This window comes from Bufo bufo, chromosome 1 (genome assembly GCF_905171765.1).
Source record: "Bufo bufo chromosome 1, aBufBuf1.1, whole genome shotgun sequence".
In the NCBI taxonomy this organism is placed as follows: Eukaryota; Metazoa; Chordata; class Amphibia; order Anura; family Bufonidae; genus Bufo; species Bufo bufo.
Genome location: NC_053389.1, coordinates 576,816,208 through 576,888,296, shown reverse-complemented (window position 1 = coordinate 576,888,296; position 72,089 = coordinate 576,816,208). Strand labels below are relative to the sequence as shown.

Genomic DNA, 72,089 nt, shown 5'->3' with positions numbered 1-72,089 from the left:
CGGCCCACAAACATCTCTGTTCCAGAGGAATTGTCCTGAAGGAAGCCCACTCCTCGCTATATGGAAAACCAGAGGACTGTCCCTGTCCATCTGGTGAGCTTAGGGTTGCCAGGCTGGGGGTAGTCTAGGACTTGTTTGACCCACTCCTCTATGCTGGTCTTATATTCCCATGGGGTCTGGGCATAAGCAGTGATCTCCCATGGAACTTCGGGGTTGAGACAGCCCGTTTTGGCAGTAGTAGCAGCACTGGGCGGCGGAGTGGAAGTTCCGTCCGCCTCCGCCGCACCAGTAGGTGTCCTTGGCGGAGCAGGCCTAGGCCTGTTTGGGGTATCGGGACCCACAGTAAGCAGTGCAGGGGCACTACGGACCGGGCCTGGGCCTCAGGGAGTGCGTCTGCTCCTACCTGATGTCGCGGCCGGGCGGCCAGTTCCGATGCCTCCTTGTGGTGCGCGGGGGCCTCCGCGATAGGTGAAGTCATCAGGGCCGTCTCCGGAGCTGCAGACGCCGTCGGTGATGCGGGTAGGTTCGGAGCTTGGGCAGCTTGGCTGGTGGTGGTATCCGCAGGAGCAGGCTTGACGCTGGCGGCCATCTTGGGGGACGTCTTGTCTTTGATGCTGGCAGCAGTCCAGTTTGCTGAATCAGTAGCGGCGGAGGGATCCACTGCCTTCGAAGTCTGGACTGGAGTCGCAATGTCTTTTTCCGCGGGAGCGGGAACAGGGGCCTTTTCTTCTTCGGCGCTGGTAGCAATCTGGGTTGCAGGCTCCGTAGCCACGGAGGGATCTACTGCATTCGGGCTTGCGGCAAAGACGGACTCCAAATTATGCAGTGGGTCCGGATATGGGTATAGAAGTCTATAGTTTTTGATTGTGATGCCAATTGCAGTGTGCACAGGGTACAGTCACAGGGCCCTTTAAGGTGTTGTAACTCACATACCAGGTTAGGAATGCCAGAGTGGTGTAATGTCTGTGTGGTAATAGCAATGGTGTCAACGGTGTCTCCTACCTTGGTACGGCTGGACTCCTGGATCCTGGCTCACTTGCAATAAAATGAGTGTGTTGCTAGTAGGAGTAATTGAGGGAAATGCAGCAATAATTGAGATCCAGACTTGGAATAAAGTTCAAACTTGTCTTTACTATATGCAGCTTTCATCCAAGTGAGATACAGAAATAGTCTTGGGTCCCAGCAGATATTGGCAATGTGTGGCAGGGATCTGTCTTCTGCTTCTATCATGTGCCTGGAGCTCTTTGCAGGATAAGTCATCTGCTTGTGGCTCTGTAATGTGGCAGGAATTTATATCTTCTGCTCTTACTATCTTCTGCTGTATGGGGACTGACTAGCTGAGGTGGAATTTGACTTCTCCTGGTCTCTGGACGGTACTCAGTTGTGCTCACAGGGTATGCTTCTTCCTGGAATACTGGAGGTGGCTGCTTGCTTTCACCGGCTGAGGCTACAAGGCTCAGGCTGGGAATGATGATCAATTGTCTCAACCGAGACAAGATCCTGGCTTTGGATCCCTATATCTAAGAGCTCTTACACGCACATCCTTCCCCTAGCCGGGGTGGCTAGCACACTAACTAACTTCCTTCTCTCCCCATGAGGCAGGACATGGGCAAGACCACTCTGCTCAAAGAAAGGGGAGCTAAACTGGAATAAACTATTCCAGTCTAGAAACACAAAACTGAACTAAGTCCCTCCTAAACACATTGCTGCCACCTGCTGGTGAACATGGAAATTACAGCAATATACATTTACAAGGCTTTGAATATGCACATTAGTGAGAATATTAGATAAAATCACATTAGATGACAGTATAAATACACTTAACAGGTTGTAGCGGGGTAAAAGAGTTTTGTAACATAGCTATAAGATGTTACACAAACACTATTGGAACAAATCATTTCTACTGGTGTGATATACCAGTTGCCCCCAAAAAAAACTGATTGAAGCAGGGGTGTTATATACCAATTATATACTTTCTATATAGTGCATTTGGGTAGTGCAGCATTTGTTTGCGGTTTTGCTCCGTTACCTCAGCTCACAGAGTGACCAATGCTATTGGAACAAATAATTTCTACTGGTGTGAAATACAAGTTGCCCCCCCCCAAAAAAAACTGATTGAAGCAGGGGTATGATATACCAAAAAAAATTACAGAAAAAGCTAAGATAAAAACATCCTGCATGGTATGATATATAAATGTGCGGATGTCCCTGTCCATATTATTGAAGAAAATCACAGAAATAAGGTAATAATGCACTTAATAAAGTAGATGAAAGCATTATATATGGACAAAGTCCTCACTTTGATATGATAAATCTGAGACACTTAGCCAATATATTTTGATCAAAACACATCTGTGCCCGCCTACCAAGCGCCAAGATGGTCTCAGGTCAGGTGGGTCCTACGCTAAACCTAACTAAGCCGTTGGGCTTCTATGTTCAGGAGCGTAGACCCCGCACATATGGTGTGCTGCTCCTAGTCACCTCCATGTGCATCAAGCAACCAATGGGAGGAGGAGCAAGCACACCTATATGTACCACCTAATCAAGGCTCTCTATGAGATAGGAAGGGCAAAAGTGATCATGAACTATACAATTATCAGCATCATTTTAGAATTCCTTGATTAAAACAAAAAAAAAATGTCCTTTGCAAAATACATTTAAGGCCTCATGCCCGTTGTTTCCTTGTGTCTTCCGTTTTTTTGTGCGGTCCGCCGAAAAAAAAGGAAAGAAAAAAATGTGTCATTTTAATATCTCCAACCAGGATACTGGTATATATGCTGGTCATTTGAGTTTTGTTTGGTGGCCATTTTTTGTAGTCTTTACAGGGTACAGAGGTTTGTTTGGTTGCTTGGCTTTGCGGTTGTTGGATTTTCCCTTTTTGCGTCTTGGTTTCACCATGGCGGATGACTCTGAGGAAGAGGTCATACTGCACTGGCTTGTTTCTCGGCGATGAGGACAGCGCTCCCTTTTGTTGGACGAGGAACCGAGTAGAAGGCTGCGATTTTGGGTCCATCCCTTTGTTTCCCAACGCTACCGGAAAGGACACTTTCATACCCTCTACCAAGATCTTCGGCAGCATCCAAATAAGTATTTTTTTTTTCGTTCTGTTGGATGTCAGTGTCTACATTTGATTGCTGTCGTCTCTACGTACTGTCCTTACCTTCATGGACACCAATATGAGGTGCAGCATTTCTCCTGAGGAAAGACTCATCGTCACATTGAAGTAAGCAATATCTTACTTATAGTTTAAACAGTGATGTGCACTGCTTCTGTCATGAGGAATATGTTTTTGAAAATGGCTGGTGTTAGATATGTGCTAATGTTTGCTGAAGTTACCTTTCTTTGTCCATAATATGTTTGGACTATTGTAAAATCTTTTTTTTTTTGTAAAATCCCTGACACATAACATGGCAAGATTAAAGGTAGTCGTGTATTTTAAACTGGTTTACAATTTGTGTTCAGCTAGCGTCATCATCATGTAGAGTGTTAACATCATCCTTAAGTCGCCCATACATTCTGCATGGAAATGGCGTAAACACAGTTGGTGTAACTTAGTTGTGGAAGTAGTGCCCACACCCCAATTGCTGCTAGTGTTTTGTTCATACACCCAAATTCACATTAGAAATGGTATTTTTTGTGAATGGACATTGATTGTTTAAACACGTCTCATATCAAACATTAGAGGAATCATGTATCGTATGTTCCCTTTTTTTTGCTGCTTACTGATATGGTTTTTATTTATTTTTTCAACAGCTTCCTTGCAAATGGGAACTCTTTTGCATCCCTGCATTTTGAGTTTCTTTTGGGAACCTCAACAATTTCTAGGATTGTGCATCACACTTGCCATGTCATCTGGCATCAACTCCGTGAGACGGTGATGCCATAGCCAAAGGCGGACGATTGGTTTTGGATTGCTGAAGGCTTCAATCTTTTGTGTTTACCAATTGCATCGGGGCAATGGATGGCAAGCACATCCATGTGAACAAGCATCCTCACTCAGGGTCATGATTCTTCAATTATAAACAATATTTTTCAGTAGTGCTTATGGCTGTGGCTGACAGTAACTACCGGCTTATAATGGTTAATATTGGGGCCTATGGAAGCACAGCAGATGCTCGCATCTTTAATGCTTCTAGAATGGGTGAGCATAAAGGATCCTGGCCCATATGATGAGCCTGGGCGTACATGGCCAGGATCTTGGCCCCCCTGGGTGTGGAGGTTGGGGGTAGCTGCGTCCATGCTGGGGAGGTGGGAGGCTCAATATGTGGCGACGCATATCATTAATTTGCGTGTGTATGTCTCCATGGTAAGGGGAGGCATATATTTTTATGACAAGGGCCATAGAAGCTACACACTTATGATGTTTTTTCTAAAGGGACCTGCCTCAGTAATAGAGCAAGGCCCCTCAACATAGACTCTTGTCCATCACTTCTCCTATGGGCAAGAAACTCAATGACTTGGGCATCTATCATCTCCCGAGTCTGTTGCCCAGAGGAAGAGTGTGGGACATTCCGACTACGCCTGGGCTGAGGCTCCTGGGTTATTTCAGGGCTCCGCGGTGAAATGGTGGTCAGGCTCCTCAGCCGGTGTTGGGGCAGGACTACTGGCTGGGGAAAAAACCACCAGAGTGTCACTTCCTTCAACATATGAGTCATCCAGGTCATCCAGACTGTCCACAGTACTGTATAAAAAAATGACTTGAAAACATATATTACATCATTTGACTACTACATTTCCGAAGTACGTAATGTTTTTACAAATTGTTTTCTAATGTTGTATTGTCCCCTTCAATGTTATTTGCTAAAATAAAAAACAAAAAAAACATTACTTATGTTTATTTTTTGAGACTAACGCCAAATGGGAAACTATTTTTAGAACATTGCTTGGCGTTTGGAGCTGTCCAGCACAAAACCAGGTATACACATTCAAAGACCTAAACAAGTGCTGATATTCTGTCTGTCTGTATCTGGCCTGTTTCTACTATCAAAACCTCCTTATGTAAGGAAAACAAAAAATAACATCATTCCTAGACAAACAACATGGACCAGGCATCACAAGGCCATGGTGGTAGTAGTAGTAAACAAATCAGCTGGAGGGACGTAGTTGGAGCATCAATACTCGATTATAAGAGGAGTATGTAATTGTCATTTTATTAGAACTTTTTTGAATCCATGTTGTGGTTTGTAAGACAACATTAAAACTATGTAAATGACAATTACAGTACAGAAGGGTCACCAAAAAAAAAACAACCTAAAAATTAACACCGTTTTAGCATGTATGTTAAAAAAAATATGAACACAACTAACCATACACAAATAACAACACTATTCAGGGCCTGAAAAATGCAAAACGGTTTTCTGGCCTTTTCTTATTTATGACCTATCCACAGGATAGGTACACAAGATTAGATTAGCGGGGGACCAACAGTCGGCAACCACAACGATCAGCTGTATGAGAAGACCGGCCATCTCCCTTCTCTATTCCTGCTCTGATTGCAGATATCTATGTTATTTTATCTAGAAAATAGTGCCACAGGAAGAGAGAAACAGGAGACTGCTCTGCACGTGTCGTCTCATCATACAGCTGATCAGCGGTGGTGCCAGGTGTTAGTCCCCCACAAAAATGATATTGATCACCTACACAGAGGATAGGTCATCAATAGTACAACGCCACACAACCCCTATGAACTATTAATAACCTGCAAATAAGTTTTTTTTTTTCAACAAAAATACTTACGGCCTCAAATCCATAACAGGCCGCAAAAACGGCAATTGGGCCGTGTACAAGTAGGGCCTTTTCTTGGAGCCGCCTTCCCCACTACAGCCTTTGGCATTTAAATCACGGCGGAATTGATCCCGGCAACTGTTCCACCGGGTCTTTGTCTGTTTCACTGTAAAGAAATCAAACTATTTTTCAAATTACTATAAAAATAGGAAAAACAACTATTAAGGGGTTTCTACCACCACATTTTGACCTAATTAGCTGTCAGACACTAGCGATCTGCTAGAGTTTGCTGTACCTAACCATGCTATTGTAATTCCTTTCTGTGCAGCGGTTACCCTAAAAAACGTAGTTTTATTGCTATGCTAATGAGCCTCTAGGTGCTATGGGGGCGTCTTTTCAGCACCTAGAGGCTCCGTCCACTCACTATTTCCGCCGCCCAGCGCGCTCCAGCCCGCCCCTCTCCTCTAGATACTAATGTACAATAAGTTCAGGAAGGAGGAGATTAGTCGTGCAAGCCATTTGTACTATAATACTTTATAATATGGGATGGTGACAACCATTGGATGCTCAATTACAACAGGGACACATGTGTCACCAAATAGTGCACATACAGGTTATACATGACTACTGTTTGCTGTAGCAAAGGTAGGGACAGCCATTTTAAAGGGTTTCTGTCACCCTGCAAAACTCTTTTTTTTTTTTTTTTGGATAGTTAGATTGCTCATAGTGCGATATAGCAGAATATAATGCTCTTACTTACTTTCATGCGGCCGATTCTTTATAAAACGAACTTTTATAATATGTAAATGAGGGCTCTACCAGCAAGTAGGGCGTCTACTTGCTGGTAGCTGCTGCAGAAATCCGCCCCCTCGCCGTGTTGATTGACAGGGCCAGCCGTGATCTCCTCCTCCGGCCGGCCCTGTCAGTAATTCAAAAATCGCGCGCCTCGTGTCATTCGGTGCAGGCGCTCTGAGATGAGGAGGCTCGTCTCCTCAGCACTCCCTCAGTGCGCCTGCGCCGATGACATCACCGAAAGAGAAGACGTCATCGGCGCAGGCGCACTGAGGGAGTGATGAGGATACGAGCCTCCTCATCTCAGAGCGCCTGCGCCGAATGACGCGAGGCGCGCGATTTTTGAATTACTGACAGGGCCGGCCGGAGGAGGAGATCACGGCTGGCCCTGTCAATCAACACGGCGAGGGGGCGGATTTCTGCAGCAGCTACCAGCAAGTAGACGCCCTACTTGCTGGTAGAGCCCTCATTTACATATTATAAAAGTTCGTTTTATAAAGAATCGGCCGCATGAAAGTAAGTAAGAGCATTATATTCTGCTATATCGCACTATGAGCAATCTAACTATCCAAAAAAAAAAAAAAAAGTTTTGCAGAGTGACAGAAACCCTTTAAGTAAAAAATTATGGGTTATGGTATAAAGTGCACGACTCTTCAAAAAACCATGTACAGGCCAATACAAAATGAAGCCGGGCCACAAAACATACAGTATTATGACCTCATGGAATTAATAGCTACATCATTAGTGACAACACAGGGTCAGGACAGTACAACGACATTGCTGGCACATCTGCTTTTGCCCATACGGGCCGCCTCATGCTACGGGCAACTTGCTCCCATGCCGCCTCCTTCCGAACTTTGTCTTGGTAGGCATTTGTCCGGGTGTCCCATAGTTCGGGCCTCTCCTGCACCAAATTGATAAATTTTTCTACATTCCAGCGAGGCATATTTGCTGAAAAGCCCAATCCACTGAATGCCACACCACACTCCAAACTTTTACCTCAGGTGCCTAGAAATCAGTAATCTGCATAACCTGTGACCTTCAACTTCCTGTAATATTTTTATTTTTTATTGTATTGGCACAAGGCCTGGCAGACAGGTTGCCATGCAACTGATTGTATAAAAACGGACGTGGACGCGGATGACATACAGTTGTGCATCCGCATTTTTAGCGGTCCCATTGACTTGAATGGGTCCGCTAACCATTTTTAACGGACAAGAATAGGACAGGTTATATTTTTTTGACGGACTGGAACCACAGATCACGGACACGCATAACAAACGGTGGACTATCCGCATTTTCAACGGCTCCATAGAAATGAATGGTTCCACATCTGAACAGCTAAATGTGCAGAACGGACGCGGAAACAAACAACGGTCGTGTGCATGAGGCCTAAAACCTATAATTTATCAAAAATTCAATTCGGCAGTTCGCCGAATTTTCCCAAAAATTTGCTTCGATCCGTACATATTCATGACGAACCGCAATAAAAAAAACGGCTATTTACAGGCTGCATAGAGCCTTTATATCGGTGTAGAACACTGTGCCTTGCAGTAACACGCATAGGGAGTGTGCTAGGGTAGTGAAATAATACTGTCAGTCAGTATAACATGCAGATGACAGGCGTCGCTATTAGAATCACTGCACACTTCACTTATTTGGGCAGTCACGGGGTCAAAACTGACCAAATAACTCAAGTATTAACTCAGCTTTACAGGTCCATGTTAGCTTCAAGAAGCCGAATGACTGTGTGAAGCAAGAGCTCCGTATGAAAAAGTGCCCTTTCAGCCTGTAATTCGGCCTGTTTGGTCAAAACATGGTGAAGATCGGAGGCCCGAAAACTGGTGAACCCGCTGGACATTCCAAACCGTCTATCAACAGTGGAGACATGGAAAAATTTATAAAGAAAGCCGCCACCACCTATGTGAACAGAGAGGTCAAGATGGCGCCGGCGTCTCCACACTCAGCCAGCCGTAAGCAAACAGAGTCTTCTCACGGCGCACAAGGAGGTGAGTATGAACCCGATACCCTCCCGATATCTCGCTCCTACCTAAGAGACACTCTGACCTCACTGGCTTCTGCCTTAGAGCTGCTTAGTGCCGACATAGGTGCTATAAAACAAGATGTCCACCACATAGGGTGCAGAGTTGAGATGCTAGAAGACTCACAAATAGCCCTGTTAGAGCACCATGCAGCGGTCACACAAAAGATACAGGCAGTGCAAATAAATCTGAATTCTATATATAATGCAATAGAAGATCAGGAAAACCGGGGACGACACAATAACCTGCGCTTCAGAGGTATACCTGAAACGGTTGCCTAGGGAGATATCCCTAATTCAAGAGTGCAAATCTGCTTGTCCCTCCTGGGCCCTGACTCGGTGCATCAAGTCCTGCTAGAGAGAGCCCACAGGGCCCTGAAACCTAAGCCAGCTCCCTCAGCACCGCCCAGAGATGTTATTTGTAAATTCTTGAGCTTTCCTGTGAAAGAAGCCGTCCTCACTAAAGCTAGAGACATACAAGCTGTTAAATGGGATGGTAATGATATCCTGGTCTTCCAGGACCTAGCTCAATCCACCCTCAAGAAAAGAAGAGCTCTCAAGCCGTTAACAGATTGGCTCAGGGGAAAGAACATTCCTTACAAGGCCGCAGGATGACCATTACATCTTACCTTGATCTGGATCCAGTCTATGACCATCTGAACATCGGCCCACTGGATATTCAAGACTGGGACCCGGTTTAAGATTTGGCAGGACTACCAGCCCTTCCTCCTACTGAATCCTGGGATAAGCAGCTTACTCCTAGGCATCAAAAAGGCAGAAGAGGAAATCAGAAATCTACTCCAAGAAGGCTGCCGCTAGGAGAATAAGAAATTTATGTATAGGTGACTTATCAGTCATGTCTTAATCTAGGCATTTTCACCTATTGCTTCTTTGCTGCCTATCCCTCCCTAGCTTTCCTATCCTTCCCCTCCCTCCTATACCATCTCCAGTCTCTATTCCCCCTCTGGTCTCGCTAGACCAATATCTCAAAACAAGGGCACTGAAACATGTTTGTTTTTTCCCCCTACCTATTTACCTATTAACCACTTAGTGTACTCCACACTATTACTTTACCCTCTCTGTCCTCTACCACATTCTATCATTACTAAGTTTACTGCAAATTATAATGTGGTGTTATTATTTCAGGTTAAGATTGTTTAAACCTGTTTGTATTGCAAGTAGATGTCTCACTGGTAACAATATTAAGATATATCAGACTAGGAATACAGTTGTTGGGGATGGAAGCAGTATCTGGAAGGCAACCTTTTTTTTTTCCTCTAACCCTCAAAAGCCATCTTTTAGAATCATCTATACAAACCCTACAAATAATAGGTTATGATGGATGATCTAACCATAGCCTCTTACAATGTCAAAGGTTTTAATGCCCCTTCCAAAAGATGCCAGATCCTCTCATTCCTGAAAAAAAAAAAAAAACTGTTCTATCCTACTACTACAGGAAACACTTTTCATATTTAACCATTATCTGAACCTTTCCTATTCCAAATACCCACTTTGGTTCCACTGTGGTTTAAATTCTTCAGCCTCAAGAGGGGTGAGTGTGGGTTTTAGAGGAGATGTGCCTTTCCAGTACTGCTCTCATATACAAGACCCAGATGGATGATATATTTTATTTAAGGGATACATCTCTAACCAATTTTATACATTTATTCATATTTATGCCCCAAACACCAACTAACGGACTTGGTTTGAAAGTATCACCCCAATAATAGACACCTTTACAGAAGGCATAGTAGTTATGGGTGGAGACTTTAACCTGACCTTTGACCCTCTTATCAACTCAAGCTCTCACAAGTCTGCTCTCTCATAAAGCATTAAATGCCATTAAAAAGCTGCTCCACAGCCAGCATCTCATAGATGTTTGGAGAGCCTTAACCCTGAGTCTAAAGACTACACATTATTTTCACATGTCCATGGCTCCTATCAGAGATTGGCATATATTATGACATCTAAAGAACATTTCCATCTTTGTACTAAAGCCTGGATTGACTCAATCCATCTATCAGATCATTCCCCAGTCTTGGCCTCCATCTCCACCCCACAAATGACCCCCAGAACCTTTAACTGGAGGCTTAATGAACAGCTCTTATCCTCACAGGAACAGAGTTTTTTGCCTTGAATGCCCTCCCAGAGACCTCCCTCATGTGATTTGGGATACCCATAAAGCTTTCATGAAAGGTCAGTTTATTAGCTCAGGTTCACTACTTAAAAAAAAAAAAAAAAAAAAAGCACTTATAGATAACCTTTTATCTGAAATCCAGAAATTAGAACCCTCCATAAAAAATCCCTTCGGGAATCTCAGTTTTCCCGGCTTTGTGCACTTCGAGCAGAATAAAAAAATAGCCTTAACACACAATCAGCCAAGTTCTTTTTACACTCACAGTACAAATTCTTTCCAAAGAAGGAAAAGACCCAACTCAATGTGCGAATTACCGCCCCATTTCTCTTTTGAATTTAGATCTGAAGCTCTTAGCCAAAATGATGGCCAACCGTCTTTCCCCTCTCCTCCCGCTGCTTATTCACAGAGACCAGACGGGTTTTGTAACCGGAAGAGAGGGTAAAGATAACTCAGCCAGACTAATAAATGCTTCGTTCCATGCTAAAAAAAAACACCCCCAACCCCTTGTTCTTCTCAGCACCGATGCTGAGAAGGCATTTGACAGGGTGAAATGGGACTTCATGACCCTCACACTAGAAAAATTTGGCCTCCCTTATGCTTACATTAAAGAAATTCTTTCAATGTACACAAATGCCTCGGTATCAGTGATCATTAACAACTCCCTTTCCCCTTCATTCTTTATTAAGAATGGAACTAGGCAGGGCTGTCCCCTTTCCCCCATAATCTCCGTATTAGTTATGGAACCCCTACTCCAAACTATTCGTCAAGAAAACAAAATAAAAGGCATTTAATTGGGGGGACAGGATCATAAAGTCGCTGCATTTGCAGATGATCTTATGATAATTACAACTAACCCTGAATAATCTTTGCCCATTGTATACAACATTCTGGAAGTCTTTAGTCCCCTTTCAAACTTCAAGATCAACCTGAAAAAATCCAACGTCCTCTCAATAGGTCTTAGACCATCAGTTAAGCAAAAACTGGCCAAAACGTCCCCCTTTAATTGGGAGGTTCCATTCCTCACATATATAGGGATCAAAATATCACATGACATAAATAAACTCTTCTCACTCAACTAGATTCCTCTCCTCAAATCCATGCAAGATCAATTGACTAAATTACACTCCCCAACACTTTCCTGGTTTGGTCGCAAAAACATGGTCATGTCTTTAGTCCTTCCCAGACTCAATTATCTTCAACAGGTACTACCCATCCCTATCCCGAAATACTACTACGTTGCTCTCTCAAAACTAATTAGACCCTTTATTTGGGACAGGAAAAAACCCAGGATTTCCATTTCAGTCATCCAGAGACCTAGAGCTTTTGGGGGTATTGGCCTACCCAACCCTCTCTTATACAACAGAGCAATCCTCCTGACAAGGGCCCTTGATTGGTTTAGACAATCTCCCCACAAATTATGGGTAGGGATGGAAACCTCTCAATCAGGTTACTTAATTAGAGGCCTTTTAGTAAACACTCTTAACTTTCCCTTCAAAGATCCTAATGCCTGCCCAATGGTCAAGGCTACCATTGAAGCATGGAAATGGGTCCAGGACTCCATTTTTGGCATTCCTATTCCCTCTCCCCTTGTACAAATCAGGGACGTACTAGACCTAGCCTCTGGAGAACTGAAGCAATGCATACCCCCTTCGCTCCGTCACTCAGAAATCCCCATCCTTTCATTGTTTACTGATACTGGTGACTTGTTGGAGAGTAATGCCTTTCTATCTGCAATCCACACCCCTACTACTAATTCATTTATTGTCTCATTTCTACGGACTTGTATCATCAAAAACATACCTTACCACTCACTGATCAGACCTCTCACGTGGTTTGAATATTTGATACACAGTCAATCCCCTCTAAACAAACCTATCTCGCAACTCTATAGAAAACTTAGCTCACCGATCGTGCTGCCTAAACCGGCTTATATTAGTCTCTGGGAGAAAGATCTTGACTACATATTTGCCCCAAGAGAACAATCCCGCATACTCCTGACTCCCCATACTACTTCTTGCTGTGTAAGGATCCAGGAAAATGGCTACAAGGTTTTAACAAGGTGGTATAAGACACCGGATATAACTTGTAGATATGGAGAGGGGAACTCGGTAGTCTGTTGGTGCTGCGGTCAAGAAAGGGATACTGTCACAGCCAGACAGCTGAGAAGCGCTCACAGGAGCTTCTCAGATCCTCCTCCTTGAATTTCTTTGTTTTGGTTTAGTTTCTCATCTCGTTAGTCTATCTCAGCTGTCATGCAGTTAGACTGATCGTCTAGTGTGCGGCTGATACAACTTCCTGGAGTGTGTGTGCATGCTGTTCCCAGTTCCCTGTTCCCAGTCGTCAGTCGTCATTCGTTTGCAAGATAAGTGCTGTTTATGTATTTATGATTTTGTCTTTTCTGGATCCAGGTGACCCTGACTCCCTCCGTGTCAGTGTAGGGAGCCGGTGGTCGTGTCCCTTCACTATTGTAGGGTCTTCAGGTAATAGATAGCCGAGGAACGTGGATATGCGGCCATCCACCTTTGGGGTGTTCGCATAGGCTGAGCAGTGAGGGAGAGCGGCAGGTCTATTGCAGGGGTCTCCCTTTGTTCCTTAGTTGTGGATCCAGAGAGACATTGTTTATATGGTATTGTCTTGTTTCCTGTACACCATCCGTGACATTATCAGCCGCCAAAACCGTCTCAAGCATGGATCCGGTTTCACTTTTGGCTGAACGCTTTCAGGGTCTTTCTTTGGAGGTAGCTGATCTCCGTAAGACTTTTTCTCAGTTTCAAGTGACCGGTTCAGCTTGCGTTCATGGAGTTTGTGCTGAGCCTAAGATCTCGCTCCCGGATACGTTCTCCGGGGGTAGTGAGAATTTTGTGCGTTTTAGAGAGGCTTGCAAACTCCATTTTCGCCTTCTTCCCCATTCTTCTGGTGATGAAGAACGGAGGGTGGGGATCATTATATCGCTTCTCAGGGGTAACGCTCAGTCCTGGGCCTTTTCGCTGCCGGAGGGGGCACGGCCCCTTCGTTCAGTGGATGAATTATTTTTAGCCCTGGGTCAGATATATGATGATCCGGATCGTATTGCTCTGGCTGAGTCTAGACTACGTCTGTTATGCCAGGGTAAACAATCCGCAGAGATATACTGTTCAGAATTTCGGAGATGGGCAGCAGATACGGGTTGGAATGATGCTGCACTCCGAAGTCAATTTTGCTATGGTCTTTCAGAGGGATTGAAAGATGCATTTGCCTTTCATGAAAGACCTACCTCCTTGGATTCTGCTATGTCTCAGGCTGTTCGTATTGACAGGCATCTTAGAGAGAGAGGAGAGATCTCTCCTTCCTGTCATACTCAGTCCCGGGACAGTGCAGCGGTCTCATTCTGTGCACAGGGGTCTCAGTCGCTGTCAGCCCCTTCTGAGCAGGAGTCCATGCAGCTGGGGTTGATTGCCTCTGACAATAGAAGATTCAGCCCGCAGGGGAGGGTTTGTTTTTGTTGTGGAGGTATAAATCATCTGGCAAATGTTTGTCCCTCTAGGAGATTCAGGCAGTTTTCTGGGAGTAATAAAGAGACAAAAAGGAAAAAATCTTTTAAAAATGTTCCGTCTGTTACTATTGGCAGGGTTGAGGCGGAAATTGAAGGTTTTCCGTTTGCTTGTAGTTCCCGTTTTGTCCTGCCTGCTAGGGTGGCGCTAGAGAGCAAGAGCATTTTTTGTGAGATTTTTGTGGATAGTGGAGCAGCTGTCAACCTCATTGATAATCAATTTGCAATAACTCATGGTTTCCAGGTATGCACTTTGGGAAAGGATATTCCTGTTTTTGCTATTGATTCAGCTCCACTTTCTCAGAAATCATTAAAGGGCATAGTTCACAATATCCGTTTAATTGTGAGTGATGCTCATGTTGAGGATGTGTCATGTTTCGTCCTTAGCGGTTTGCCTACTCCTCTAGTGTTGGGGCTACCCTGGCTCACTAAACATAACCCCACCATTGATTGGCAAGCGAGGCAAATAAATGGTTGGAGTAACTTTTGCAGAGAGAATTGCCTCATAACATCTGTTTCTGAGGTTTCTACTAAGACTGTACCACCTTTCCTCTCTGAATTTTTGGATGTCTTCTCTGAGAGTGGAGTTCAGGGTTTGCCTCCGCACAGGGAGTATGATTGCCCTATTAATCTCATCCCAGGCGCCAAGCTGCCTAAATCTCGTTTATACAATCTCTCCCAACCTGAGAGGGTCGCTATGCGGGCTTATATCTCTGAGAGTCTGAGAAAAGGACACATACGACCCTCGAAGTCACCTGTTGCCGCTGGCTTTTTCTTTGTTAAGAAAAAAGATGGTTCTTTAAGACCTTGTCTGGATTTCAGGGAGCTGAACAGTATCACTATTCGTGATCCTTATCCGCTTCCTCTGATCCCGGACCTGTTTAACCAGGTTGTTGGGGCTAAAGTCTTTTCCAAATTAGACCTAAGAGGGGCATACAACCTGGTTAGGGTCAGAGAAGGAGACGAATGGAAGACGGCTTTCAATACCCCTGAGGGCCATTTTGAGAATTTGGTTATGCCTTTTGGTTTGATGAATGCCCCAGCCGTTTTTCAGCATTTCGTCAACAGCATTTTTTATCATTTAATGGGAAAATTTGTATTAGTGTATTTGGATGACATTTTGATTTTTTCTCCTGATTTCAAGACTCATAAGGAACACTTACGTCAGGTCTTGCTCATCCTGCGGGAGAATAAATTATACGCAAAACTGGAAAAATGTGTGTTTGCGGTTCCAGAAATCCAATTTCTGGGGTTTCTTGTCTCCGCTTCTGGTTTTCGCATGGACCCCGAGAAGGTCCGCGCTGTGCTTGAGTGGGAGCTTCCTGAGAATCAGAAGCGCTGATGCGTTTTTTGGGCTTTGCCAATTATTACAGGAAATTTATTTTGAATTATTCCTCTGTTGTTAAACCACTCACTGATATAACCAGAAAGGGGGTAGATTTTTCTTCCTGGTCGGTAGAGGCGCGTAAGGCCTTTTCTAATATCAAGGAGAGTTTTGCTTCCGCTCCCATCCTAGTACAACCTGATATTTCGTTACCCTTCATAGTTGAGGTTGATGCTTCTGAGGTAGGGGTGGGTGCGGTCTTGTCTCAGGGTACCTCTCCTGCCAAATGGCAACCGTGTGCCTTTTTCTCAAAGAAACTCTCCTCCGCAGAGAGAAATTATGATGTGGGAGATAGGGAATTGTTGGCCATCAAGTTGGCTTTTAAAGAATGGCGCCATTGGCTAGAGGGAGCCAGACACCCTATTACCGTGTTTACTGACCATAAAATCTGGCCTACTTGGAGTCAGCCAAGCGTCTGAACCCGAGACAGGCCAGATGGTCTTTGTTCTTTTCAAGGTTTAATTTTGTTGTTACTTTCCGCCCTGGGGTTAAGAATGTGAAGGCAGATGCCCTCTCACGTTGTTTTCCGGGAGGTGGGAATTTTGAAGACCCGGGTCCCATTTTGGCTGAAGGTGTGGTGGTCTCTGCTCTTTTTCCTGAATTGGAGGCAGAGGTGCAGGCAGCCCAGTCAGAAGCTCCTGATCTTTGTCCTCCTGGGAGGTTGTTTGTGCCTCTCGCTTTGAGACACAAGATTTTTAAAGAACACCACGACACGGTCCTTGCTGGGCACCCGGGGGCAAGAGCCACACTGGATCTCATTGCTCGGAGATTCTGGTGGCCTGCGCTTCGTAAGTCGGTTGAGGGTTTTGTGGCAGCTTGCGAGACTTGCGCTCGTGCCAAGGTCCCTCATTCACGGCCATCAGGTCCTCTCCTTCCTTTGCCCATTCCTTCCCGTCCTTAGACACATCTGTCCATGGACTTCATAACGGACTTGCCTCGTTCCTCAGGGAAGTCTGTGATTCTGGTGGTGGTGGACCGTTTTAGCAAAATGGTGCATTTTATCCCTTTTCCTGGTTTGCCCAATGCTAAGACGCTGGCGCAGGCATTTATTGACCACATTGTCAAATTGCATGGGATTCCTTCAGACATAGTCTCTGATAGGGGCACGCAGTTTGTTTCCAGATTCTGGAAGGCCTTCTGTTCTCGCTTGGGGGTTCGGTTGTCATTCTCTTCTGCTTTGCATCCGCAGTCGAATGGCCAGACAGAGCGCGTCAATCAGAATCTGGAGACATATCTGCGCTGTTTTGTGGTGGAAAATCAGGAGGATTGGTGTTCTTTTTTTGTCCCTTGCTGAGTTTGCTTTAAATAACCGTCGTCAGGAGTCCTCTGATAAGTTACCATTTTTTGGTGCATATGGGTTCCATCCGCAGTTTGGGTCTTTCTCGGGAGAGGGCTCTTCTGGTTTGCCTGATGAGGACAGATTCTCCTCGTCTTTGTCATCTATTTGGCAAAAGATTCAGGATAATCTAAAGAGCATGAGTGAGAGATATAAGCGTGTGGCAGATAAGAGACGTGTGCCTGGTCCGGACCTGAATGTTGGTGATCTGGTGTGGTTGTCTACCAAGAATATCAAATTGAAGGCTCCCTCCTGGAAGTTGGGTCCTAGGTTTATTGGGCCTTACAAGATCCTGTCTGTCATCAATCCTGTTGCCTACCGTCTTGATCTTCCTCAGACTTGGAAGATCCATAATGTTTTTCATAAGTCCTTATTGAAACCTTATGTTCAACCTATTGTACCCTCGCCTTTGCCTCCTCCTCCGATTATGGTTGATGGAAATCTTGAATTTCAGGTCTCTAGGATTGTGGATTCTCGTCTTGTCCGCGGTTCCCTCCAGTACCTCGTTCATTGGGAGGGTTATGGTCCTGAGGAGAGGATGTGGGTCCCAGTGACGGACATTAAGGCCTCTTGTCTCATCAGGGCTTTCCATAGGTCCCATCCTGAGAAGGTGGGCCCTGAGTGTCCGGAGTCCACTCCTAGAGGGAGGGGTACTGTCACAGCCAGACAGCTGAGAAGCGCTCACAGGAGCTTCTCAGATCCTCCTCCTTGAATTTCTTTGATTTGGTTTAGTTTCTCATCTCGTTAGTCTATCTCAGCTGTCATGCAGTTAGACTGATCGCTACCCTTTAAGTTCCTCCCCATAATGCAGTAGTGTGCGGCTGATACAACTTCCTGGAGTGTGTGTGCATGCTGTTCCCAGTTCCCAGTTCCCAGTTCCCTGTTCCCAGTCGTCAGTCGTCATTCGTTTGCAAGATAAGTGCTGTTTATGTATTTATGATTTTGTCTTTTCTGGATCCAGGTGACCCTGACTCCCTCCGTGTCAGTGTAGGGAGCCGGTGGTCGTGTCCCTTCACTATTGTAGGGTCTTCAGGTAATAGATAGCCGAGGAACGTGGATATGCGGCCATCCACCTTTGGGGTGTTCGCATAGGCTGAGCAGTGAGGGAGAGCGGCAGGTATATTGCAGGGGTCTCCCTTTGTTCCTTAGTTGTGGATCCAGAGAGACATTGTTTATATGGTATTGTCTTGTTTCCTGTACACCATCCGTGACAGATACCTTCTATCACATATGGTGGACGTGTCCATCTATCCACAATTGGTGGGAAAAGATATTTTCAAGGAGCAACAAAATCTGTAACTCAACAATCCCGTTGTCTCCTCAATTAGCCCTCCTGGGTTATTACCCAACCGATACACCCTCTAGGATTCCTTTCCTATTTAGCAAACTAATATTGGCAGCACGTCTCCTGGTACCGTGCTGTTGGCTCTCATCAGATCTTCCCTCAGACGATCAATGGGTCAATAAAATTGACCCAATTTATCGTTTTGAAGAAATTGCTGCCTGGAAAAAAAAGAAACCATCCTAAGTTTAAGAACAGTTGGAAAGACTGGGAGATATATAGAAATTTCAAATGGAACTGTTACTGAACAATATTTGAATTGTCCTCATACCGTATGATTATTACTAATCTGATGAAACATCTACTTTTCCCTTTGTACTCGTACGGCCTTTGTTTGATCTATATGTCATACAATTTATAGTATTGTATGTTAATTTTCTATTGAATTAATAAAAAATGCGAAAAAAAAAAAAAAAAGATGTGCACTCCTTTTACACCCTCGCCAGCTGATTCCACATAGATATGTACAGAACCTGTTCTATTAAACGCTTATACAAGTAGAGCCCCCCCAACAGAGTGGAGAGGGTGTCAGCAGTAAGTTTGTGTTGAAGTCACTGATTATCTTGCCCTTCCTCTGATCCGTCAGAACAATAACCCACATAAAACGGATCCTGTCTGGGGAAAATACGCCTTCACTCGGTCAGCATTTGGTCCGTAATCCATGAGTATTGGTAATGCCAAAAAAAACAGGAGTGGATCTAAAACAAAGTTGACAAGTGAAGATAATATTTGCATGTCTTCTGTGTTTTGTACACACTGCTTTTGGCTACCAAATCATAAGCCAATTCCGATGCGACCATATAGGCCTTACAGCTGCTACACAGACAGGATCCATTGTGCGTCTCATTTTTCCTTCCTTCTGACCGATCAGAAGAAAGGTCAAATCTGTGATTTCAAGAAGGCCAAACAAGGACAATAGCAACCCCGTCATAGAGTGGGGGAGGGTGGTAACAGCATGAGAAGTCCACAGAGTGGCCCTATAACATGGTGGTCTCCTCATGCTGTTTCCACCTCACCACTAAGTGGCACAATGACAGGGTCTGGAGGTGACAGCAGCATCAGGAGGCCACAGAGTGGCACAATGACAAAGTGTGGAGGTGACAGCAGCAGTATGATTATGCCACAGAGTGGCACAGTGACATAGTGTGGAGATGGCAGCATCAGGAGGCCACAGAGTGGCAAGGTGACATAGTGTGGAGATGGCAGCAACAGCAGCAGCATGATACCACAGAGTGGCATGGTGACATAGTGTGGACATGGCTGCATCAGGAGGCTACAGAGTGGCAAGGTGACATAGTGTGGAGATGGCAGCAACTGCAGCATGATACCACAGAGTGGCAAGGTGACAAAGTGTGGACATGGCAGCAATAGGAAGACACAAAGTGGCAAGGTGACATAGTGTGGACATGACAGCAACAGCAGCAGCATGATACCACAGAGTGGCAAGGTGACATAGTGTGGACATGGCAGCATCAGGAGGCCACAAAGTGGCACGATAACATAGTATGGAGATGGCAGCAACAGCAGCAGCAGCAGCATGATACCACAGAGTGGCAAGGTGACATAGTCTGGACATGACAGCATCAGGAGGCCACAAAGTGGCAAGGTGACATATTGTGGAGATGGCAGCAACATCAGCAGCATGATACCACAGAGTGGCAAGGTGACATAGTGTGGACATGGCAGCATCAGAAGGCCACAAAGTGGCATGGTGACATACTGTGGAGATGGCAGCATCAGGAGGCCACAGAGTGGCATGGTGACATAGTGTGGACATGGCAGCAGCATGATACCACAGAGTGGCACAGTGACTTTAGTGTGGAGATGGATGATCTAATCTGATGTATCAGGCATTGGTGGGTGTAAATCCTTGCTGAATCATGCCTGGTTCATCTTGACCAAAGTAAGTCTCTACACATGGGCAGGCGAGTTCTTCTTGGGGTAACTATGACCCCCGTTGCTCTAAACAACCGCTCTGATGCCATACTACTGGCCGGGCAGGACAGCTTTTCCAGGGCAAACTCGACCAGTTGCGGCCACAAATCCAGTTTGGCTTCCCAGTAGTCCAGAGGATTTTCTATGACAGCTGGCAGGGTGCTGTCAAAGTATGCCACCACCTGCTGGTTCAGGTCCTGCTCAAGGTCTACCTGCTTCTGCTGGTGAGTAGTTTCTTCACTATGCGGGTGAAGAAAGCTGCTCATCAGTGACTCAAGACTCAGGCTGCTAGTGCTGTTGTCACTTGCGACAAAGTTGAAGATCCAGTCAACCAAACAAGAACCGCTGGATTGCTGGTCAAGACACGACCGCTAGCTGACATGTAGACCTGAGGCCTCGGGAAGAAACCCCTGCTGCCATGCCCCCTTACTCTGCTGCGACCTGTGCCTGTGACAGAATGATTTACGCCTTTGACACTCCCCTGTGCAGGGCCTGGCAATTCTCTGTTTGACATACTTTTAGCTGAACTAAATAAATTAAAAGCAAATTAAAACACCCGTAAAAACGCCAAATATATTTTTCTTTTTTTACTGAGATAGGCAACTAAAGGATTTGAAATTGGCAACAAAACAATTTTTAAGTAAATAACACAAAAAGTGAACTGTGAATATTTTTCTCTTTTTTCTCTAGAGATATGACAATAAATGCTTTTAGCGCAACTAACACCAAATGGGAACTGCGTCTATTTCTCTCGTATTGTAGCGAAATATGACAATAAATGCTTTTAGTGCAAATGACACCAAATGTAAACTGCGTCTATTTTTCTTGTATTGTAGTGAAATATGACAAGAAACGCTTTTAGCGCAAATAACAGAAAATATGAACTTAGTCTATTTTTCTCTTTTTCTCTAGAAATATGGCAATAAATGCTTTTAGCGCAAATAACACTAAATGTAAACTGCGTCTATTTTTCTTGTATTATACTGAAATATAACAATAAACGCTTTTAGCGCAAATAACACCAAATGTGACCTGCATCTATTTTTCTCGTATTGTGGTGAACTATGACAAGAAACGCTTTTAGCGCAAATAACACCAAATATGAACTGTCTATTTTTCTCTTTTTCTCTAGAAATATGGCAATAAACGCTTTTAGCGCAAATAACGCCAAATGTGAAGTGCGTCTATTTTTCTCATATTGTAGTGAAATACCACAAGAAACGCTTTTAGCGCAAATAACACCAAATGTGAAATGCGTCTATTTTTCTCGTATTGTAGTGAAATATGACAATAAACGCTTTTAGCGCAAATAGCACCAAATGTGAACTGCGTCTATTTTTCTCGTATTGTAGTGAAATATGACAAGAAATGCTTTTAGCACAAATAACAGCAAATATGAACTTAGTCTATTTTTCTTTGTTTCTCTAGTAAGATGTCAATAAACACTTTTAGCGCAAATAACAACAAAAGTGACCTGCGTAAATTCGTATTGTATTGAAATAGGCTACTAAATGATATCAGCGCAGTTAACAGTGAAAGTGACCTGCGTATATATGGTATTTATCTTTTTTCACAGATAAAAGCCACTAAAGGCTTTTCAACATAGCACTTGCATCCCAATAACTAATTGCTGCTGGAATGACAGAGGTATTATGAGACTATCTGGATCCCCAAGTTGTAAATCACTTTTTTTCACAATGAGGATTTTCCTATAACTCTCCCTAGCATCTGCACACGTCTCTGTATGCCTGTGAAATGATTCCTCTGACTATCCTTTCCCTGCACTAGTAAATCGTTTCTTTCCCTTTTTTTTTTTTTTAACAATTAGTTTTTCTTTCACTTTCTCTTGCGCCTGCATACACGTCTGTCCCTGAACAAAGTACGATAGTGAATGGGTGACTCTAAGATGACCGCCGTATTTATAGGGCTGTGACATTGCTGGGCTGACTGGCTGCTGATTGGCTGCATGCATGGCATTATGGTTCATCCCGCCTTCCCAGAGTTCCTTGCCCCATGTCCTCACACGTGTAGCCACCATTGTAGCCAGCTAGCCGCCATGTTAGAAAAAATTGAAATTCGTTACCACGAAGTGCGAGGAAATTCGCATTCATTCAGAATCAAATTTTTACTGGAATTCGGAACGAATTCGATTTTGTCAGCTTCGATTCGCTCATCTCTACCTATAATGTAAAAAGAGTTTTGAGATAGATATATATATAGGTTCGGAATTTGAGAGAGACAATCAGCTGTGTGAAGCTAATGCAGAGCTCATATAAATACAGTGTTTTTCTAACCGTTTACCTACTCGCTATGTAGCAGCAAGCATGTGTAATTGCAGCACCACTGTCCCCATTCACTGGGCTTTTTCCTATTCACTAGGTCATCAGTATAGCAAAAGCAGGCAACTCCATTAAGAATGAGCAGGTCCACTTTGAGATTACCATATTTTTTGCCCTATAGGACGCACTTTCCCCCCCCCAAAAGTGTGGGAAAAATAGCAGCGTGCCTTATGGGGCGAATGCTGCAATTTACAATGATACACTGCTGCCGCGATGCCGCACAGCGCGGTCGGCGGGTGTATCAACTGAGAGGGAGGAGGGGCTGGGGGCCGGCATGGAGGCATGGATTAGAAAAGACAGCGGGGACCGGTGCAGTCCCTGTATTCTATTGCACCGGCCCCGCTCACTGTGGTATAATCTTATCTGTATTACTTACAACTAAGTTCCGTAGCAGAGAGGAGGGAGGAGGCAGGCCGGGAGGGCGGGCGGGCGGCGTGTCACTCACTACATCATGCGCCTGCGACGCCCACTTTAACCCACCCAAAGCACACCTTTTGGTTCAAAATAAAAAAAAAATCCTCCTCAAAAACCTAAGTGCGTTTTATGGGCAAATGCGTCTTATAGGGCGAAAAATACGGTAACTTCACATGAACCAGAGAGAGCACCAATATAATGTTCAACTGAAAGTGAGACAAGACAACTAGAACATTCCACCAAGCTTACACACTGCTTAATGAAATATGTAAGCTAGCACTCTTTCAAGAATAACAAGAGAATCAGAGCATCCCAAGAGAAAAATGCTTGCTTAGTTGACTGGCTTTGTGGGGTAAGTCTTAGAGGTACTCGTTATCATTAGGGAGACAAAAAAATATGCCAGGTGATACTATTGTATGCCAGGTGATACTACTCTTGGTTTCTAGGAAGAGTATGTGCAAATTTGCATATCTTAATTTGGCTGGAATTCTTTTGTGTTTTGGAAGAAAAGCTAATTTGAATATATTTTTCAGAAACCCAAAGGTAATTCACGGATGAAAAAAATGGTAAGGTGCCACCTCTTAGTATCAAACAAATTCACGGAAAGGAAAAGAGGTGTGTAGAACAGTGCATAAAACTATATTTTTATTGATATGCACTAAAATTGTGGGGGGGGGGGGAGGAAGGAAACCTAAAAACCATTCCAAGGGCGTACAGTATAACTAACCAACGCTCAGAGGACTTATGGACAAAAAAAAAATGTCTTGAGCATTGAGGATATGCTGAGCTTGGATGTGATACAATTAACCCAGCACCCCTACTGCCACCAGAGGAATGTATTATTCTCATACTGGTGACAGAGAACTCCACTACGCCCAGACTGGTATATTGTAATTTAACCCAGTATAAAATTACTGAACTAAGGGCGTTCAAAGCCAGTTGCGATTAGATAACACTGCTGCCAAAACCAAACACTCCCCCTCTTATAAAAAGAAGTGATAAAATCTGTGTGTGTGATTCCAGACACCTGAAGCAAATATAGTGCAGTGCAAAAGGGAGCCCATGCACAAATAACCACTAAGGTACCCCCTATGGATTCGGGGATGTATATACAACCTTATAAGTGGTTTAAAAAGAAGGAAAAGGGGGATGAGATCCCAATTCATCCGCTTTGTGACTGGTATGAATTGCAGATGAAGGGATATCAAAACCCAAGGAATAAAGGCTCGAAAGCTAAAGAGTTAGCTCAGTTTCATCTGAAGCAGCATATCTCAGCAAGTCAGCACAATATGTATCAGCACATTAGCTCGACGTGTTTTGTAACACTTTAACTCATCAGGAGCATAGTGACTGGCTCAGGTAAATAACTGGCTGAATACAACTAACTTTGCTGCATATCAGCTGTCCCATGGACGTGGTGACAGCCTCCAGCGCTGGTACGGCCGTGAAGCGGTGGCCGCGCGCACTCCATTTTAAAAAGGAAGTCCCTCCCTCCAATTTATGTAGAAATCCAAGCTGGCGAATCACAAGCCTGGGGGCGGGACTAACTGCCTGACAGCTCCCGGCTTTGTAAGTGCCCGCATACATCAGAGGATTTGCTACATAGTATAATAGGTAAGGAGACATTACGAGGCAGAAATAAATATACATAATAAATGAGGGAGAATGGGAAAAACAAGGGAACACATGAGGGAATCAGCATGTTTACAAAGGGAACAACCACAAACCTATCGAAATCGGATACAGTAGTTAAATGGTTGACCTCACATCATAAAAACAAACACTAAGATGTGGGGGAATGTATCTGGCAAAAAGTGGAAATATTATACACCGGGAATAGAATGCTCTCATACAGAAATAAATAAAATGAAAAGCTAATAAATGAAATAACGCCGCGTTATGGAGAAATATATCTGGTATCTGTTACCATCACATCCCGAGCATTAGTCATTCAATAAAACTGATGGACATGATCATTGAGACCATGGGGCCGCAGTGTCCCCAATTTAAAGGTCCACTGGGCCTCCTTCCGAAGGACTCTTTGATCTAAATTGTCTCCTCTGGGAGAGGGACGTACCACCTCAATCCCCTGAAAACATATTGCCCGTATGTCACCTGAGTGAAAAGCGTTAACATGTCGGGCAACCGATGTGTCAGAATTATTGCGAACGTCATTTACGTGCTCTCCTATACGATAGCGGAACTGTTATGATGTAAAACAAAATCGAGAAAATTGATGACAAATTCATTATATGGACCATACTCACTACCCCGTTCTTGCAAAAAATACTGTATTGCCCTACAGCCATCTACATGGGGAATAGAACTATAGAGGGCCTCCATGTCGAGACTCGCTAGGAGGATATTGTCATCAACGTGGAGGCCATCCATCTTGTTCACAATTTCCATAGAGTACCGCACATAAGATGGTAATGCCAAAAAAAAGAAACGTAGAATAATATCAATGTAGGTACTGATCTGTTGGGTAAGACTATTAGTGCCGGACACAAACGGTCTGCCTTTAAAGGGATATTGACCCTTATGCACCTTTTGGCAGACTATAAAAACACGCCAACTGAGCATGTTTAGGTAGAAGCATGACAAACTCGGCTTTTCTGATGATACGTGATTCTAGGGCTGAACTCATGATATGCTCCAATTCCTGTAAATACCGTTCACTCGGATTAGATGACAAGATGTTCTAACACTCATTGTTGTCAAGAATGTCATAACACATCTTGATGTATTGTTCATGATCTAAAAGGACAATATTACCCCCTTGTCAGCAGGATTTATAACTATGGTATCATCTGCCTCAGGGGATAGAATGCCATCATATTCCTGCTTGGTAAGGTTATTTATGCCCACCTTCTGGCCCTCAAGCTGTGTCGGTTCATCAGTGACCACCCTCAGGAAGACGTCCATGGGGGTGATATCATTTATGGGGGATTTCGGTGGGACCGTGCCCTCATGGAGGTGAATGGTCCCTCTCCAGTTTTTTTTTTTGCTTTAATAAGGAGGTCCGTTAAATTGAGCACATCCCCAAGGTCAGCTATGTCTATGCCAAATGCCTCACATTGATGTTTATCATGGTGAGCAAAGAATTTTTTTTCCATTTTAAATACCAAACAAAAAGATTCAAAACCTTTGAATAAGTCAAAGGAATGAGTAGGAGCAAATGAAAAGCCTTTTTTGAGAAGGCTAACCTCACCCTCAGTTAATATTCTGTGAGACAGGTTAATGACTTGAAGCTCATCTACTGCAGATGCAGATGTACGGGACTTGGAGAGACACATCTTTATTGTTCCTCTCTCTCAGAAGATACAATGACAGGGGAGGACCCTGGCCTAAAAAATTGGCACTAGATTGAGAGCCTCTGCCTCTACGTGGTCTTCCTCTATGGCTCAATGATAGAAAACAGAGGGTGGTTATTAACGGTACACACTCAGATTGGGTCACTGTCACTAGTGGGGTACCTCAGGGGTCAGTATTGGGCCCTATTCTCTTCAATATATTTATTAATGATCTTGTAGAAGGCTTGCATAGTAAAGTATAAATTTTCGCAGATGACACTAAACTGTGTAAAGTAATTTACACTGACGAGGACAGTATTCTACTACAGAGGGATTTGGATAGATTGGAGGCTTGGGCAGATAAGTGGCAGATGAGGTTTAACACTGACAAATGTAAAGTTATGCACATGGGAAGGAATAATGCAAGTCACCCGTACATACTAAATGATAAAACACTCGGTAACACTGACATGGAAAAGGATCTAGGAATTTTAATAAACAGCAAACTAAGCTGCAAAAACCAGTGTCAGGCAGCTGCTGCCAAGGCCAATAAGATAATGGGTTGCATAAGAAGGGGCATAGATGCCCGTGATGAGAACATATTCCTACTACTTTACAAATCGCTAGTCAGACCACACATGGAGTACTGTGTACAGTTCTGGGCTCCTGTAAACAAGGCAGACATAGCAGAGCTGGAGAAGGTCCAGAGGCGGGCAGCTAAAGTAATAACTGGAATGGGGCAACTACAGTACCCTGAAAGATTATCAAAATTAGGGTTATTCACTTTAGAAAAAAGACGACTGGGGGGAGATCTAATTAATATGTATAAATATATCAGTGGTCAGTACAGAGATCTATCCCATCATCTATTTATCCCCAGGACTGTGACTGTGACGAGGGGACATCCTCTGCGTCTGGAGGAAAGAAGGTTTGTACACAAACATAGAAAAGGATTCTTTACGGTAAGAGCAGTGAGACTATGGAACTCTCTGCCTGAGGAGGTGGTGATGGTGAGTACAATAAAGGAATTCAAGAGGGGCCTGGATGTATTTCTGGAGTGTAATAATATTACCGGCTATAGCTACTAGAGAGGGGTCGTTGATCTAGGGAGTTATTCTGATTGCCTGATTGGAGTCGGGAAGGAATTTTTTATTCCCCTAAAGTGGGGAAAATTGGCTTGTACCTCACAGGGCTTTTTTTTTTTTGCCTTCCTCTGGATCAACAGGATAACAGGCCGAACTGCATGGACAGATGTATTTTTTCGGCCTTATGTACTATGTTACTATGTTACTATGTCCCCTCGAGGGTCTAGGGGGTTGGGGATTCACCCTTCCACTCTGTGAGGGTTCTGTGTCAGTATCTCCTTCTGAGGAAGAGGGTTCAGTTTGTGCTTCCAGGCGCTTGACAGATGTAGTTCCATAGTCAAATAGGCGCCCCTCCTTGAAATCTGTATTGTCCCTCAAATACTGTGCGTGTTTCCTTTCTTTGAGTTGGGCAGTATATTTTTGAACGGTTTGTTCTAACCTCTGATTCTTGGAGTTGGAACTCTGCATTGGTTGAGAATTTTTTAGCTGATTCAATCAGTTCCTGTAGGGCTACAGTACTTTTTTCAAAGAGAGATTTTTCTTCTTAAACCCGCAGGCTTATAAGACGAAGGGTAGATTCAATGGATGTTGTTTCCAACTTTTTAATATATTTTTTAAGTCCTCTAAGTGTTGGTTAGTTATACTGTCCGCCCATGGAATGTTTTTTAGGTTTCATTCCTCCCCCTTCCCCCGCAATTTTAGTGCATATCAATAAAAGTATAGTTTTATGCACCGTTCTACACACCTCTTTTCCTTTCCGTGAATTTCTTAGAAACCCAAAGGCATGCAAATTAGCTTGCTTGACAAAAATAAAAAGAGGGCATATCCTATCTAATGCAAGAAGAATTAAAGTATACACATTTGCATATATTAATCCTAGAAGCCAAGAGTAGTGTTGCCCAGCATAAATAAATAAATAAATAAATACATATTTTTTTATTTTCCCTAATGATAAAGAACACCCTGAAGAGTACTCCCGGACAGTCAACCAATTTCAAGGCAAATGTCTTTTGATACATTCTGGTTCTCTTGTTCGTCTAGTAAGTGTGCTAGCTTGTATGTTTCATTGAGAAATGTTAAGTTTGGAGGGGTGTTCAAGTTTTCTTGTCTCGATCTCAGTTGAAAATTATTTTGGGGGCTCTTTGCGTCATCTGAGATGAATCCCAAAATAGAATTGCTCATTCTTTAAATGGTTGTATGCTAAACCGATGATCTATCTATAGGTAATATGAAGTAATATAATTACACATGCTCACTGAGCATATAATCAGATAATCAATGAGGAGAACACAGCACTTGTATGAATGCTGAATTATTTTTACAGTGCTGATTGGTAAGGATGCTTACAAAGCAAAACTAGGAAAATAGCTAAACCAACCTCATATAAACTACTAAAGCCCTTTATCAGAACAAAGCAGATAGAAGGAGCTTTTGAAGTTGCAAGAACTTGGGGGGACCTCTGGGTGGCTACTATTTCCATTACAGAGACCAGTTAATATACGTGATGGCTATTGTAGGCTAGACAATTCTTCTCTTGATTTCTAGGATAAATATATGCATATTATCATGTCTAACATCATATTAGGGAAATTAATTTGAATTTCTTCCCCAGAAACCCATAGGGGCATTGCCTGGCCTACAATACTGCACATATATTCTACGCATATTAGGTGCTCTCCATAATGAGAAAGAGTTACCCCCAGACAATGCTCTCTTTTTCATCCTCTCTTAAGGTTTGCTTATCCCATTCAATATATCTTATGCATGCTAAGGTAATATTATTTATATATCTTTGGGTTTCTGTCTGTTTGTCTATTTCATAGAACAAATTTAATGAATCTGGTTATCTTAATTAATTGTTTCAACATTACAACTGATTGAGACTATTTTCTAAAAAAACAAAAGTTAGGATTGGTTATTGAGGCTTAGAAAGATAATAACTCACTGTGATATTATGGAATTTCTTTTCTTTTTCTCCTTCTTAAGTAGCAGCTGCACATTTAAATTGGCTTCCAACTGAAGAAAAGGTTATTTTAATGGAACCAATGAAAGAGAGATAAGCTGTGCCAAACAAAACATAGCCTCAAAATAGCCAAGAATTGGAGCACCCAATCAAGCAAATTGTATACAATGTAATAATGTTCATTTCAGCAGAAATAGCTTGGCAGTAATTCACCTTTCTTACTTTTGTCTGATTCACTTTATATGTTCATACGATCTTTTGTAACATAAATAGATTTAATATTTCTGAACTTTTATTAGAGTTTTGATATTGAACCTCTAAAATACATTATACTGTATGTAGGTTAATGAGAAAACAAAAAAGTACATTAAAATGTAATGCTTTCTACAGTATACATTTTTACTAAAAAAATAAAATCAGGGTACAGAGACATTCATTATAGGGTTATCTCAAACACTGATCTTTTTGATATAACCCAAGATTTGACCTTTCTGAGCCCGATTTTCTGCCAAATCTCTATACCTTGCCTAAAGTCTATACCGGAAGTGGCGCGGCCGCACCGGAAGTGACGAGATCGCCAAGGAATCAGCTGGAGGAGGGTGTGCTCGGCGCTGCGCAAGCGCACATCCACCAGCTTAGCAAAGAATTATTGCAGCGCCGCGATAGAAGTACTTTGTACACCGCGCGTGCGCACTTAGGGGTATAGAGATTTTGCACCGCAAAATGTTTCATCAGGTCTCCCTACCCCTGAGTGCGCAGGCGCCCACAAATCATCAGTTGCAGTTCAGCTCTACTATGTGGTGAGCTCGGTATCCAGCACTCAGCTCTGCGGTAAAAATGAACTGCAACTGATGATTTGTGGGCGCCTGCGCACTCAGGGGTAGGGAGATCTGATGAAACATTTTGCGGTGCAAAATCTCTATACCCCTAAGTGCGCATGCACGGTGTACGAAGTACTTCTATCGCAGCACTGCAATAATTCTTTGCTAAGCCGGTGGATGTGCGCTTGCGCAGCGCCACTGTAATGACCGGCGTCACACAAAGGGAGGGAAATGGGAAGGCCCTGTCCAAGGGAGAGGGAAAGGTGGTGACCCCTGACTCACCTTGCGGCTGGCACCTGACTGCCCTGACGTCCCTAGACGGGTTCCTCACCCGTACGCCGATCACGTGCCTAAACCCTGGCTTTCCCTTAGATGAGCCCTGTGTAGTGGGATCACTAGTCCGCACCACTGACACTAAAGGAAAACACCAAGGAGAGGACAGACAATACAGACAAAACATATAATCCCAGGTGGGCGACAACAGCAGACCACCAAGGTCCACAGGGATCCGGAGGGTAACACTCTGGAACAACAACCAGGGAACACAGTTACACAGCTCTAGTGGGTCAGTATAGAAGTCCAGGCAGGAAGCTCTATATCTGGCAACCAGAGAAGTGTGAGAGGGGAATATAAGGAGGTTGGGAGTGCTGGACAAGAAACAGCTGAGGAGAAGGAGCTACGGATCCCTGAGTGAGCCAAAAAGGGTTGCAAGGCAAACCCAGAAAGCTACCATAAAGAAACAGCACTATGTTTCTACATAGAGCGCGCAACCACCCGCTGCGACTTCCTGACCCCGAGTATAACGGAGTCAGGTGTGGCTCTTGACACCCTCGTGACAGCCACGCACACCCTCCTCCAGCTGATTCCTTGGCGATCTTGTCACTTCCGGTGCGGCCGCGTCATTTCCGGTATAGAGATTTGGCAAGGTATAGAGATTTGGCAGAACACCGGCATATATCAAGAAAAATGCAACAGAGGATCTAGGGAAATGCTGTGCCATTATTTGCCATTTGGCTCTGCTCAGCAGTCTGTGGACGCCCCAAGACTCATTATAGTCTGTGGTTCAACAAACATACAGACACATGAAGAAGACAAAGTAGCAGAGGGTTTTCCTGCACTGTTTCAAACTGATACTAGTGATCAGTGGGCTCACAGTTGTTAAGATATCCCCAAGCAGATATTTATGGTATATCCCAGTATTAAGCCAGGATTATTTTTTTCATGAAAGCAATATTAAAGAAATATAAAGGTTATATATAACTCTCTATCATCCAAGCAGAGACACCAGACAAAACATGGTTGGATAAGGAAATAATCATCCTTTTATTGCACTAAAAACTCATATTAAGGGTGGAAGTACACTGCTCAAAAAAATAAAGGGAACACAAAAATAACACATCCTAGATCTGAATTAATTAAATATTCTTCTGAAATACTTTGTTCTTTACATAGTTGAATGTGCTGACAACAAAATCACACAAAAATTAAAAAATGGAAATCAAATTTTTCAACCCATGGAGGTCTGGATTTGGAGTCACACTCAAAATTAAAGTGGAAAAACACACTACAGGCTGATCCAACTTTGATGTAATGTCTTTAAAACAAGTCAAAAGGAGGCTCAGTAGTGTGTGTGGCCTCCACGTGCCTGTATAACCTCCCTACAATGCCTGTGCATGCTCCTAATGAGGTGGTGGACGGTCTCCTGAGGGATCTCCTCCCAGACCTGGACTAAAGCATCTGCCAACTCCTGGACAGTCTGTGGTGCAACGTGACGTTGGTGGATAGAGCGAGACATGATGTCCCAGATGTGCTCAATTGGATTCAGGTCTGGGGAACGGGCGGGCCAGTCCATAGCATCAATGCCTTCGTCTTGCAGGAACTGCTGACACACTCCAGCCACATGAGGTCTAGCATTGTCTTGCATTAGGAGGAACCCAGGGCCAACCGCACCAGCATATGGTCTCACAAGGGGTCTGAGGATCTCATCTCGGTACATAATGGCAGTCAGGCTACCTCTGGCGAGCACATGGAGGGCTGTGCGGCCCTCCAAAGAAATGCCACCCCACACTATTACTGACCCAATGCCAAACCGGTCATGCTGGAGGATGTTGCAGGCAGCAGAACATTCTCCACGGCGTCTCAAGACTCTGTCACGTCTGTCACATGTGCTCAGTGTGAACCTGTTTTCATCTGTGAAGAGCACAGGGCGCCAGTGGCGAATTTGCCAATCTTGGTGTTCTCTGGCAAATGCCAAACGTCCTGCACGGTGTTGGGCTGTAAGCACAACCCCCACCTGTGGACGTGGGGCCCTCATATCACCCTCATGGAGTCTGTTTCTGACCGTTTGAGCAGACACATGCACATTTGTGGCCTGCTGGAGGTCATTTTGCAGGGCTCTGGCAGTGCTCCTCCGGTTCCTCCTTGCAAAAAGGCGGAGGTAGCGGTCCTGCTGCTGGGTTGTTGCCCTCCTACAGCCTCCTCCACATCTCCTGATGTACTGGCCTGTCTCCTGGTAGCGCCTCCATGCTCTGGACACTATGCTGACAGACACAGCAAACCTTCTTGCCACAGCTCGCATTGATGTGCCATCCTGGATAAGCTGCACTACCTGAGCCACTTGTGTGGGTTGTAGACTCCGTCTCATGCTACCACTAGAGTGAAAGCACCGCCAGCATTCAAAAGTGACCAAAACATCAGCCAGGAAGCATAGGAACTGAGAACTGGTCTGTGGTCACTACCTGCAGAACCACTCCTTTATTGGGGGTGTCTTTCTAATTGCCTATAATTTCCACCTGTTGTCTATCCCATTTGCACAACAGCATATGAAATTGATTGTCACTCAGTGTTGGTTCCTAAGTGGACAGTTTGATTTCACAGAAGTGTGATTGACTTGGAGTTACATTGTGTTGTTTAAGTGTTCCTTTTATTTTTTTGAGCAGTGTATAATGCAGACACTCTGTATGCTGCCTTATTGTGCCTCCACATGGCACAGTAAGTAGATTATATTGTTGAAGCCCGCTCTTTAACTTAAAGCATTTAAGATACACTCTGGTGCTCCAAATAAGGGTACCCCCAAGGGGTTAATACGCAGACACAAAGGCAGGTCAAAGACAGTCTCTCTTTTTATTATAATGAGTAAAGCAGTTTATACATCTTCGGGGGGCATCCCCCTCTGAGACTCATGCCATTATTTAATTGGCTAAGAGGGAAAAGAAGATAACACTTGTCTTCTTCGCATTATGTACTATCTTACAAACTTTGGTATGTGAACTTATGTAAACATCCACATGCCACCGCCATCTTGTAATGGCTTCCTACTAACATTAATATTACATATGTCATACAGTATATGACACTTCAAGGGGGTGTTTTTTTTATAGGCAATGGGTATACATTGGTATTATCTAACTAAGTAATTGGCTCAAGCATTTTTCCACAGTCCATACATCATCCTTGACACATCTGTGGGAGAAGTGAGTGGCCTTTTGCAGCTTCAATCTCCCTCCGTTCTTGCTTCAGTGTTGTACAAATAGACAACTTGTTGCATAGGGGGAGTGGAGGCAGCTTCAAGCAGATACATAGAAATCATCTCTGGTCACGTAGTACTTGGAACAGAATAGAATGATATTTACACATCTCTATCAATATTGTTGTATACTATTAGTTATGCTGAGAAGTGATGTGAATTTTGTTGAAAAGCAATAGATCAGTGCATAGTGTGTTGATATGCGATCCATATATATATATATTTTTTTTTTACTATTAGTGCTTTGCTTTTTTCCGTGGTATGGTTACTGCTGTTGTTGTGCCCCAGTGCCAAGAGGGCCCTTTTCTGACAGCAGTGGTGCTTTAAGAAATCATAAGCATCTGGAGGTAAAATATAGCCATAGACTTCTAGATTATTCCTATTTTCACTATGTTTTTGTAGAGTATTTTATATTGAAATAGAAACATAAAATTGCATAGAGGATTTTGTATGCCATTGTATCGTAACACTTCACTTTCCTCCTTTTGAAATTAGTAAGGTTCTTTTGTATTATGACAAATAGTGTTGAGCAAATCGAAGTATCCAAAGTGGACTTTGATCGAAATTTCAGGAAAAATTTGCCGCAGGTCCTTTGGTGGTTTTTTTCTGGAGTGGACGGCTTCTCCGTGATCAAGTGGATGAGGTAAGTATATATATATATATATATATATATATATACAGTAACACAAAGGTAAATAGCAGAACTCCTTATCTGCCAGGTGCAAAAAGTCCTTGGAGGATTCTAGCCGAAAAATCCACAAACAGTTATAAAAAATATCAACAAGGCAGCACTCCGGTCTTGGTGAAAAACAAGTGGATATTTTATTACACCTGTATATATATATATATATATATATATATATATATATGTATGTATACATATATACAATTGCAAGAAAAAGTATGTGAAATAATATGGATTTCTGCACAAATTGGTCATAAAATGTGATTTGATCTTCATCTTAGTCACAACAATAGACAATCACAGTCTGCTTTAACTAATAACACAAAGAATTAAATGTTACCATTTTTTTATTGAACACACCATGTAAACATTCACAGTGCAGGTGGAAAAAGTATGTGAACCCTTGGATTTAATAACTGGTTGAACCTCCTTTGGCAGCAATAACTACAACCAAACGTTTCCTGTAGTTGCAGATCAGACATGCACAGATGAGATCCAAAGAGCTGTCACTATCAGTGAAGCAAGCCATCATTAGGCTGAAAAAACAAACCAACCCATCAGAGAGATAGCAAAAACATTAGGCGAGGGCAAAACAACTGTTTGGAACATTCTTAAAAATAAGGAACGCCCCGGTGAGCTCAGCAACACCAAACGACGCGGAAGACCACGGAAAACAACTGTGGTAGATGACCGAAGAATTATTTCCCTGGTGAAGAAAACACCCTTCACAACAGTTGGCCATATCAAAAACACTCTCCAGGAGGTAGGTGTGTCAAAGTCAACAATCAAGAGAAGACTTCACTAGAGTGAATACAGAGGGTTCACCACAAGATGTAAACCATTGGTGAGCCTCAAAAACAGGAAGGCCAGATTAGAGTTTGCCAAACAACATCTAAAAAAGCCTTCACAGTTCTGGAACAATATCCTATGGACAGATGAGACCAAGATCAACTTGTACCAGAGTGATGGGAAGAGAAGAGTATGGAGAAAGAAAGGAACTGCTCATGATTCTAAGCATACCACCTGATCAGTGAAGCAAGGTGGTGGTAGTGTCATGGCGTGGGCATGTATGGCTGCCAATAGAACTGGTTCTCTTGTATTCATTGATGATGTGACTGCTGACAAAAGCAGCAGGATGAATTCTGAAGTGTTTCGGGCAATATTATCTGCTCCTATTCAGCCAAATGCTTCAGAACTTATTGGACGGCGCTTCACAGTGCATATGGACAATGACATACTGCAAAAGCAACCAAAGAGTTTTTTAAGGGAAAGAAGTGGAATGTTATGCAATTGCCAAGTCAATCACCTGACCTGAATCCGATTGAGCATGCATTTCACTTGCTGAAGACAAAACTGAAGGGAAAATGCCCCAAGAACAAGCAGGAACTGAAGACAGTTGCAGTAGAGGCCTTGCAGAGCATCACCAGGGATGAAACCCAGCGTCTGGTGATGTCTATGCGTTCCAGACTTCAGGCTGTAATTGACTGCAAAGGATTTGCAAACAAGTATTAAAAAGTGAAAGTTTGATGTATGATTAGTATTCTGTCCAATTACTTTTGGTCCCTTAACAAGTGGGAGGCACATATGCAAACTGTTGTAATTTCTACACCGTTCACCTGATTTGGATGCAAATACCCTCAAATTAAAGCTGACAGTCTGCAGTTAAAGCACATCTTGTTTGTTTCATTTCAAATCTATTATGGTGCTGTATATAGAGCCAAAAATTTTAGAATTGTGTCGATGTCCCAATATTTATGGACCTGACTGTATAGTCCAACCAATCAATCTAATAAATACATAAGTGATAATTGTGATAAATATTAAATACAAACATATCAAAAAAATTATTAAATTACATAAAAACAAGTGATGTTCACATACTTTCATCATATTAAAGAAATAACATTAGTGAAAATATAACTGTGTTTCAAATACACTGTATTCATATTACATAATTAATGTGCAACCTTGTATGTGCATAATCATTACCAGGTGATATGAATCAAAACCATGACGCAATGAGCAGGGATAAGAGAGAGTACTAACGAGTGTACATACCCACCAGGTGTAACAACGACCTCATGTATTCAAAAGCCGAAATCTCGGCGTGTTGTAAAGTGTACTGCGCCTGCGCCAAATACCATCAACCTTCAAACAGGAAATGGTCACACAGACCTACGCTGGAGTCTGCGCACTCCAGCAATGTGCCCACAGCGGCCATCTTAGAAATGGTACCTGTAAGGCAAAATACTGGTGCATATGCATCTGTGCAATACTCCACGAAGCGTCATCTTGAAAAAGGCATACTGCCCAAAGCCCTTTTATTGCAAAGATAAAAATACATGTCATGGTGTACACCGGAGCAAGCGAGAGGTGACCTCTTGTCAAAGACATCAAACCTCACCCCTGTTAGACCATCATTATATATGCGCACAATAAGTTAGTAACAAGCGCACATAGTATTAGGTCCAAAACCTAGTTCCAGGACCAAAAGAATGAGGGTTCTCCTCACTTTATTAGGGCTATGTGTGTCTTCTATCCATATAATATTGGCGCAACCGTAGTATCATAAAACAAACATAGGGGGGCGGAGCTTGGCCGCTGGCGTGGATGGCTGTGTGAAAGAACTGCTCCTCCACGTTCCAGCATTTACAGCCTTTTGAACAGCAGTGACCTGTACAGCAATGGTCAAATACGGTCTAGACAAAGGGCTAGAACCCCCAGATACACCAAGATCACACAAGGGGCAACAGGACATGCAGAAATTCCTAAAAAAAAGAAGCTCGCACTCTCTGGGAGCTAATGCCAAGCTGGCGGCGGCGCGCGAGACTGAAGCGGAAGCTGATGACTCAGAAGCAGACAGTGAACGATGCGGTGCAGCTGACGAGCGAGATCCGGCGCCTGTGTCCACATCATTTCTCACCAAGGTACTCGGTCAAGCTTTGGACAAAGCCCTTAGACCAGTACTTACAGAACTGGCTGATAAAAACAGAGATATCTCAAGTGGGTCACAGGGTTGAGGCTCTGGAGCATACGGCCCAAGAACAGCGGTCGCACGCCACAGGAGTGGCGGAATGCCTGAATGGTCATGCCGCTGAGCTCAATAGAGCATTCTTACTGCTGGAAGATCAAGAAAATCGCAGCAGGAGACGCAATATTCGTATAAAAGGCCTACCTGAGTCCTGGGCTGTGGAGTCACTTCGCAAGGTAGCCATGGAAATCTTCGCAGAGTTGTTAAGCCTGGACTCTGCTGCGTCCATTAGCATTGAACGCATACATAGGGCCTTGAGACCCCAGCCGATGCCAAATGAGAGGCCGAGAGACGTAGTCTGCGGCCTACTATCATTCGTAGACACCGCGCGTGTCATGGAGGCGGCACGTACTAGAGGCCGAATTTCGTATGGAGGCACAGATATTGCGCTATATCAGGACATAGCACCCTCAACACTTGCAAAGAGGCGCATATTGAAACCCCTGCTAGATGCATTAAGGGCACAAAAGATCCCATATACCTGGATGTATCCCTTTGGACTGTCAGTGCTTAAGAATGGGAAACGCATTGCCATACACACTCCAGAGGACCTGGATGGGCGTGGGAGCGCATTGGTATTCAACCCATTGATATCCCTTCGTGGCTACCTGTGGCCTGCCCGGCAGCACTCCAGGTCCTGCCACAAATAGAATCTTGGAGAAAAGTCCAATGTGCCAAGGCCAGCAAAGCAACTAAACACCTGATGGGAGCCGCAGACCCTCCAACATGAGGGCATACCGTGCTATAATCTGGTTCAGTATTATTGAGGACACAGGAGGGCCCTGATGGGAATACTTTCGCTGGGACAGTCCTTGCACTATTACATGTATAGCACCTTGGGCCGACCTAGCCATAATATTCCTACATATTTGGTGACTTGAAGCTGAGTCATCATACATCTTAGGGGCCCATGCTCACCATTATCTCCCAATTAGTTTTCCGGTGCACCTTGAACCTTGTTAACGTTCAAGTTACAACGAATCTAAGATTAATGTACTCAGCACTTTCTTATTTAATAGTTTGTTAGTGCGATACTTAGATAACAATATGTTTCTGTTCAAAGTACTCAACACCTTACTGAGGGTACATATATGTAGTGTTTAAACGCCAATATGTTACCGTTTATATGTACTCAGCGCCTTCATACGTGAAGGTTCATATATGTGATAATCGGGCACTAGTGTGTCTCCGCTCAATGCTATCAGCATTTTTCTGCCTGAAGCTGTATCTGTGATGTCTGTTCTATAACACATTTTTGGTTAATGTATCCAGCTTGTTTCTACCTGGTGCCCAGATGTGTGCTTATTAGGCCATTAGATATGTTTCAGTGTAATGCATTCTACACCTATCTACCTGAAAGTTTATGTCAAGAATATATGTTTACTTGATAATACATTTTAGGATTAATGTACTTAACACATTCCTACCCGAAAGGTAGATCTATGCCTGCTAAGCCTTACCCCCCTCCCTCTCTCCCCCTCCCCCTTCCCTCTCTCCCCCTCCCCCTTCTTTCTCCCCTCCCCTCCTAAATGCTTCCCTACATTTTCATTTAAGGGCTTGGCGATAATTGATGTATACAGGTCACCAAAGAATAGCTTTAACATTTCTAGCTGTAATGTCTGGACGACGCGACCAGGCTAAAAGTTTTTCTTGTGTTTCAGCCCCTTGCTGTCTACATACACCACGGATAACTCCTTATGTGACAGCCTCTACTTACTGGCCTCATATCCAGTAACTGGTTAACTACACTATTTTCTCTATTTCTCTTGATTTTCCTTGTTATTGCTTCTTCTCCCCCCCCCCTGACTGTCTTCCCTATTTGTATTCCACCCAAATCCTTGAACCTACCCTTCAGACAAGTCCATAGAGGGTTTTTTGTCACAAAACTAGGTAACACTGCTCACCTAAGATGACTAACATAGTAGTTTCTACATTTAATGTGAAAGGTATCAACTCACCTCAGAAACGAAGTCTGGTAATGCTTGCTCTTAAAAAACTAGGCTCACATATTGTGTTCCTCCAGGAAACACACATCCGCCAGAAGAAAATGCCAAGACTACCGAAGCGTTCATATGCACTCTGGTACCACAGTACTCAGCCAGTGTCAGCCTCTAAAGGGGTCGCCATAGCAATTCATCAATCAGTCCCATTTACCCTCCTGAAGCAACATTCAGATGCGGAAGGGAGGCTCCTATTAGTCAAGGGCTTAATAGCAAATCGCAAATTCACTTTAGCAAATTTTTATGTCCCTAATAAATAGCCAGTTCATTGGCTCCTGCAAGCCCTTGACACCCTCAAGTTTATTGCTGAGGGACACTTAATCCTTGGTGCTGACCTGAATCTAGTGCTGGACCCAGCTGTAGACTCATCCTCCGCTAAGTCCCATATAACTCAAAAACTCCTTAGCAAACTCCACAAGAAACTCCATGAGTTACATTTGATAGATATATGGTGTAGCCTCCACCCCATAGATAAAGACTTCTCCTTCTACTCCGTCCCACATGGGTCGTATCAACGATTAGATAACGTTTTGACTTCTGCACCTCTTCTCCCCTCTTTTAGGTCAGCTGAGATCAGAACTATCACCGTATCGGACCACGCACCATGTTCGGTGACCTTCACCCTGGCCTCTCTACCAAAAAGAGAATGGAGCTGTAAACTGAACAAATCTCTACTTCTCGATCAACTTCATCTAGACCAGGTTAGGACCCAATTGACAGAGTACTTTGCGATTAACTTCTCTGCACACAGCTCACAACCCATTATATGGGAGGCCCACAAGGCGTTTGCCAGAGGTTGTTTTATCTCTCTGGGCACCAGGGTTAAGAAAGAACGACAAAAAGCAGTAGACACACTCTTAGCGAAGATAGCAACAGAAGAAAAATTGCATAAGGCTTCCCTAACAATTGAACATAAAAAAAACTTTAACAGAGCTTAGGTTGCAACTCCGCAACCTTCTCAACCAAAGGGTGATGAGACAGATGTTGAAATTTCAACATAAAGTATACGCCCATGGCGACAAAGGGGGAAAGCTGATGTCCTCTCTGCTTAAGAAGGCTAAGAATACAACCTATATCTCCTCTATAAAGCAAGCAGATGGCAGCCTTACACAGGAAACTCCAGAGATAGCTAGGGCTTTCAAAGAATTCTACTCAGCCCTATATAATCTCCATCAGAAAGGTACGACTGATAGAGAACTCCAAAAAGAACAGCACATTAGGGACTTTTTGAGCTCTCTTCACCTTCCGGTTATTACACATGAGGATTCTACATACCTCACTAGACCGATAACAGCGGAAGAAGTAACAGGCATTCTTAAAAGCTTCCCACCAGGCAAGAGTCAAGGACCAGACGGTCTGTCCTTGTTATACTATAAAAAGTTTCAGGATATCCTAGTCCCCAGGTTTACAGAAGTCTGCAATGCCTTACTACAAGGTGACTTCTTACCCAGACAGACGCTGGAATCCCACGTTACCCTAATCCCTAAAGAAGGGAAAGACCCCCAAAACTGTGGAAGCTATCGTCCGATTTCCCTCCTGAACCTGGACTTAAAGGGGTTATCCGAGTTAATAATAAAAATAAAAAAAACACTTAAAATCCATCAGGATATACATATAATTTGGTAAAGCTTGATTTCATCAAGTTAAAACCCATATTTGCACCTTTTCATGGTCCTGTCATTGCTTTGTTTACATGCTCAAGTACAAGGTGAGGGGGCGTGTACCAACAAAGCCTGAGCTCTGCCTCATGAATATTTCTGGGCGTGAACAACCTGAGCTTTCCCTCACCCTGCTCTGCACTTTGCATAAAAATAAATAAATACACACACAGGGCAGAAGACCTTCCTGTCACATTGCAGCTGCACAGTGTAAGTTATGTTATTTTACATACATTTCTTTCATGTTTGGTTTTGTTTCTAGTCTAAAAATTTGCTTTCTGTTATTACAGTATATCAAGGAGGACGTATTTGCACTAATTCCAAATTCCGTCACCATAGAAAATGAATGGGTCCGCACCCGTTCCGCAAAATTGCAGAACAAATGTGGACCCATTTGCGGATGTGTGAATGGAGCCTAAGGGTACTTTCACACTAGAGGCAGGATCGATCCAACAGGCTGTTCACCCTGTCGGATCCGGCCAGCCGCGATTTTTTGCCGTGCCGCTGGACTGCCGCTCTGTCCCCATTGACTATAAAGGGGACGGTGGTGGTGCTATGGCGCAGCACGGCAGTGCACAGCGAGCGGCCACTTGACTAAAAGTCCTGGATTTTCGAATTTTTATGGTACTTTCACACTAGCGTTAGTGTGATCCGGCAGGCAGTTCCATCGTCGGAGCTGCCCGCCGGATCCGCCAATCAGTATGACAACTGACAGCATTTGTAGACGGATCCAGGTGCGGATCCGTCTAGAAATGCATTGCAATAACGGATCCGTCTATCCGCTTGCCATGTCGATGGACGGATCCCTCTTGCAGTCTTTTTCACAGTTTTCATGTTCTGCGCATGCGCAGACCGGAAAGGCGGATCCGTCCTTCAGTTGTTTTGCAACGCCGGATCCGCAAGGCAGCTCCGTCGTCGGAGCTGCGTGCCTGCTGGATGCGCCGATCAGTGTGATAAGTGACAGCATTTGTAGACGGATCCAGGTGCGGATCCATCTAGAAATGCATTGCAATAACGGATCCGTCTATCCGCTTGTCATGCGGATGGACGGATCCCTCTTTCAGTCTTTTTCACAGTTTTCATGTTCTGTGCATGCGTAGACCGGAAGGACGGATCCGTCTATCCGCTTGTCATGTGGATGGACGGATCCCTCTTGCAGTCTTTTTCACATTTTTCATGTTCTGCGCATGCGCAGACCGGAAGGGCGGATCCGTCTATCCGCTTGTCATGCGGATGGACGGATCCCTCTGTCAGTCTTTTTCACATTTTTCATGTTCTGCGCATGCGCAGACCGGAAGGGCGGATCCGTCCTTCAGTTGTTTTGCAACGCCGGATCCGCACGGCAGCTCCGTCGTCGGAGCTGTGTGCCTGCTGGATGCGCCGATCAGTGTGACAAGTGACAGCATTTGTAGACGGATCCAGGTGCAGATCCGTCTAGAAATGAATTGCAATAACGGATCCGTCCAGCGGCACCGTCAAATAGCGGCAGGGCGGATCCGACAGGGTGAACAGCCTGTCGGATACGTCCTGCCGCTAGTGTGAAAATATCATTAGCATTATCTGTATCTAAGCAATATCTATATTATTCAAATATATATTCAATATGGATATTGCTTAGATAAATCCTTATATTGGTGGCAGATAAGGATTTTATATAGCTGAATAATGATGATGATGATCATAATAATGATGGCCAATAATTTATTTATATTTCCCAGGGGGTGTTGAATGTGTAGTAGTGTGGGGGGGAGAGGGGGGGCAGGGCTGTAATAATGATCCCCAGATGCAGAGGGGAACGTTTACAAACTGCCACCTCTAGCCCCAGTGAATGCAGGAGGGACAAACTTACCCTGTGCTGCTGGAGAAGAGATCACCTTGGTATGTACTGCACATGAGTGATCGCATAGCAGAGCCGAGGCAGTGACAAGAGCTGGAGGGGGGAGGGCACCAGAGGCTCTGATGTCTCGTTTACACAGCCTGGACACTCCCTCAAGCAGAGAGAAGCTTGTAAACGAGACATCAGCAGCAGAGCAGAGCCAGGCAGTGTGAGGAGAGCTGGAGGGGGGAGGGGGGAGGGCACCAGAGGCTCTGACGTCTCGTTTACAGAGCCTGGACACTCCCTCAAGCAGAGAGAAGCTTGTAAACGAGACATCAGCAGCAGAGCAGAGCCGGGCAGTGTGAGGAGAGCTGGAGGGGGAGGGGGGAGGGCACCAGAGGCTCTGACGTCTCGTTTACAGAGCCTGGACACTCCCTCAAGCAGAGAGAAGCTTGTAAACGAGACATCAGCAGCAGAGCAGAGCCGGGCAGTGTGAGGAGAGCTGGAGGGGGAGGGGGGAGGGCACCAGAGGCTCTGACGTCTCGTTTACACAGCCTGGACACTCCCTCAAGCAGGGAAAAGCTTGTAAACGAAACGTCATCAGCAGAGCAGGCTTACTGACGTCAGGTGTAACATGACCCTGAACTAAACTGGCCAAACAGTGGTAGATAGGTAATGAAAGTGATTTTAAGAATCTTTCACTGGTCTACAATAAATGCAATTAGAATAGATTTATTTAAGTCGGATAACCCCTTTAAAGCTTTGGGCCAAGGTCTTAGCATGCAGATTGAGCAGGCTCTTGCCAGCTCTAATAGGACCTGAACAATCAGGTTTCGTCCAGGGGCGTGAGGGGAAAAACAATACCCACAGAATATTTCACGCCATACACATGGCTCATAAAAAAGGCTTCCCTCTAGCCTTGCTTAGCATCGACGCCGAAAAGGCGTTCGATAGAGTCAATTGGATGTTTATGAAATTGACTCTACAACGCTTTGCCTTTCCAGACACCTTTATACAGGCAATCCTTACTCTCTACCGAAATCCTCATGCCAGATTGAAAGTCAATGGTACGCTCTCGCCGACTTTTGAACATCACAAATGGGACTAGGCAGGGATGCCCCCTGTCCCCCTCGCTGTTTATTTTAGTAGTGGAAACACTCTTACAGTTAGTCAGACAATCGCTGGACATTTCGGGAGTTAACTACAGCCAAAGAGAATTAAAATGCACTGCATTTGCAGATGACTTATTGTTCTTAGTAAAAGATCCTGAAAGAGGGCTAGGCCCCTTGGTGAACAGAATAGATACATATAGTTCACTCTCGGATTTTAAGGTAAATCGCGCCAAATCCGAACTCTTAAATATCTCTCTACCAGTATCTAAAGTAGCCGCCTTAAGCGCTCATCTTCCATTCCATTGGACTAAAGGGCCAATTAAATACCTGGGGATCCAAATCCCCAAAGACACCAACGACTTATACCTGCACAATTACAACCCTCTTTTAGGAGAGATACAAAGTTTGCTTCAAACCTATAGCCTCCCCTATCTCTCCTGGATGGGACGGAAAAACATCTTAAAAGCCTATGTGATGCCAAAAATCTTATACATTATGCAATTAGTTCCAATATGGCTCCCTAAATCCTTTCTCTCGAGTGTACGGGATATGTTCTCTAGATTCCTATGGAATGGTAGGAAGCCTCGTGTTTCTCACGGAATTCTGGTTAGATGTAAGGAGCAGGGAGGTCTAGGAGTGCCTGACGTCTCTAGTTATTATAGAGCGATACAACTCAAAAGATGGCTGGAATTGGTGGACCCTAAAAGACAACCAGATGTACACGCTATCTGTAGACATAGTGCAGGCCAACATTTTCAGAAACACCTATGGCTTCCGGATAAACACATGCACAGAGATATGACTATAGATCCTATGCTTAGAGGACTTGGAGAGGTCTGGAGAGAAATGTGCAAAACTTTGGCACCTATCCCATCTCCCCTGATGCCGGTAAGCCTTATTCCGGACCTCCTAAATAGAACCAACCGGGATAAACCGCAGTTGTGGTCCTACCTAGCATCGACTAGAATTAGTGAAGTCACACCTGACGTGGAGCTCTCCATCTTTGGAACGCTCCCGCGTACGATTGTTGACTCGCCTGGGTTTTTTCTCATGAAACCCCATATCAGAGCTGTGTGCGGAGAGTTGAAAGAGCAGTACTCCCTCCAAAGGTCCCTAACTGACTTTGAGAAATTGGTCTACTCATCACTCCCTGTTTCTAGGAAAGTAGCGAAGCTCTATCCATTGATGGGAGGCTTGGGTGAACCACTGAAACCTCTGTATCTCAAGATGTGGGAAAAGGAATTGAACAAAGTTCTAGATGATGCAGAAGTCAAGAAGGTGCTAGAAAACTCACATGGATTTTCTACCTGTACTCGTCTACAGGAGAATCATATCAAAATACTAACAAGATGGTACAGAACACCTGACTTTCTTTTCAAGAGAGGGCTGTCTGCTACAAGAGAGTGCTGGAGGTGTGGAGAAGGAAAAGATTATTTGTCACATATTTGGTGGGACTACCCCCAGATTAAGATTAGTAGAACTACAGGTAACAGCACTCTGCTAGTCAATTGCACAAAAGATATAAGCAAACACTTAAAGAATAAATGCTTGGTGGTCATACTTACTGCAAATGCAGCTAGAAGCTCTTTGCGAATATAATTGATCAAAAATATTTCGGGCCCATCTACCGGTCGTCAAGGTAGCTTCAGATGGGTCTTACTCTAACATGCCTCTCCTGGGCTTACAGCCTACAATCTGGGCAAAGTAGTACCAAGCTGTATCCTACGCATGCCTCTCCCAGGCTGTGAGCCTGCAGCATGGGCTGGGTAGAATACAGCTGTACAAGCTATCTGATTAAAAGCACATGGTAAATGGGCTGGTGGTGCACTAGCAGAGTGCTGTTACCTGTAGTTCTACTAATCTAAGTGTGTTTTAGCCAAGGTAGCGTGCACCTGCGTTCTCATATTCACTTATTGTGGAGGTGCTGGTTCGTTTATTTTTTCCCCATTGTCCCTGCCACTAGGGGAGTGGCTCCCCCTGGTGGTTATATTGAACTGTGCACCACCAGCCCATTTACCATGTGCTTTTAATCAGATAGCTTGTACAGCTGTATTCTACCCAGCCCATACTGCAGGCTCACAGCCTGGAAGAGGCATGCGTAGGATACAGCTTGGTACTACTTTGCCCAGATTGTAGGCTGTAAGCCCAGGAGAGGCATGTTAGAGTAGGACCCATCTGATTAGAAGCGACCTTGACGACCGGTAGATGGGCCCGAAATATTTTTGATCAATTATATTCGCAAAGAGCTTCTAGCTGCATTTGCAGTAAGTATGACCACCAAGCATTTATTCTTTCAGTGTTTGCTTATATCTTTGTGCAATTGACTAGCAGAGTGCTGTTACCTGTAGTTCTACTAATTCAAGTGTGTTTTAGCCAAGGTAGCGTGCACCTGCGTTCTCATATTCACTTATTGTGGAGGTGCTGGTTCGTTTATTTTTTCCCCATTGGCACTGCCACTAGGGGAGAGGCTCCCCCTGGTGGTGAGATTGAACCGTGCACCACCAGCCCATTTACCATGTGCTTTTAATCAGATAGCTTGTACAGCTGTATTCTACCCAGCCCATACTGCAGGCTCACAGCCTGGGAGAGGCATGCGTAGGATACAGCTTGGTACTACTTTGCCCAGATTGTAGGCTGTAAGCCCAGGAGAGGCATGTTAGAGTAGGACCCATCTGATTAGAAGCTACCTTGACGACCGGTAGATGGGCCCGAAATATTTTTGATCAATTATATTCGCAAAGAGCTTCTAGCTGCATTTGCAGTAAGTATGACCACCAAGCATTTATTCTTTCAGTGTTTGCTTATATCTTTGTGCAATTGACTAGCAGAGTGCTGTTACCTGTAGTTCTACTAATCCAAGTGCGTTTTAGCCAAGGTAGCGTGCACCTGCGTTCTCATATTCACTTATTGTGGAGGTGCTGGTTCGTTTATTTTTTCCCCATTGGCACTGCCACTAGGGGAGAGGCTCCCCCTGGTGGTGAGATTGAACCATGCACCACCAGCCCATTTACCATGTGCTTTTAATCAGATAGCTTGTACAGCTGTATTCTACCCAGCCCATACTGCAGGCTCACAGCCTGGGAGAGGCATGCGTAAGATACAGCTTGGTACTACTTTGCCCAGATTGTAGGCTGTAAGCCCAGGAGAGGCATGTTAGAGTAGGACCCATCTAATTAGAAGCTACCTTGACGACCGGTAGATGGGCCCGAAATATTTTTGATCAATTATATTCGCAAAGAGCTTCTAGCTGCATTTGCAGTAAGTATGACCACCAAGCATTTATTCTTTCAGTGTTTGCTTATATCTTTGTGCAGTTGACTAGCAGAGTGCTGTTACCTATAGTTCTACTAATCCAAGTGTGTTTTAGCCAAGGTAGCGTGCACCTGCGTTCTCATATTCACTTATTGTGGAGGTGCTGGTTCGTTTATTTTTTACCCCCAGATTAAGTCCTATTGGAGAGAAGTGCAAGTGTTAATCCAGAAACTTACAACCCCAGATTTCAAGCTTAAACTAGAGATGGTGGTCCTGGCCCTCCCCACACCTGATTATGCCCCATCCAAACGGAATCTAGTTTCGCACCTTCTGGCAGCAGCTAAAATGGTAATTCTCCTACATTGGCTAGACACGAATCCTCCATCCATACCAGAATGGAAAGCTAAGGTCAATCAAATTTGTCGATTCAAAGAGATGTCTGGGTGGATTAACAGGACTCATGATAAGTTCCTGAAGTTGTGGAGTCCTTGGAGATCTCTAGCGGTGGTGACCCCTGGTTGATAGACACACTAGCAATTGAGAAAAAGCATCATCTGTCGATGTACCCCCTCTCCCCCTTTTTCCATCCCTACTTCACCTTGACCTTTTCTTCTCTTTATTCTTTCTCCCCCTCATATTTTCTTCTTGCCTCTTATTTCTGTTTCCCTCCATGAGCTCAACACGGATTTCTTGGGGAGAAAGTCAGATCCGATCAATCTCTCTCTCTCTCTCTCGCTCCCTCATAGTGCCTCCCATGTTAGAGGGAACCGAACAACAATAGCAATAACAATAATCCATGTCTGTTTATGATTTGATCATTATGCCTATCATTGTATGACAATGGATGCAAATTCTTCATGGCTATTCTTGTACATGTCATGTTACTCTGTCTTTCTTATTGAAAATTGGAAAATAAAGAATTCATAAATAAAACAAACATAGTTATAACTAAAAATGTATACACATACGTCGTGGCTCCACTCCGGTGGACACATGTCCAGATGTCACCCAAATCTCATCCCGGTCCATCAGGGCATCTACAAGAAAAAGAAAGAAAGGGAAAATTGAATAAATGAGAACTACTAAGTAATTTAATAAAAATCAACACAAATTGTGTTTTTTTGCAAATCACCATATAGCTGTATGGTACTGGGAGCGAATAAAACAGGGTCAAGACGGCAAACCACCCTTCATACAAACACCCCTGAATTATACTCAACATAAAGGCCAAATGGCTTGAGACTGTTGAGTGTGTATGTCTAGTGCATCTCCCTTTTTTTTAATAGTAATGTTCTATTACCACCCCTCCTAGGTAAGGGGACATGGTCAAGAATCCAGCACTTTAAGTCCTTTTTCTGCATGATTAAGATCAGTAAAATGTTTTGGGACAGGTAAGTCACGTTGTTTTTTGCGTATAGACAACCGATGATTATTAAGTCGAGTTTTTAAATCTGTGGACCTTCTCGCCCACATACAGCAATTTACAGGGACATGTTAACATGTAAATGACATAATTTGAGTCACACGTAAGGTGAAAGCAAATAGGGTACATTACCCCCGTGTCCCCCGTATTACCCCTGTATCACTTATGTATTTGAGATTGATTGATTGATTGATTGATTGATTGATTGATTGGACTATACAGGTGAAACTCGAAAAATTAGAATATTGTGCAAAGTTAATTTATTTCAGTAATGCAACTTAAAAGGTGAAACTAACATATGAGATAGACTCATTACATGCAAAGCTAGATATTTCAAGCCTTTATTTGTTATAATTTGGATGATTATGGCTTAAAGTTTATGAAACGCCAAAGTCACAATTTTGAGGTACCATTTGCTCAGGAAATATGGATTAATTAGCTGACTAGAGTGTCACACTTTGAGCCTAGAATATTGAACCTTTTCACAAAATTCTAATTTTAAGCTGCATTAATGCAATTCCTTTTAATTTGCATTACTGAAATAAAAGGACTTTTGCACGATATTCAAATTTTTTGAGTTTCACCTGTATATTTGCCACTAGTCATATGTGTTTTTTGCTTGAGAAAGGCTCTATGGATGAGCCAAAACGTCGCTGCCGAATTGTTCCACATGGGTAAATACATTTTTCATACTTTTATAGCATTTGGAGTGCTGTCCATTTTTCTTTATTATTTTCCTGGGTTATCAGCCTACACCCTGGGACATAGCACCCACCCTCTTTTTTGTTTATAGTTGGTGCTGCCAATTTTTTCTATTTATATACAGTGCTGCCCATAATTATTCATACCCCTGGCAAATTTTTACTTAAAGTTACTTTTATTCAACCAGCAAGTAATTTTTTGAAGGGAAATGACATAGGTGTCTCCCAAAAGATAATAAGACGATGTACAAGAGGCATTATTGTGTGAAAAAAAAAAAAATTCTCAGCTTTTATTTACATTTGAGCAAAAAATACAAGATGTTCCGCACTGTGGAAAATCTCAGAGGACTTGGTCGGAAGCCAAAAGTGACACCTGTGCTGGCCAGGAGGATAGTTAGAGAGGTGAAAAAGAATCCAAGGATCACCACCAAGGCCATCCTGGTGAATCTGGGCTCTGCTGGTGGCAATGTCTCAAGGTAGACAATCCAACGGACACTGCACAATGCAGACCAAGGAGGACACCACTTCTCCAGATAAGGCACACAAAAGCTCGCATGGCCTTTGCAAAAGCTCATCTGGACAAAGAAGAAGACTTCTGGTCTTCTGTGTTATGGTCAGATGAAACAAAAATTGAATTGTTTGGTCACAATGATGTTTCCTTCATTTGGCGTAAAAAAGGAGAAGCCTTCAACCCAAGGAACACCATCCCCACTGTCAAACATGATGGTGGGAACCTAATGCTTTGGGGGTGTTTTTCAGCCAATGGACCAGGGAACCTAATCACAGTAAACGGCACCATGAAAAAAGAGCAATACATTTGGATTTTCAACGACAACATCAGGCAGTCTGTAGAGAAACTTGGCCTTGGGCACCAGTGGACATTTCAGCATGACAATGACCCAAAACACACAGCAAAGGTGGTGAAGAAATAGTTAGCAGAGTCCAGACTTGAATCCAATTGAGAATCTGTGGAGGGAGCTAAAGATCAGGGTGATGGCAAGAAGACCCTCCAATCTGAAAGATTTGGAGCTCATTGCTAAAGATGAATGAGCAAAAATACCTGTGGAGACATGCAAAAAGATGGTCTGCAACTATAGGAAGCACTTGATTGCTGTAATAGCCAATAAAGGCTTTTATATTGATTATTGAGAAGGGTATGAATAATTTTGGACTGGACACTTTTTGCTCAAATGTAAATAAAAGCTGAGAAATGTTTTTTTTCCCACAATAATGCTTCTTGAACATCTTTTGGGAGACACCTGTTATTTCCCGTCAAAAAATTACTTGCTGGTTGAATAAAAGTAACTTTAAGTCAAAATTTGCCAGGGGTATGAATAATTATGGGCAGCACTGTATATATAAATATATATTAGTGTTGATCGAGCACCAAAGTGCTCGGGTGTTCGGGTGATCTGGCCGAACACATCAGGATGCTCGGGTGCTCTACCGAGCACCCGAGTATAATAGAGGTCAATGGGAGAGCCCGGGCATTAAACCAGGCTCTGAAGAGGGGAGGGTGACTGGATCATAGAATAAGGTCAGAAAATGAAGTAAACACCACTGAAATTATTCGGGAACAGCATGGGGAGGATGTCTCGATGCATCTTGGACTCCCAGGTCGCTGCTGTGTAGAGATGGCCTTGCGGATCACCCGGCGGTCGTTTTGCGGCGAACTTTGCTCGTTCGCTGTTCGCCGAACTGGCAAACATATGGCGATATTCGAGCCCGCCAAATTATTTTACATTGTGAAGAACTTTGACCCATTACACATCCATCAGGTAGTACAGGACAGCCAATTGAGACGTTTCAGCACATGGACATACCCCCTACCTTATAAATAAACCTGATCTGGCTGCCATTTTACATTCAGTCTTTTGCCAGTGTAGGGAGAGGTTACTGTGTGGAACAGGGACAGACTGTTAGGGACACAAAACGCTAACTAATAGGGCCACAAAAGTCCTTTTAAGGACTGGTATAGGTGTGCTATTAATAGGTGTGACAAACTGAGGGGTGTGATATACTTTTAATATACTTTTTAACATAGAAAGTATATTATAGTGCAATTGTATTGTGCAGCAGTTGTATGCGGTTCTGCTGCGATACTGCAGCCACACAGAGTGCCAAATGCTATTGGAACAAATTTGAAATTCTCTTTTGAAATATTTGGGTGGAAAAAATAACTTGTATTTGGCTTTAAGTGCTGCACTGATATGTGCTAAAATCTCTTGAAATATTTGGGTGAAAAAAAAATTGTATTCTGCGTTAAGCGCTGCACTGATATGCGCTAAAATCTCTTTTGAAATATTTGGGTGGCAAAAAATCTTGTATATCAAGCGCTGCACTGATATGCGCTAAAATCTCGAACTATTTGGGTGGAAAAAAACTTGTATTTTGCGTTAAGCACTGCACTTATATGCGTTAAAATCTTTTGTGAATTATTTCCATTAACTTCCTCATCTCTTCATTAACATCGGACACACTAAAGCCTCATTCACACGTACGAGGAACGCGGTCCGTGTGATACCGGTCTGGATTTCTTCTGTGTGCAGGAGCGCACAGCGTCATTGGTTGCTATGACGCCGTGCGCTTCCTGCTGCCGCAGCAGTACAGTACTGCACTGGTATAGATCATACCAGTGTACTACTGTACTGTGGTGGCAGCAGAAAGCACACAGCGTCATAGCAAGACCAATTTCTTCTGGCTACCTGCCTCAGCTAATATTCTGATGCTGTTACCCACCTCATGCCAAACATCTGATGCCAAGTGTTCCTTCTTTCACTCACCATCTTCAGCGGGTACTAGTATTGCCACCCACCTCCACACTGTCACCTTGCCACTCTGTGGCCTACTGATGCTGCCATGTCCACACTATGTCACCGTGCCACTCTGTTGTATCATGCTGCTTCTACCAGATCCACACTATGTTACCAGGCCACTTGCTGGCCTCCACATACTGCTGCCAACTACATACTCTGTTAGAAGAAAGGATTGCGCTGCAAGAGAAGATTCTTTTGAATGTTCTATTTTTCTCCTCTCTCTCTTTTACATTCGGAAAAAATCTTCAGTTAGATGGACCACATTCAATCATTAATTCTCAACAGTTGCATGGAAACCTGAAATGCAGTAACAAAACGCACTATGGTGTACTACTACTACTACTACACCATAGTGCATTTTGTTACTGCATTTCAGGTTTCCATGCAACTGTTGAGAATTAATGATTGAATGTGGTCCATCTAACTGAAGATTTTTTCCGATTTTTTGTTACACTCTAGATAACTTCTAGGCGATCGCAAGTCCCCATGACTGCAATGATCCATTTGGATGTCTGCCCTATCAACTTTGGAGCAATTTTTCAACAAGGACCTTCTGGTATAGTAATCCGTGTTGTCTAAAATGCGTATAACGTGTGGGTCGTGGGAAAGGCAGCCTAACATGAAGTCAGCCATGTGTGCCAGAGTACCAACAGGCAAGACTTCGATGTCGTCATCAGAGGGTGAGCTGACCCTGTAAAAGATTGTAGGTGAGGGCCTGCAGGTGAGATGACCCTGTAAAACATTATATGCGAGGGCCTACAGGTGAGCTGACCCTGTAAAACATTATATGCGAGGGCCTGCAGCTGAGCTCACTCCGTGTAAAAAATTATATGCGAGGGCATTATATGCGACGATTAAGCATGTTGATATTATGGAAGAGGAGGAGCAGGAAGAGAAAAGGAAGATTTAACCATTTACCCTTTTTTGTGGTGAAAGGGGTGCATGGGAATACAGTGTATTGAGTACATTAAACAGCACATTTAAAGTGTCTTTGTTCATCCACTTTCCACTGGTGGAGTCAAAAAGTCTGGGGCAATCCAGGCCTTGTTCATTTTTATAAGAGTCAACCTGTCACCAGTAGCGCTAAATACCCGCTCAGACAAAACGCTGGCGGCAGGGCAGGCCAGCACCTCCAAGGCATAGAACGCCAGTTCATGCCACTTGTCCAGCTTGGACACCCAGTAGTTGTAAGGCACTGAAAGATCACTGAGGACCAGGGGCGGACATATCGCCGGTGCAGCCGGTTCAGCTGACGCAGTCAGGTCACGTGTGCAGCGCGGGCTGTTGGAGAGGTACATTTAAATTATTTATTTTAGTCTGATCTGAGGTCTGATATCATGGGGCCCTGGGGTCTGTCACATCATGGGGGGCCTGAAATAAACATATGGGGGTGCCTGACTTTGGGGGTCCGACTCCTGACTGAGCAAGGGGGGGTGCCTGAATAAGCATATAGGGGGGGCTGAGCCACTGACATATGGGGGGGGACTGAATATATAAATAACTGATATTGGGGGGGCTGAGCAACTGACATATGGGGGGCTAAATAAATAACTGATATTGGGGGGGCTGATCAACTGACATATGGGGGGGCTGAATAAATAACTGATATTGGGGGTCCTCCTGAGTAACTGATATGGGGGATGTTCTGGTTAACTGACATATGTGGGGGGGGGGGGCTGGATAAATTAAACAACTGATATTGGGGGGGTTCCTCCTGAGTAACTGATATGGGGGGGGTCCTGGTCAACTGGCATATGGGACCTGTGCAACTGATATGGGGGCGTGAATGGGAATCTGATAGGGGGGGTCCTGAGCAACAGATTTGGGGGCCTATCTGAGCAAGTGACATATGGGGGGGCTGCCAATTTTGTATACTGTAATATGCAAAATAACTGTTTTATATACTGGCACACATGGGGGGCACTATGGAGGGGGGGAAAAAAATGTGGGCCCTATCTTATATACTGGAACACATGGGGGGCACTATGGAGAGGGAGGAGCACTATGGGGACCCTATCTTATATACTGGCACACATGGGGGGCACTATGGAGAAGGGGGGAAAGGAGCACTATGGGGGCATCTTCTGGGGCCCTATCTTATATACTGGCAGACATGGGGGGAACAATGGAGGGGAGGAGCACTTTGAGGGCCCTATCTTATATACTAGCACACATGGGGGGCACTATGGAGAAGGGGGAGCACTATGGGGGCATCTACTGGGGACCCTATCTTATATACTGGCCCACATAGGGGGCACTATGGAGAAGGGAGGAGAGGACTTTTATTTTCTCTTTGTAACACATTATAAAGAGAATTATTACTACCGGGGGCATTATGGTGGGCTTTATTACAGTTGAGGGACTATGAGGAACTTGAATACTAGTATGAGCACTATGGGAGCATTATTACTTCTGGGACACAGTGGGATTTTATTACTGTAGGAGCACTATTATTATTATGTGCTGTCTGGTAGATAATTATTTCTATTGGTGGGACTTTGGGGAGCACTGTTACTGTGGGGGGCACCCTGGCACAATATCAGCTTAGCACAATTATTTTTGGGGAACATTATGTTCACACTATTTGTGTCAGGGACACTGTTTCCTGAGCACAGTTATTTTTTAGGACACTGTGTGCCAATAATTATTGAAGGGGAACTATCTGTGTGTAACCTGTATAGGGAGCACAGTGGGCACAGTATTGGGGGTGACAGGATGGGGTGTTCAGAAGGTGGGAGGATGATGGAAAACTAGGAAACTAAGATGTCTGTCTTTCAAACTCTGCAGAGAGAAGAGATGGTTGAAAAATCATCATCTGGTCTAAAGGTCTGAAAGGAGAAGATGAGGACAGAGAACATCTACATCAAAGGAGACATCACTGGATGGAAGAGGTATGTGGACCTGTATTAGGCTACTTTCACATCTGCGTTAGTGATTCTGGCAGGCTGTTCCAGCAGAGAACAGCCTGCTGGAATTCACTGGATCCGGCACTGCTGGATGCAGACAGAATGCCCTCAGCCCCATTGACTAAATTGGGGTATGGCAGAGATCCGGCCACAATCTGGCAAAAATGCAGAGAATCAGCGGGACCGTATGCTGCAGTTTGTGTCCGGCACTGCTTCTGTTGGAACTGCTGTGTGTTCCACTTGTCTCCCCTCCTCGGTTGCCCAAGGAAGTACGGACTCTGCCTCCAGCGTTGTCAAATGGAAATTTTTGGAGCAATTTTTTAACAAGGACCTTCTGGTATTGCACCGGTTTGCTCGTCCTCTCCACCTGAGGAATAAGAGATGACAGTTCTCTTTGTAGCGGGGGTCGAGAAGGGTGACCACCCAGTATTCCGTGTTGTCTAAAATGAGTATAACGCAGGAAAAAGGCAGCCTAACATGAAGTCAGCCATGTGTTCCAGAGTACCAACAGGCAAGACTTCGTTGTCATCATCAGGAGGATCACTCTCAATCTCCTCATCCTCTTCCTCCTCTGCCAACCCAAGCTGAACATATGGAATTAAACTTCCATGGGTACTAACCTCTGTAGTGGAGGCAACTATCACCTGCTCCTCCCCCTCTTCATCGTCCAATTCGCGCTGAGACGACGGACGGAGGGTGGGATGGCTATCAGCCTGTGTAATGTCTTCTTCCCCCATTTCCACCTCTTCCACATTCAAAGAGTCATCCTTAATTGTGAGTAGCGGGCGTTTAAGTAAACACAGAAGTGGGATTGTTACGCTGATAAAAGCTTTATCGGCGCTCACCATCTGTGAAGATTCGTCAAAGTTTCTTAAAACGTCACAGGAGTCAGACATCTATGCCCACTCCTCGCTTCTGATTAGCGGAAGCTGACTGAAAAGGCGACGACCATGTTGCAGCTGGCATTCCACTACTGCCCTCTGCTGCTCACAAAGCCTGGCCAACATGTGGAATGTGGAGTTTCAGCACGTGCTCACGTCGCGCAAAAGCTGGTGAGCTGGCAAGTTAAAGCGCTGCTGCAGCGTTGACAGACCGGCTGAAGCTGACGATGACTTGCGGAAAAGTGCACAGTGCACGCAAACCCGGAAGAGCTTGTATGCAGCAGCCCCTATCATACAGAATGACAGGAGGCTGCTGCACAGTATTTCCTATGGACCTCTTGTTTGTAATAGGGCTCCATAGGAAACTAGTATATTTCTGAAAGACTCCAATGCTAGTGCTAATCTAATAATTGCTTGTTATAGTTCCCTATGGGAACTATAAAAAAGAGAGTCGGGACAGCGATGGGGGGCGAAATTCACCCCCAGTTTCGCAAATATTTATATGTCAGCTTGGGAGAAGGAGTTTATTACCCCCAAAATAGGAGAAATAGGTACTGAGTAAAGTACTTACCTGGAAACGGTATATCGACAATTGCATCTTGATCTGGGAGGGAGAGAAGGAAGGTCTTGAAATGTTCATAGAGAGTTTGAACAAGAATACGTGGAATCTCAGGTTTACTAGCAGTGTTAGTAATGTTTCCGTGAATGTTCTCGATCTCACAATCTATGTGGAAGAGTGTCTATTAAAAACCAAAACATACTTCAAACCGACTGATGTCAATGGCTATATTGACAGCAATAGTTGCCACTATGCCCCCTGGCTATCTAACATCCTGAAGGGGCAGATCAGGAGAATTCACCGGAACTGTTCAGACGCTGTGGAATTCAAGGAGCAAAGTAATATAATAGAAAGTAGGTTTGTGGATGAGGGATATTCAAAAGAGAAGTTGGAAAAATGTAGAAGAGGTGTGGAAGAGAGAGCGAAGACAGGTGAGAGCAGTAGAAGCAAGAACAAAAATGATATGGATTTTAGATTTGCCTTCAAGACACAGTACACGGTGCATTCTGGATTGATAACAAATGCAATTTAAAAAAACTGGACTACTCTCAGAAATGATCCAGTACTTGGGAAGGAACTCCCTGTTTGTCCTAAAATTATCTTCAAAAAGGCACCTAGCATCCGTAACCATCTAGTACATAGTGTGATCCCCCCAAAAAATAGATAAAAACAAAAAGGTTCAATTTACATGGTGCGGCTTCTGTGCGGCATGTAAGAACAGAGACCAAAAAGACATAATATAAAAAATTACCAGCATTCACTCTAATAAGAGGGATAAAGAAATAAAAATAAAAGGGGAAATCTCTTACGAAAGCGCAGGAGTAGTCTATATGCTGGAGTGCCCTTGTGGCACCACGAGGGAACTAAAGATTCAGCTGCAAGAACATATTAGGAACATAAAAAAAGGACTTGAAACCCTAGAGTTTCACTGCGCTTCAAAAATGCCCATAAGAAGAACCTGAAGGGGTTAAAGTTTGTTGGTGTTGAGCAAGTTAGAGGAAACTGGAGAGGAGGAGATCCGCTGGCTAAAGTAGACAAGTGTGAAGTGAAGTGGATTTATGAGATGAATGCCCTGCAACCGGGATGTCTGAATGTTGAGTTTGATCTGAAAGCGTGCCTGAAGGAATAGGAGGTTCGAAGATCTAAATAAAATACATTATGGGCTGAAAAAAATTTGGAGGTAGATCCAGTTTAATTTATGAATGAAAGAGTGAAGGTCAGGTGATGAGTCTATACTACAAGACGTAGGGTTATGAAAAAGCACAGCAGCAATTTATTATTACTTTGCGATTAAGGTAGATTTAGGATCTTTTATATATGGTGGATCAATGTTGTTTTAAAGGGTGTTATTTTAAAGGCTTTGTTATGTATTTATTTTGCGGGGGAGGGGGAGGGTGTAACCTTGGTTAAAATGGTTTGAGGGGAGGGTTATGGATGTACGCCCCTGATGAAGCTTTAGGAGCGAAACCCGGTTCCGGCTGCATGAGGATGCGGGACTGTTATTTTACACACTTGTTTAATAGTACAATAAACCCTTTTAATACACTGTACTGATGGTATTTCACTATGGAAGGAACTTTATTCCTAGGATTATAGTACCACAGGAGCAGACATTGAAGATTAAAGGAGGAATTTCACTTGATGTGCTTTTAACCTGTATGCGCTTGTGAGTATATCAGCGCATTTTTACTTGACATCTAAATAGCTGTGCTTCACTATTTGGCGCAATTTGATGTTCCACAGGATGTTCTAAAATAGAGGACGTCTGTGGGACCTGGCTTCTCTTTGACGCAGTGGGAGTGGTTATACCTATATTTGGGAGAACTAAAACACACGCGGTCTCATTAACCTACTGACATCCAGTTTGACGTTGCTGCAGTCAATTACTGGCTGCAATGGAAACCTTCTGTCATGGGACTATTTGTCATGAGGTAAGGGGAAAGGGTGACCAATGATTTGCTCCAGTGATGTCATACCAGATGTTTACATCAAGGGAGCCCATCAGAGCATATTGGAAGTTTAGCTGAAGCTTCTACTAGTCTTTAAGTAAAATATTATTTTCTGACAATGCTTTTGATCTACACTCTCAACTAATTTCAGATTGTGCCTTTACATAATAGCCAGCTAAAGGGTAGCCCATCCAGCAACTACGTATCTACCTCTGAATCCCCCATTAATATGTTTAGGCCAGCAAAGCTCACATATTAACTGCCATAGAAAACAGGTGCCATTTACCTCCCAAGGGAGCAAAAAATTAGCATGACCACTGTCCTACCCAAGAGCAGATGTGCAGGACAGTTGGATTGACCTCATACTGTCACAATAGGTGGGAAAAGGAAGAACACCAAATAAACAAATTGACCTCATACTGTCACGATAGGTGGGAAAAAGAAGAACACCAAATAAACAAACTATAACAGTAACACAGGCTAGGCCCCAAAGCAAGTGAGGAGGGGAAAGGTACCATCCTAGTTATCCCTGAGCCTCTCCCTGACTGCTAACAGTTTGAGCTAATCCTAATGGTGGAAGAACTCATACAGCGGAACCTTAGACCTGCTGAAACTGACACAAACCCTAAATTAGGGAGCGGGGATGAGACTGCAGGGACCTTCCACCGTGAAGGGACCAGCATCTCCATGAGACCTAGACACAACACACGCACAAAGTAGAAACAGGAGGACTTAGCTTGAGATGAGTAAGAAGTAGAAGAACTTCTAACAACCAGCTTGGAACTCCAGAAAGAAATAACAACCGCAAGGTCTGGAGTGAGAGGTGGGCTAAAATAGAGACACTAAACAGCAAATGAGCAGAACCTGTGGAGAGGTGAGATCCTGCCCACAACAACAGACAGCAAGGTAAAACAAAAAGACCTGGTCAGATAGACTCATGTGCTGCAAGTCTATCTGATCTTCTCAGACCTCTCACAAGGCAGGCAGTCACACATACAGAGGACATTGTTAGTGAATTCTATTATGCTAGCTTTACCCTCCTCTATGTACAATGTATTTTACATACCGTATTGTATATAGGCAAGATTTATAGGCAGTTAATGGGATTGTGCAGAGCTACAATATTGAAAACCTATCCTAAGTATAGGTCATCGAATATCAGATCTGTGGGGTCCGACTCCTGGCACTCCCAACATCATTAAAGAGGTAATGGAGCTTGTGCTGCTTCCACTTCAAATTGTACCTATGTACTGTCTCCTTTGGAGTGATGACACAGTGTAATTTAACTTGAATGGGATGAGCAGTTGTACGGTACTTACACTGTGTGACCTCTACAAAGGAGACAATACGCAAGTAGTTTTAAAGTGGAAGTAGCACTCATCTGATTGTTGGGGGTGCCAGGAGTTAGACCCCTGCTGATCTGATATTGATCATCTATCCTGAGGATCGGTCATCATTACTTTAGCATTGCATAACCCCTTTGACTATTCCTTTTAAAACTGCACCCATCCATTGAGTATTGGTACTGTTATGTAGGTCACATTAATCACAGTGTCCCAGTGTAATAGCACATTAACAATGTTTCTGTTATTGATTCTTCTCTCTCTCTCTCCATGTCTTAATCTGTCCTTTGTAATATAATATAATCAATATTGGTAATTTAACATAATTATTATTTATAGAAAAAATGCTTAAAATGAGTTCAAATGTAGTTTTTTCCCAAATGATGGCCTTTCTTAGATATGCAAATGCCTCTTTTAGAAAAATAACTAATAAAATGAATTTCAAACCAAAAGAGTTTGTATGTAAATAGCAATAAAAATATTGCACTTTTGATTACTGTAATTGATTTTCTCCTAGATATGAATAAATGACCCAACTTAAATGCCAGGCTCTTGCACAGAATTTCATTTAAGCTTCACTGAATTGAAAAAGCAAAACCACTCTCAACATTTCTAACTTCCTAGCAAGTAGCAGAAAATCTACCTGACAGTTGCCGTGGAAACACGCACAGGAAGAATGAACCACTAGTCTATAAATCCACAGAGAAACCTTCTTAATTGGAAGGCCTTTAACCCACACATTTTTCTCATAGCTCCACAGTTTATTTCTAAAAAGATTATTAAATTTGTCAATTGACTTATGAAGGACGCTTCCTACTATATTACTATGTTTTATTTATGTCTTTTTCAAAAATCATAAAGAAAAGAAAAGATGAAAAAGTTATAGAGGGTAGCAAGAAATCTTGTGGAAAAAAAAAGATATGACAGAGGAAATTTAATTGTGAGAGACACAGTATACAGTAAAAACCAAAGCCTGGGCGGAGCCTGCGCCTGTTCTGTGAGGACATGCTTTGCTGAGCTCCGTACATTGCCTTGCTAAGGGACCCGCATATGTTAGCTGACAACCTTCAAAATGGTAAAGGTCAGGACCACTGATCCTGCCACAGTGCCCAAATCCCACAATCCCGGAGCAGGGATGGCGAAATACCTGAAAAAACAAGCCAGCACGGCTGCGGTCAGAGAATCCAAGATGGCTTCCATTCCTTAAACAATCAAATTCGGAAATTTATCTGACAGGGAAGGAGGCCTAGGATCTCCTTTTCAACCCTAACTAAACCTAAACATCTAGGCGGGATAGGCCTCCCAGATCCTGAAAAATACATGAAAGCTATACACTTTTGTAGAGTAGTGGATTGGCTTAGATCCTCCCAGCAAAAACAATGGATAGCTTTGGAAAATGTATACTTTCCCTCCACCCTTAGCGCCTTGTTGTTGGCGGATAGACCACTTCCCTCCCGAGCTTCTATACCTAATCCTCTAGCTCGTACAACTATTAAGGTGTGGGAGTGGTTCTCCGCTAACTATAGGACCCTAACTTTACCTTCTCCTCTTCTACAAATTAGGGATATAATCTCTCTTTCACCACGTGAGCTGAGAGATTCCTCTCCCATTGAGATCAGATCCTCTAACAAGACAGTACTAGATCTTCTCGATAAAGATGGATGCATTCTATCAGACCTACTACTTAAGGAGACCCTGACCCTCCCTCCCTCGAGTACCTTACTCTTTAATTATCTTAGAAAAGACCTCCTCTATTGGGCAAAATTACTGAACACTCAAAGCGCCCCAGATTGGTTTGAAAATCTGTTGACAACCTCCAAATACCCCTCCAAACTTATCTCCACTACGTACAAAAGACTAGGTCTCCCTCTCACGAATGCCAAACCAGCTTTCATTGGTTTATGGGAGAGAGACTTGAAGAGACAGTTCTCTCAGAAGGAGAATACTAAACTTTGTACTATCTCCCATAAACTCTCCCGTTGCGTGCGGGTTCAGGAGAATGGGTATAAAGTATTGTCTAGGTGGTACAAAACCCCAGATAAAATCTCTCTGTACTACCCCAATGTTTCTGACCGCTGCTGGAGATGTAAGACCATGAAAGGCACCTTTTTCCACATTTGGTGGGAATGCCCTAAAATAGCTGATTGGTGGAAAGCCATTTTCCAAATTAGCAATAATGTCTGCAAATCTACATTCTCATGTAGTCCTGAAATTGCGCTTCTCTCATTTGGCATTCGGGGAAGGGACGCACATACACTGTCCCTCGTTTCTTTCTTGATCTCAGCCGCACGCCTGATGATCCCCATCCATTGGCGCTCTCTTGAAGCTCCTAGTGTTGACCAATGGCTCAATAAAGTAGATCAGCTGTACCGCTTGGAAGAACTTTCCCACTGGGAACTTAGTACTAGAGCCACCTTTCTGTCCATTTGGTCTTTATGGAAAAAATATAGGCACTTCGCTTAACACCTCCTATACAATATAGCTACCTCTATGTAAACATGACTGTTTACCCGTCCTTTTCTTTTATGTTCTTTTTGAATGTTCATATGTACAATAGAGATGGCCCGAACTATCCGACGGCGAACAGTTCCCGGCGAACATAGCTTGTTCGCGTTCGCCTCTGCCGGGCGAACACATGCGATGTTCGGTCCGCCCCCTATACATCATCATTGAGCAAACTTTGACCCTGTACCTCACAGTCAGCAGACACATTCCAGCCAATCAGCAGCATACCCTCCCTCCCAGACCCTCCCACCTCCTGCACAGCATCCATTTTAGATTCATTCTGAAGCTGCAGTCTTAGTGAGAGGAGGGAGACTGTAACTGCTGCTGATTTAATTGGGAAATCGATAGCTAGGCTAGTGAATTCAGTGTCCACTCCAGTCCTGAAAGACTCATCTGATCTCTGCTGTAAGGACAGCGTCCTGACAGCACCCCAAAAAGCCCTTTTTAGGGCTGCAACATTAGTCTGCTTTTTTTTTTTCCTTTATATACATATTGCAGTTGCCTGGCCTGCCTGTGTGTGAGGAGCTGCAGGCCCACAGACTGTAGTGTGCCCACTGCCAGTGCTCACCCCTGTCATTCCGTGTGGCACAGGACTTTGCTTAAAAAAAGGCACTTAATTTTTACACTTTAATCTAAGGTTAGTTGCCTGCCAGTGTGTGTCAGGCTGACTTCCACTGACTGTAGTGTGCCCACTGCCAGTGCCCACCACTCATACCGGCTGGCACAGGACTTTGCATAAAAAAGGCATTAAATTTTTACACTTTAGTGTAATTTCAGCTGCTTGCCTGCTGCTAGTGTGTGTCAGGCCGACTTCAACTGACTGTAGTGTGCCCACTGCCAGTGCCCACCCCTGTCATCCCGTGTGGCACAGGACTTTGCTTAAAAAAAAGGCACTTCATTTTTACACTTTAATCTAAGGTTAGTTGCCTGCCAGTGTGTGTCAGGCCGACTTCAACTGACTGTAGTGTGCCCACTGCCAGTGCCCACCCCTGTCATCCCGAGTGGCACAGGACTTTGCTTAAAAAATAGGCACTTAATTTTTACACTTTAATCTAAGGTTAGTTGCCTGCCAGTGTGTGTCAGGCTGACTTCCACTGACTGTAGTGTGCCCACTGCCAGTGCCCACCACTCATACCGGCTGGCACAGGACTTTGCTTAAAAAAGGCATTTAATTTTTACACTTTAATGTAATTTCAGCTGCTTGCCTGCTGCTAGTGTGTGTCAGGCCGACTTCAACTGACTGTAGTGTGCCCACTGCCAGTGCCCACCCCTGTCATACCGAGTGGCACAGGACTTTGCTTAAAAAATAGGCACTTAATTTTTACACTTTAATCTAAGGTTAGTTGCCTGCCAGTGTGTGTCAGGCTGACTTCCACTGACTGTAGTGTGCCCACTGCCAGTGCCCACCACTCATACCGGCTGGCACAGGACTTTGCTTAAAAAAGGCATTTAATTTTTACACTTTAATGTAATTTCAGCTGCTTGCCTGCTGCTAGTGTGTGTCAGGCCGACTTCAACTGACTGTAGTGTGCCCACTGCCAGTGCCCACCCCTGTCATACCGAGTGGCACAGGACTTTGCTTAAAAAATAGGCACTTAATTTTTACACTTTAATCTAAGGTTAGTTGCCTGCCAGTGTGTGTCAGGCTGACTTCCACTGACTGTAGTGTGCCCACTGCCAGTGCCCACCACTCATACCGGCTGGCACAGGACTTTGCATAAAAAAGGCATTTAATTTTTACACTTTAGTGTAATTTCAGCTGCTTGCCTGCTGCTAGTGTGTGTCAGGCCGACTTCAACTGACTGTAGTGTGCCCACTGCCAGTGCCAACCACTGATACCGGGTGGCACAGTAGCTTGCCGATAAATAAGGCATTTAATTTTTAGACAGTAGTCTAAATTCAGTTGCTTGCCTGCTGCCAGTGTGTGTCAGGCCCGCTTCCACTGACTGTAGTGTGCCCACTGCCAGTGCCAACCACTGATACCGGGTGGCACAGTAGCTTGCCGATAAATAAGGCATTTAATTTTTACACTTTAGTGTAATTTCAGTTGCTTGCCTGCTGCCAGTGTGTGTCAGGCCCGCTTCCACTGACTGTAGTGTGCCCACTGCCAGTGCCAACCACTGATACCGGGTGGCACAGTAGCTTGCCGATAAATAAGGCATTTAATTTTTAGACAGTAGTCTAAATTCAGTTGCTTGCCTGCTGCCAGTCAGTGTGTCAGGCCCTCTTCCACTGACTGTAGTGTGCCCACTGCCAGTGCCAACATCATACCTGATCGTATACACACACTGGATGTTTTAAAGCACGTTATTCCAAACAATTTAGGAATGTTAGTTGATTTATGCCCTTTATGGATTAAAACCCGACTCTGCGTCCACTACGTAATTTTCCATGGGAGTTTTGCCATAGATCCCCCTCCGGCATGCCACAGTCCAGGTGTTAGACCCCTTGAAACAACTTTCTCATCACTATTGTGGCCAGAAAGAGTCCCTGTGGGTTTTAAAATTCGCCTGTCTATTGAAGTCTATGGCGGTTCGCCCGGTTCGCCAGTTCGCGAACATTTGCGGAAGTTCGCGTTCGCTGTTCGCGAACTGAAAATTTTATGTTCGCGACATCACTAATGTACAATTGTTCTGTAACTCACTGATTTATACATGAATGACCATTGTCAAATATGCACCTGTTTTTATACCTTGGTGTACTTCAATGTCATTCTCATTTGACTTATTGAACAAAAACAATAAAAATTGTTAATGAAAAAAATAAAAAAATAAAAAGCCTTTCAAAGGCACCAGAAAATGAAAAATACTACTACCACTATATTATTGATATTCTCAATTGCAAAATCTATAAAACTATATAATATATACTGTATCATCTAAACACTTAAAACATTAAAATGTGATTGTTACAATCATACTTTGCCTGTAGGTTCCAATGTCTTCTGCTGTACTTTGATTTATATCACCGGTATATGGCAGCCAAAGGTGGAAGAGATTTTAGGTGCCACATGAACAGTAGTCCAATGCCCCAGTATCTGTAATGTAGCTTCTTATTTAGATTACACATACAATTTTACATCACAGATTTCCTGAAATTACAGTATGTTTTAGTGCCTATGTTTAGCTTTCTTTTGTCATTGTTTTATTTCTGTTCCCTGTTTGTGTTAATTTGTTGAAAGACATGGCAAGTTTGGGACCCTTGTTAAGCCCCCTGATGTCATTGCAACCAATCAGCAACCTGCAATTATGTTGTGGGGCTGATGATTGGGTGATATAGGGAGTTCCCTACCCCATGGTCTAACCACTTATGTAGATACTGTGGAGGTTTAAAGTTTTAAATGAGCAAGATTGGATTTATATATAGTGTATATCAGATGACACCAACTGTGTGAGGGGTTAGAATTTCCCTCAATTCTCCAAGATCCTTACTACTTGTCTTCTCACCTGGCCCATGTACCGCTGCAGTCTGTATAAAATTCTATCTGCCTTTTGCTTATGAAAAGTGAACATCTCACACATAATGTTCATCTTTCACTAGCAGATGCCAGACAAGATCATTGTTACGAAGCAGATATGGATACTCCTATGGACTTTAAGTGCCCCCCCCAGTTTTCATCCTTTAACTCCTATACATGGATCGGAACTCTGCTGCAAACTAACCACCTGGCTGATACCTCTTGGAGTAGTCTTTGTTCAGTAGACTACTGCCAATATACACTGCTCAAAAAAATAAAGGGAACACTTAAACAACACAATGTAACTCCAAGTCAATCACACTTCTGTGAAATCAAACTGTCCACTTAGGAAGCAACACTGAGTGACAATCAATTTCACATGCTGTTGTGCAAATGGGATAGACAACAGGTGGAAATTATAGGCAATTAGCAAGACACCCCCAATAAAGGAGTGGTTCTGCAGGTGGTGACCATAGACCACTTCTCAGTTCCTATGCTTCCTGGCTGATGTTTTGGTCACTTTTGAATGCTGGCGGTGCTTTCACTCTAGTGGTAGCATGATTTAATTCCAGCAAGATCAATAGACATTGATGTAATGGGGGTAAGTATATAACAGAATATCCAGCATTGAACAATTAAACCCCTAAAAATTACTTTATTGGTATGCGTTAAAAGGATCCCATAAGGGTCCACTAGATACACACTAGTAGGTATACACACAAAAATTGACCAATAACCACATCCAGAATAGAATAAATATACCCGGGGTATGGGAAAATATATCCCTAAATCTACCCCTATCCTAAAAACCTCAGCCCAGGGAGGGCTCCTGATGGTGGAGGCCCCCTGTCCGCGTACCTATACTGCTACCCCTACCTGTACCCTACAGGGGTGTCGCAGAGATGGCAGACAGTTAAACCAGGTATGAGATATGGATATTGAGATACCAACTATATGAGTAAGCTGGATGGGAAAAGAAACAAAAAAGAGACACAGAACATAGTACAGACAAACACAAAAATACACTTAATCAGGGATGACAATATAGTCATACACCTCTGTCACCTCGACGCGTTTCACCCACATAGATACTGTGGGATCATCAGGAGGTGTAGTTATATAGTTAATCTATACAATATTTAGTAAGTGACTCTATAGGTACCGGTACAGAACCGGGTCACACAAGAAAAGTGCTCCAAGATATATGCCGGCTAAAATGCCAAATCGCAAAAACGCACACTTGAAATGAACGCTCTACATATAAATGATGGGGATATATTTAAAGATACTTATGCCTGATTCAGACTCCATCCAGTACAGATAATGTCATCCACGTCCTATATGAGGCAGAAGACAATCATAGACCGCGGTCAATGTCGATATCTAAACTGTTCTGTCAAGTAACCATGGCAGGGGACTGACAGAGAATTAACTAACTGGGTCCACCCCATCTACTGAACCGTAAGTTTGCAATCACTAGCAATTCTATATACATCTAGATGTTTAGATATCGACATTGACCGCGGTCTATGATTGTCTTCTGCCTCATATAGGACGTGGATGACATTATCTGTACTGGATGGAGTCTAAATCAGGCATAAGTATCTTTAAATATATCCCCATCATTTATATGTAGAGCGTTCATTTCAAGTGTGCGTTTTTGCGATTTGGCATTTTAGCCGGCATATATCTTGGAGCACTTTTCTTGTGTGACCCGGTTCTGTACCGGTACCTATAGAGTCACTTACTAAATATTGTATAGATTAACTATATAACTACACCTCCTGATGATCCCACAGTATCTATGTGGGTGAAACGCGTCGAGGTGACAGAGGTGTATGACTATATTGTCATCCCTGATTAAGTGTATTTTTGTGTTTGTCTGTACTATGTTCTGTGTCTCTTTTTTGTTTCTTTTCCCATCCAGCTTACTCATATAGTTGGTATCTCAATATCCATATCTCATACCTGGTTTAACTGTCTGCCATCTCTGCGACACACCTGTAGGGTACAGGTAGGGGTAGCAGTATAGGTACGCGGACAGGGGGCCTCCACCATCAGGAGCCCTCCCTGGGCTGAGGTTTTTAGGATAGGGGTAGATTTAGGGATATATTTTCCCATACCCCGGGTATATTTATTTCTATTCTGGATGTGGTTATTGGTCAATTTTTGTGTGTATACCTACTAGTGTGTATCTAGTGGACCCTTATGGGATCCTTTTAACGCATACCAATAAAGTAATTTTTAGGGGTTTAATTGTTCAATGCTGGATATTCTAGTGGTAGCATGAGACAGAGTCTACAACCCACACAAGTGGCTCCGGTAGTTCAGCTTATCCAGGATGGCACATCAATGCGAGCTGTGGCAAGAAGGTTTGCTGTGTCTGTCAGCGTAGTGTCCAGAGCATAGAGGCGCTACCAGGAGACAGGCCAGTACATCAGGAGACGTGGAGGAGGCCGTAGGAGGGCAACAACCCAGCAGCAGGACCGCAACCTCCGCCTTTGTGCAAGGAGGAACAGGAGGAGCACTGCCAGAGCCCTGCAAAATGACCTCCAGCAGGCCACAAATGTGCATGTGTCTGCTCAAACGGTAAGAAACAGACTCCATGAGGGTGATATTAGGGCCCGAGGTCCACAGGTGGGGGTTGTGCTTACAGCCCAAAACCGTGCAGGACGTTTGGCATTTACCAGAGAACACCAAGATTGGCAAATTTGCCACTGGCGCCCTGTGCTCTTCACAGATGAAAGCAGGTTCACACTGAGCACATGTGACAGACGTGACAGAGTCTGGAGACGCCGTGGAGAATGTTCTGCTGCCTGCAACATCCTCCAGCATGACCGGTTTAGCATTGGGTCAGTAATGGTGTGGGGCGGCATTTCTTTGGAGGGCCGCACAGCCCTCCATGTGCTCTCCAGAGGTAGCCTGACTGCCATTAGGTACCGAGATGAGATCCTCAGACCCCTTGTGAGACCATATGCTGGTGCGGTTGGCCCTGGGTTCCTCCTAATGCAAGACAATGCTAGACCTCATGTGGCTGGAGTGTGTCAGCAGTTCCTGCAAGACAAAGGCATTGATGCTATGGACTGGCCCGCCCGTTCCCCAGACCTGAATCCAATTGAGCACATCTGGGACATCATGTCTCGCTCTATCCACCAACGTCACGTTGCACCACAGACTGTCCAGGAGTTGGCAGATGCTTTAGTCCAGGTCTGGGAGGAGATCCCTCAGGAGACCGTCCGCCACCTCATTAGGAGCATGCACAGGCGTTGTAGGGAGGTCATACAGGCACGTGGAGGCCACACACACTACTGAGCCTCATTTTGACTTGTTTTAAGGACATTACATCAAAGTTGGAGCAGCTTGTACTGTGTTTTTCCACTTTAATTTTGAGTGTGACTCCAAATCCAGACCTCCATGGGTTGAAAAATTTTGATTTCCATTTTTTTTATTTTTGTGTGATTTTGTTGTCAGCACATTCAACTATGTAAAGAACAAAGTATTTCAGAAGAATAATTAATTCAGATCTAGGATGTGTTATTTTTGTGTTCCCTTTATTTTTTTGAGCAGTGTATAATGGAGCACCAATTTAGGAATCAGGGCCCAATAGAATTGTTTTCCTATTAATCACTGTGGATACCATTCAATTAGATAGCTCTGTTCCCTAACCATGATTGATTCAAACTGCACTGTCTCCTATGGTTCCCTGCACTGTCCCTTTCACACTGGCAATTCAGTATTTTCTTTGTCTACAGATCATCAGCACTACTATCCCTATCGCTTCCACATTTCTCCCTATGCTCAGCTCAAAGAGAAATGGCGAAGACCGCACGGGATGAGGCTTTTAGAGGGCTGTGAAATCACAAGGGTTGGCTATATGTGGATTGGCCGACTACAAGGCATTATGGTTGATCTTGCGTTCCCAAGCTTCTTACTTTCACTTTAGGAAAAAAACGATTCATCACCATGGAGCGCGAGGAAATTTGGATTCCATGCAAATCAAATTTTTCCTAAACTTCAGATAAAATTCCACTTCGGATGCTTCAATTTGCTCAACACTACTCATGGAATTGAACCCCACCTTTACCAAATGCTACATACACTATACCCTAGCCTGTGAGTAAGCAGTCACCACTCTGTACTTTTATGGCAATATCTCTCTATGCTAGGCTATAAATATTGGGTGTGGTGCAAGAAGAGGATAAAGTATAATATTCTAATAATTCATTGCATTTCAGTCACCTCAGTTTAAAATGCATGACACTTCCTTGACCATTGTAAATTGAGGTGTACTAGTATTATTTGTCATTTGCTCATTGGCACCACAGTTCACTGGTACAACAGCTCTTCTGGATTCCCACATTGCTATATAAATGCAATAGCTGAATATGGATAATTTGCACAAAAAGATAGAATATCAAAAATTCCCTCACCAAACTCTTTCCTTTTGAATATGTACACTTTTGATTTGTCAAGTGATCTGGAGAGATACTTCCGCTTGCTCAGCTGCTTGCCATGACAACTGTATCATGCATAGAGAGTATCATGCACAAGTCCAATTAATTTGATTATTCACCAAGTATAGTATAGTTTTCATAGCAGCCACACTGTCCAGCATATGCAACAGTGTCTTTCCTTGTCTGATATGAGGTTGGTTAAGAGATCTAAAATGTAGGTACACTTGAATTCATCAGCAAGCTTTAAAAGGGTTTCTTTATTTTTTTTTTTACTGATGACTAGAGATAAGCGAAAAATTTTATTTTTCAACTTTGCTGAAGTTAACCAAGAAATTTGATTCATTACTAGTGATGAGCGTTATAGGCAATATTCGAATTCACGATATTTTGCAAATTTGTAGCCGAATATTTGCCATAAATTTGCAAATTCGAGAATTTGTGATCTCCAGTCATTATTTACTTGATTGCAAAAATCCGCAATAATATATTTGCGATAAAAATTCGCAATTAGAATATTCATGATCAACACTAAGGGGTAGGCAACTTTCCTATTGGTTGTTAGGGATGCTGCTAAGTGCCGTTATTCGTGATAAATTCGCGATTAGAATATTCGCGATCAACACTATTTGCGAATACGAATATATAGCACTATATTCAAAATCACAACGCTCAACACTATTCATTACGAATTAATTTGTCATGAATCGCTATAAATCAGGTATACCCAGGCCACTCTGTCGTAGGGAACGGCCACACGGAGCGGTCTTGCTGAAGGCGGGTTGTGGCCATGCTGCAGCGAAGAGCCGCTTGGCCAATTACCAGCTGCCTTTCATTTAATAATGAAGACCACACTGTATAGTCAGTCTTCATTGTTAATGGCCGTGCGGCACCTTTGAAGGGCTGTTGATGGTATGGGGTTTGACTGGTTAGGTGGGGGCATAATATGTATATTATCGCTGTGCTTGCCTGCAGTCTTCTGCAGGTTATTTAACAGTAAACACTGAATATTAATCAGCTCTGGCTTACCCACTTCTCCAACCCCAGCACTCTCCTGTCTTACAGGTGGGAGCCATTCTTCTGCCATCTGCTTTCCCTCCTTTTCCACATCATCTAATATCGATGAGAATATGTCATTAGGAATATCCCGCTCCTCCTCTTTGCATATTGCTGACTTTTCTAGGACATGGAGACGTTGAAGGATTATTTAGAAATAAAGCCAGCAAAAGATGAGGATGGTCATCCTAAGAGGTGCAGACTGGATGGTATTAGTTAGTTGGTAATATTAACATCCTCCTGAGTCTGAATCTTCCACTTCCACCTCAGGATCTTTCTCATGCTGGACCATATGACTGGATTTTACTACCTCAGAGAACCTGATCAATTCTCAACATTCACAGTATGAAGGGAGTCTTAAAACGTATATTTGTAGGAAGATCTATTACATTCCATAACTTCACTTTTTTCAGATTTTCAAAGAATATTTCTCACACTCCATGTATACTAATGTACTCTTGTCACAGTACGGTTCACTGTGACAGTTGTGGCCTGTAGGCTGGCTGCATATTCTCTCGCGTACTAGCTGCAGGCTGACTCCTGTGTATGCTGGTTGCTTGCGGCTGCGTGCTGGCTACGGTATGTGTGTGAACTGTTGCCTGTGTTTGTGTCTCCCCACTTCCATATCTCGGTAGTTCCTGTTACCGGTGCTGTGTAGGCTGGCTGCATGCACTTTGTGTACTGGCTGTGGCAGTTTCCATATATGCTGGTTCTGTGATGCTGCAGCCTTGTGTGTGAACAGGGTCTGAGTATGGATGCATTGTGCGGTTCTGTCACTCTTTATTGTGTAGGCTGGCCGCCTGTAACCTAGTACTGGCTACAGTTTT

The 72,089-nt window shown here is 43.7% G+C and overlaps 1 long non-coding RNA gene across 1 annotated transcript; it reads right to left on the bottom strand.

Moving 5' to 3' along the window:
- Positions 1–42,143: 42,143 nt before the first annotated feature.
- LOC120987126 lies at positions 42,144–47,575 on the bottom strand. Its single transcript, XR_005775924.1, has 3 exons — positions 47,399–47,575; positions 43,491–43,496; positions 42,144–42,154 (listed from the first exon to the last, which is right to left on the bottom strand). It is a non-coding gene; the product is annotated as an uncharacterized LOC120987126 (long non-coding RNA).
- Between the last annotated feature and the right edge of the window lie 24,514 nt (positions 47,576–72,089).